At 41.4% G+C, this 72,089-nt stretch overlaps 8 non-coding genes and 6 pseudogenes across 8 annotated transcripts; all 14 read left to right on the top strand.

Moving 5' to 3' along the window:
• Positions 1–52,150: 52,150 nt before the first annotated feature.
• On the top strand, positions 52,151–52,268 carry LOC128650922 (uncharacterized; annotated as a pseudogene).
• Positions 52,269–52,621: 353 nt separating this feature from the next.
• LOC128651032 (uncharacterized) lies at positions 52,622–52,741 on the top strand (annotated as a pseudogene).
• Positions 52,742–55,672: 2,931 nt separating this feature from the next.
• On the top strand, positions 55,673–55,791 carry LOC128650819 (uncharacterized; annotated as a pseudogene).
• Positions 55,792–56,096: 305 nt separating this feature from the next.
• Positions 56,097–56,215, top strand: LOC128650737 (5S ribosomal RNA). The gene has a single exon (XR_008400997.1). It is a non-coding gene; the product is annotated as a 5S ribosomal RNA (ribosomal RNA).
• A 292-nt stretch (positions 56,216–56,507) lies between these two features.
• On the top strand, positions 56,508–56,626 carry LOC128650770 (5S ribosomal RNA). The gene has a single exon (XR_008401027.1). It is a non-coding gene; the product is annotated as a 5S ribosomal RNA (ribosomal RNA).
• A 361-nt stretch (positions 56,627–56,987) lies between these two features.
• Positions 56,988–57,106, top strand: LOC128650735 (5S ribosomal RNA). Its single transcript, XR_008400995.1, has one exon. It is a non-coding gene; the product is annotated as a 5S ribosomal RNA (ribosomal RNA).
• Positions 57,107–57,398: 292 nt separating this feature from the next.
• Positions 57,399–57,517, top strand: LOC128650769 (5S ribosomal RNA). The gene has a single exon (XR_008401026.1). It is a non-coding gene; the product is annotated as a 5S ribosomal RNA (ribosomal RNA).
• A 365-nt stretch (positions 57,518–57,882) lies between these two features.
• On the top strand, positions 57,883–58,001 carry LOC128650750 (5S ribosomal RNA). Its single transcript, XR_008401008.1, has one exon. It is a non-coding gene; the product is annotated as a 5S ribosomal RNA (ribosomal RNA).
• A 361-nt stretch (positions 58,002–58,362) lies between these two features.
• On the top strand, positions 58,363–58,481 carry LOC128650734 (5S ribosomal RNA). Its single transcript, XR_008400994.1, has one exon. It is a non-coding gene; the product is annotated as a 5S ribosomal RNA (ribosomal RNA).
• A 292-nt stretch (positions 58,482–58,773) lies between these two features.
• On the top strand, positions 58,774–58,892 carry LOC128650768 (5S ribosomal RNA). The gene has a single exon (XR_008401025.1). It is a non-coding gene; the product is annotated as a 5S ribosomal RNA (ribosomal RNA).
• Positions 58,893–59,257: 365 nt separating this feature from the next.
• LOC128650748 (5S ribosomal RNA) lies at positions 59,258–59,376 on the top strand. The gene has a single exon (XR_008401006.1). It is a non-coding gene; the product is annotated as a 5S ribosomal RNA (ribosomal RNA).
• A 365-nt stretch (positions 59,377–59,741) lies between these two features.
• LOC128651023 (uncharacterized) lies at positions 59,742–59,860 on the top strand (annotated as a pseudogene).
• Positions 59,861–60,217: 357 nt separating this feature from the next.
• LOC128650805 (uncharacterized) lies at positions 60,218–60,336 on the top strand (annotated as a pseudogene).
• A 780-nt stretch (positions 60,337–61,116) lies between these two features.
• Positions 61,117–61,235, top strand: LOC128650812 (uncharacterized; annotated as a pseudogene).
• The last annotated feature ends 10,854 nt before the right edge of the window (positions 61,236–72,089 follow it).

Here is a 72,089-nt window from a genome sequence, read left to right as displayed (position 1 = left end):
GTGGCGCCAAGTACATCAGGGCGGCCCATACAAATCACTTTGCAAGACATGGCTAATGTTATGACTGAAGTATTATCTAAATTGCCAGAAATTAGGGGTAAACGCGACCACTCTGGGGTGAGAACAGAGTGCGCTGATAATATTAGAGCCATGTCTGATACTGCGTCACAATATGCAGAACATGAGGACGGAGAGCTTCATTCTGTGGGTGACGGATCTGATCCAAGTAAACTGGACTCAGACATTTCAAATTTTAAATTTAAGCTTGAGAACCTCCGTGTATTGTTAGGGGAGGTATTAGCGGCTCTGAATGATTGTAACACGGTTGCAATTCCAGAGAAAATGTGTAGGCTGGATAAATATTTTGCGGTACCGACGTGTACTGACGTTTTTCCTATTCCTAAAAGGCTTACAGAAATTATTAACAAGGAGTGGGATAGACCTGGTGTGCCCTTTTCTCCCCCTCCTATATTTAGAAAAATGTTTCCAATAGACGCCACCACACGGGACTTATGGCAGACGGTCCCTAAGGTGGAAGGAGCAGTTTCTACTCTCGCTAAACGCACCACTATCCCGGTGGAGGATAGCTGTGCTTTTTCAGATCCAATGGATAAAAAGTTAGAGGGTTACCTTAAGAAAATGTTTGTTCAACAAGGTTTTATATTACAACCCCTTGCATGCATTGCGCCTGTCACGGCTGCGGCGGCATTCTGGTTTGAGTCTCTGGAAGAGACCATTAACTCAGTTACATTGGATGAGATTACAGACAAGCTTAGAGTACTTAAGCTAGCCAATTCATTTATTTCCGATGCCGTAGTACATTTAATTAAACTTACGGCTAAGAATTCAGGATTCGCCATTCAGGCGCGCAGAGCGCTGTGGCTTAAATCTTGGTCAGCCGATGTGACATCTAAATCTAAATTGCTTAACATACCTTTCAAAGGGCAGACATTGTTTGGGCCCGTCCGGAAACGGATCTAGTGGGGGGCAGACTTTCGCTCTTCGCCCAAGCTTGGGCAAGAGATGTCCAGGATCCCTGGGCGTTAGAGATCATATCTCTGGGATACCTTCTGGACTTCAAAGCTTCTCCTCCAAAAGGGAGATTTCATCTTTCAAGGCTGTCAGCAAACCAGCTAAAGAGAGAAGCTTTTCTATGCTGTGTACAAGACCTTTTACTAATGGGAGTGATCCATCCAGTTCCGCGGTCGGAACACGGACAGGGGTTTTACTCAAATCTGTTTGTGGTTCCCAAAAAAGAGGGAACCTTCAGACCAATTTTGGACTTAAAGATCCTAAACAAGTTCCTAAGAGTTCCATCGTTCAAAATGGAAACTATTCGGACAATCTTACCTATGATCCAAAGGGGTCAATACATGACCACAGTGGATTTAAAGGATGCCTACCTTCACATACCGATTCACAAGGATCATTATCGGTACCTAAGGTTTGCCTTCCTAGACAGGCATTACCAATTTGTAGCTCTTCCCTTCGGGTTAGCCACGGCTCCAAGAATCTTTACAAAGGTTCTGGGCTCTCTTCTGGCGGTACTAAGACCGCGAGGAATTTCGGTAGCTCCATACCTAGACGACATTCTGATACAAGCGTCAAGTTTCCAGACTGCCAAGTCTCATACAGAGTTAGTTCTGGCATTTCTAAGGTCGCATGGGTGGAAGGTGAACGTAGAAAAGAGTTCTCTGTTGCCACTCACAAGAGTTCCCTTCTTGGGGACTCTTATAGATTCTGTAGAAATGAAAATTTACCTGACAGAAGACAGGTTAACAAAACTTCTAAATGCTTGCCGTGTCCTTCATTCCATTCAACACCCGTCAGTGGCTCAATGCATGGAGGTAATCGGCTTAATGGTAGCGGCAATGGACATAGTACCTTTTGCACGCCTGCATCTCAGACCACTACAATTGTGCATGCTAAGTCAGTGGAATGGGGATTACTCAGATTTGTCCCCTATGCTGAATCTGGATCAAGAGACCAGAGATTCTCTTCTATGGTGGCTTTCTCGGCCACATCTGTCCAGGGGGATGCCCTTCAGCAGGCCAGACTGGACAATTGTAACAACAGACGCCAGCCTACTAGGTTGGGGCGCTGTCTGGAATTCCCTGAAGGCTCAGGGATCATGGACTCAGGAGGAGAGTCTCCTTCCAATAAACATTCTGGAATTGAGAGCAGTTCTCAATGCTCTTCTGGCTTGGCCTCAGCTAGCAACTCTGAGGTTCATCAGGTTCCAGTCGGACAACATCACGACTGTGGCTTACATCAACCATCAGGGAGGGACAAGGAGTTCCCTAGCGATGATGGAAGTCTCAAAGATAATTCGCTGGGCAGAGTCTCACTCTTGCCACCTGTCAGCGATCCACATCCCAGGCGTGGAGAACTGGGAGGCGGATTTCCTAAGTCGCCAGACTTTTCATCCGGGGGAGTGGGAACTTCACCCGGAGATTTTTGCACAACTGCTTCGGCGTTGGGGCAAACCAGATCTGGATCTCATGGCGTCTCGCCAGAATGCCAAGCTTCCTTGTTACGGATCAAGATCCAGGGATCCGGAAGCGGTTCTGATAGATGCTCTGACAGCACCCTGGGTCTTCAACATGGCTTATCTGTTTCCACCCTTCCCGATACTTCCTCGTTTGATTGCCAGGATCAAACAGGAGAGAGCATCGGTGATTCTAATAGCGCCTGCGTGGCCACGCAGGACCTGGTATGCAGATCTAGTGGACATGTCGTCCTGTCCACCATGGTCTCTGCCTCTGAGACAGGACCTTCTGGTTCAGGGTCCTTTCAAACATCCAAATCTAATTTCTCTGAGGCTGACTGCTTGGAGATTGAACGCTTGATTCTATCAAAGCGTGGATTCTCGGAGTCAGTGATTGATACCTTGATACAGGCTAGGAAACCTGTTACCAGGAAAATTTACCGTAAAATATGGCGTAAATACTTACATTGGTGCGAATCCAAGAGTTACTCATGGAGTAAGGTCAGGATTCCTAGGATATTGTCTTTTCTACAAGAAGGCTTAGAAAAGGGTTTATCTGCTAGTTCGTTAAAGGGACAGATCTCAGCTCTGTCCATCCTTTTGCACAAGCGTCTGTCAGAAGTTCCAGACGTTCAGGCTTTTTGTCAGGCTTTGGGCAGGATTAAGCCTGTGTTTAAAACTGTTGCTCCGCCATGGAGCTTAAACTTAGTTCTTAACGTTTTGCAGGGTGTTCCGTTTGAACCCCTTCATTCCATTGATATCAAGCTGTTATCTTGGAAAGTTCTGTTTTTAATGGTTATTTCCTCGGCTCGAAGAGTCTCTGAGTTATCAGCCTTACATTGTGATTCCCCTTATCTGATTTTTCATTCAGACAAGGTAGTTCTGCGTACTAAACCTGGGTTCTTACCTAAGGTAGTCACTAACAAGAATATCAATCAAGAGATTGTTGTTCCTTCATTGTGCCCTAATCCTTCCTCAAAGAAGGAAAGACTTCTGCACAATCTGGACGTTGTCCGGGCCCTGAAATTCTATTTACAGGCAACTAAAGATTTTCGACAAACTTCTTCCCTGTTTGTCCTTTATTCGGGACAGAGGAGAGATCAAAAGGCTTCGGCTACTTCTCTCTCTTTTTGGCTTCGTAGCTTAATACGTTTTGCCTATGAGATTGCTGGACAGCAGCCTCCTGAAAGAATTACAGCTCATTCTACCAGAGCTGTGGCTTCCACTTGGGCCTTTAAAAATGAGGCCTCTGTTGAACAGATTTGCAAGGCTGCAACTTGGTCTTCACTTCACACCTTTTCAAAATTTTACAAATTTGACACTTTTGCTTCTTCGGATGCTGTTTTTGGGAGAAAGGTTCTTCAGGCAGTGGTTCCTTCCGTGTAAAGGTCCTGCCTGTCCCTCCCGTCATCCGTGTACTTTTAGCTTTGGTATTGGTATCCCATAAGTAATGGATGACCCGTGGACTGACTACACTTAACAGGAGAAAACATAATTTATGCTTACCTGATAAATTCCTTTCTCCTGTAGTGTAGTCAGTCCACGGCCCGCCCTGTTTTTACGGCAGGTCTAAATTTTAAATTAAACTCCAGTCACCACTGCACCCTATAGTTTCTCCTTTCTCGTTTGGTTTTGGTCGAATGACTGGGTATGACGTAGAGGGGAGGAGCTATATAGCAGCTCTGCTTGGGTGATCCTCTTGCACTTCCTGTTAGGGAGGAGATATAATCCCATAAGTAATGGATGACCCGTGGACTGACTACACTACAGGAGAAAGGAATTTATCAGGTAAGCATAAATTATGTTTTTCCACCATCTCCATAAGACTCACAAATCTATAATAAATGTAAAAGGGAGGCCTATTGTCTCTGGAATCGGATCTTTGCTTGAGGATCTGGGAGAATGGTTGGAATAAATATTACAACCTATAGTGAGGAAGCTACCATTTTTTCTACAGGATACGAAACAACTATTGAGGATAGTAGATACTATAGAATGGAAAGATCATTATAGTTGGATCACAGTGGATGTGGTAAGCTTATATTCTAGTATACCACTGGATAAGGACATAGATGTTGTAAGCTATTTCTTAGATACTTTTACTAGCTACACCTATGATCACAAGTGTTACATACTGAGGGTACTGACATTTCTTCTGATGCACAACTGTTTCAACTTTGGGGAGCAGTTCTTCCTCCAACGAAGAGGGACTGCTATGGGTGCCACCTTTGCCCCAGCTCTTGTAAACTTATATATATTGGGTGGTGGGAACTCTCCCATATTTATAGGGAGGATTGCCCCCGGAGGAGGGATGTTGTGTATTATAAGAGATATATTGATGACCTCCTATTTATATGGGAGGGTTCAGAAGAGAGTAGAGATCTATTCTTACAAGAATTAAATGTTAACAATATGGGTTTGAGATTCACATTGTGTAGTAACTCACACAGCATAGAATATTTAGACCTCCAATTAGAAGGGAATAGTGCACTTAAGAAGGTAGTCACCAAACTACACAGGAAAGAGATAGCTGGTAACAGCATTTTATTTTACAGGTAACTTTGTATTTATTTTAGCTAGTTAGAATAGTTATTAAATAGTTATTAACTATTTAATAACTACCTAGCTAAAAGAAATACAAAATTACCTGTAAAATAAATCCTAACCTAAGTTACAATTAAACCTAACACTACACTATCATTAAATTAATTAAATAAATTAACTACAAATAACTACAATTAAATACAATTACATAAACTAACTAAAGTACAAAAAATAAAAAAAGCTAAGTTACAAAAAAAAAGTTACAAACATTTTAAAAATATTACAACAATTTTAAGATACTTACACCTAATCTAAGCCCCCTAATAAAATAACAAACCCCCCAAAATAAAAAAATGCCCTACCCTATTCTAAATTAAAAAAGTTCAAAGCTCTTTTACCTTACCAGCCCTTAAAAGGGCCTTTTGTGGGGCATGCCCCAAAGAATTCAGCTCTTTTGCCTGTAAAAGAAAAATACAACCCCCCCCCACATTAAAACCCACCACCCACATACCCCTAATCTAACCCAAACCCCCCTTAAAATAACCTAACACTAATCCCCTGAAGATCATCCTACCTTGAGTCGTCTTCACTCAGCCGAGCAGCGATGGAACCGAAGAGGAGATCCGGAGCGGCAGAAGTTATCATCCAAGAGGCGCTGAAGAAATCTTCCATCCGATGAAGTGATCCTCCAGTCGGCGCTGAAGAAGTCTTCCATCCTGGCGATGTCATCTTCCAAGAGGCGCTGAAGTCTTCTATCTGGGCGATGTCATCTTCCAAGCGGGGTCTTCAATCTTCATCCTAAAGTACAAAAAATAAAAAAGCTAAGTTACAAAAAATAAAAGAAAATAAGTTACAAACATTTTAAAAATATTACAACAATTTTAAGCTACTTACACCTAATCTAAGCCCCCTAATAAAATAACAACCCCCCCCCCCAAAATAAAAAAAGGCCCTACCCTATTCTAAATTAAAAAAGTTCAAAGCTCTATTACCTTACCAGCCTTTAAAAGGGCCTTTTCTGGGGCATGCCCCAAAGAATTCAGCTCTAACCCAAACCCCCCTTAAAATAACCTAACACTAATCCCCTGAAGATCATCCTACCTTGAGTCGTCTTCACTCAGCGGAGCAGCGATGGAACCGAAGAGGAGATCCGGAGCGGCAGAAATTATCATCCAAGGGGCGCTGAAGAAATCTTCCATCCGATGAAGTGATCCTCCAGTCGGCGCTGAAGAAGTCTTCCATCCGGGCGATGTCATCTTCCAAGAGACGCTGAAGAAGTCTTCTATCCGGGCGATGTCATCTTCCAAGCGGGATCTTCAATCTTCATCCCGCCGACGCGGAACATCCTTCTTTACCGACGGACTACCGACGAATGAAGGCTCCTTTAAGGGACGTCATCCAAGATGGCGTCCCTTCAATTCCAATTGGCTGATAGGATTCTATCAGCCAATCGGAATTAAGGTAGGAAAAATCTGATTGGCTGATTGAATCAGCCATTCAGATTCAAGTTCAATCCGATTGGCTGATCCAATCAGCCAATCAGATTGAGCTTGCATTCTATTGGTTGATCGGAACAGCCAATAGAATGCGAGCTCAATCTGTTATTTTATTAGGGGGCTTAGAGTAGGTGTAATTAGTTTAAAATTGTTGTAATATTTTTCTAATGTTTGTAAATATTTTTTTATTTTTTGTAACTTAGTTCTTTTTTATTTTTTTGTACATTAGTTAGTTTATTTCATTGTATTTATTTGTAGGTATTGTATTTAATTAATTTATTGATAGTGTAGTGTTAGGTTTAATTGTAGATAATTGTAGGTATTGTATTTAATTAATTTATTGATTGTCAGGAAATTACCTTTACTACACTCCACCCACTTTCCCTATAAAGCCTATCAGTCAAGTGCAGACAGGTGCTTAGTATTTTGTTTGCAGACCTGCATGTCTCACCTCCCTGCAGTTCCTGTCTGCTTCCTCATTTCAATACAAGCTACCCGCTAAAACCTGATTTCTCGCTATATCCTGATGCTGAGGATCTAACAACGGACTCCCATCTACATTCTCTAAAAACCTAATCTGGAAATCAGTTTACTTGGAATCTGCCTTTTCTACAACTGTCCGCTGTTTCACGCTGTCAACTAGCAACTCAGGCCAACACTTGAAACTTTGTGTCAAGCGCTCTTTACCTTCCACAATCATTAGAGCGACTCTTTGCACCAACCTTCATTCCTCATATGGATTACAGCCTACAACAAACGTCCTTACCGGAATCAAAATTACTCGCCGTTACACGGCACTACTCCACGCCCACCTGTGACGTAACAGGGAACGGCTCACTGATTCAGTTCTGAACCGCTGCTGCTGCTTGCGCACTCAGCGCTATCCTCCGCTGCACAGTAATCATTCCTCATAGATAGCAGAGACTCTTGTGATCACAGTGCTGCTTATTTATTAGTTGTAATCTCTCTCCTGTAAAGTAACAGGATTCCGTTCTCATTTTAGGTTTAGCTGTCAGATTTATGTTAGTCTACCATAGGGTTATCGTTAGGATAGTTCAGTCCTTATGTTTAATTTGCTGCTGCTATATGTTTCCCTTTTGTGCTAAACATAACATTTGGGAATAGTAGCAATTTACTATATTAAATCACAACATATTCATTGCTGTTACTTTTCCGTATGTTACAGCCTGAATACACTGTGATACACTTCAGTACTAGTTCCGCAACTGAGAATCCAACCAATATTACAAGTGCAGCTGAGAAAGTTAATCAGCCCCTTGACATTGATAGTCTAGTGTTAGGTTTAATTGTAACTTAGGTTAGGATTTATTTTACAGGTAATTTTGTAATTATTTTAACTAGGTAACTATTAAATAGTTATTAACTATTTAATAGCTATTGTACCTGGTTAAAATAAATACAAAGTTGCCTGTAAAATAAATATTAATCCTAAAATAGCTACAATATAATTATAATTTATATTGTAGCTATATTAGGGTTTATTTTACAGGTAAGTATTTAGCTTTAAATAGGAATAATTTATTTAATAAGAGTTAATTTATTTCGTTAGATAAAAATTATATTTAACTTAGGGGGGTGTTAGGGTTAGGGTTAGACTTAGCTCTAGGGGTTAAAAAAATTAGTAGAGTAGCGGTGAGCTGCGGTCGGCAGATTAGGGGTGAATACTTTAAGTTAGGTGTCGGCGATGTTAGGGAGAGCAGATTAGGGGTTAATACTATTTATTATAGGGTTATTGAGGCGGGAGTGAGGCGGATTAGGGTTTAATACATTTATTATAGTAGCGGTGAGCTCCGGTCGGCAGATTAGGGGTTAATTATTGTAGGTAGGTGGAGGCGACGTTGGGGGCGGCAGATTAGGGGTTAATAAATATAATATAGGGGTCGGCGGTGTTAGGGGCAGTAGATTAGGGGTACGTAGGTATAATGTAGCTGGCGGCGGTGTACGGAGCGGCAGATTAGGGGTTAATAATAATATGCAGGGGTCAGCGATAGCGGGGGCGGCAGATTAGGGGTTAATAAGTGTAAGGTTAGGGGTGTTTAGACTCATCGTACATGTTAGGGTGTTAGGTGCAGACATAGGAAGCGTTTCCCCATAGTAAACAATGGGGCTGCGTTAGGAGCTGAACGCTGCTTTTTTGCAGGTGTTAGGTTTTTTTTCAGCTCAAACTTCCCCATTGTTTTCTATGGGGGAATCGTGCACGAGCACGTTTTTGAAGCTGGCCGCGTCCATAAGCAACGCTGGTATTTAGAGTTGCAGTGGCGGTAAATATGCTCTACGCTCCCTTTTTGGAGCCTAACGCAGCCATTCTGCGAACTCTAAATACCAGCGGTATTTAAAAGGTGCGGGGGGAAAAAGAATGCGTATCTAACGCACCCCTTTGGCCGCAGAACTCTAAATCTAGCCGTTAGGGTTTATTTTACAGGTAAGTATTTAGTTTTAAATAGGAATAATTTATTAAAGTATAGTGTAGTGTTAGGTGTAATTGTAACTTAGGTTAGTTTTTATTTTACAGGTTAATTTCTCTTTATTTTAGCTAGGTAAGCTATTAAATAGTTAATAACTATTTAATAGCTATTGTACCTATTTAAAATAAATTGAAATTTGCCTGTAAAATAAAAATAAATCCTAAGATAGCTACAATATAATTATTATTTATATTGTAGCTATATTAGGGTTTATTTTAAAGGTAAGTATTTAGTTTTAAATAGGATTAATTTAGTTCATAATAGAAATATTATTTAGATTTATTTAATTAATATTTAAGTTAGGGGGTGTTAGGGTTAGTGTTAGTGTAAACTTAGGTTTAGGGGTAAATAATTTTATTACAGTGGCGGCGGTGTAGTGGGGGGCAGGATAGGGGTTAATAATAAAAGTGTGATCAACACACAAGAGGGCGCTAAATACCCACTGGGAGATAGATTATAAGTGATTATAAAAACAGGCAATATATATGTGAAACTGGGAATAGATCATGGGCTCTCACCATACAGACGATATAACAAATGATGTTCAGTCCCAAATATATGTGCAATGTTCATATATAAAATGTCCCAATGATGGAAGCAGAAACCAGTTGCTGCCGATAATGTTGCACTTTCCTCTTTTAAGTGCACTCTTCTCTCCTTGATGACCGGAGGCAAATCTGTAGGGGTGGAGGGAAAACAGAGGCGACAAATGTGTGTATCCAATGTGATGGTGAACCCCCCTGCACACGTATGCTATACCCAGGGTACTCACACTTTCACTTAGCACACCAATGTGCTGGTAGGCGCGGACTGGCTATCGGAGCAAGCCAGCTTGCTCTCACAGGTACACTCTCTCTCTGTGGTGATCGTAAGAGTCTTAGCCGCTGTAACTCCTTATGTGATGTTGATCTCCAGCGCCAACAGGAACTCACAAAGGAATAGCTCCCAAGGATTGGTAATGAGGATGAACTTGTAATGGAATCACATGCGATGGTATAAAATAAACTTTTAATCAATGTTAAAAACAACCATGCAGATTCCACAAGTAAAAATCAGATATGCATTCTTTGCTACGCGTTTCTCGGCTACTTTTGGGCCGTTTCTTCAGGCATATTTGTACAAACATTTGAATCGGCTATATATTGCCGCTCATTACCAAATCCTCCCTCCCCCCATCTACACCAATAGGCGTGTTGCTTCCAGCCATTGGCTATGAACAAACATCCAGCTGATACTTGGTAACGTAATCTCAATAGACACATATACAATACAAATTTCTAACAACAATATGTTGATACAAAGTTGTGACTATCGTTATCTACTAAATACTGAAGATGTCCATACTTTCCCTTTGAAAACAAACATCGATAGATAACACTTTTTTAAGAACCCTCAATCTCATTTCCAATATGCAACACAGATAAAAAGAAAAGATTTTTTTATATAGAAATCCTGCCGTGTGAAATTAGATTACAACTTCTGCTGCGAAAAATGCCTTTAACTGAAGAGTACATTGCAGTGGGGATACCATCACTATAGATGCACTATTTGGGATGACTGTACTTAAATACACAGTCCTCATAGGGTGGACACTTTATAGTAGGTATACAAAATAGTAGCAAAATACCCCTTTAAACCGATTCACGTAGCGTTAAATCACCTGTAATAGATTTTGCAGGTCTATTGGTCACTCCTTTTTCACTATTGATGCCATTTATTTTAAATATCATATTCATTTCACATTTATATCATTTCATATATTCATATACTGTTATTTTGGTTTTATGACACTTGGGGTATATCACTTAAATAAAAGTAAAGAGTTCCATCTCAGGTAAAGAATAACCGCAAATAGATTTACCTAATATCAGTCATTTTATGACATTAGGTCCCTTTGATAAATCATATGAGGAAATTAGAAATAGCGTAAACCTTGAATATATAATATATTCATTTTATCCTATTTTAGTTGTTAGTGTCATGAAGTTGTAATCTAATTTCACACGGCAGGATTTCTATATAAAAAAATCTTTTCTTTTTATCTGTGTTGCATATTGGAAATGAGATTGAGGGTTCTTAAAAAAGTGTTATCTATCGATGTTTGTTTTCAAAGGGAAAGTATGGACATCTACAGTATTTAGTAGATAACGATAGTCGCAACTTTGTATCAACATATTGTTGTTAGAAATTTGTATTGTATATGTGTCTATTGAGATTGCGTTACTATGTATCAGCTGGATGTTTGTTCATAGCCAATGGCTGGAAGCAACACGCCTATTGGTGTAGATGGGGGGAGGGAGGATTTGGTAATGAGCGGCAATATATAGCCGATTCAAATGTTTGTACAAATATGCCTGAAGAAACGGCCCATAAGTAGCCGAGAAACGCGTAGCAAAGAATACATATCTGATTTTTACTTGTGGAATCTGCATGGTTTTTTTTAACATTGATTAAAAGTTTATTTTATACCATCGCATGTGATTCCATTACAAGTTCATCCTCATTACCAATCCATGGGAGCTATTCCTTTGTGAGTTCCTGTTGGCGTTGGAGATCAACATCACATAAGGAGTTACAGCGGCTAAGACTCTTACGATCACCACAGAGAGAGAGTGTACCTGTGAGAGCAAGCTGGCTTGCTCCGATAGCCAGTCTGCGCCTACCAGCACATTGGTGTGCTAAGTGAAAGTGTGAGTACCCTGGGTATAGCATACGTGTGCAGGGGGGTTCACCATCACATTGGATACACACATTTGTCGCCTCTGTTTTCCCTCCACCCCTACAGATTTGCCTCCGGTCATCAAGGAGAGAAGAGTGCACTTAAAAGAGGAAAGTGCAACATTATCGGCAGCAACTGGTTTCTGCTTCCATCATTGGGACATTTTATATATGAACATTGCACATATATTTGGGACTGAACATCATTTGTTATATCGTCTGTATGGTGAGAGCCCATGATCTATTCCCAGTTTCACATATATATTGCCTGTTTTTATAATCACTTATAATCTATCTCCCAGTGGGTATTTAGCGCCCTCTTGTGTGTTGATCACACTTTTATTATAGTTTGTACATTTCAATTTTGTTACTAAGAGGTGCAGCTTGTCTTTCATATTGGAGACACACAGTCAGCGTCTTAGGTAATTGATTCATTAGGTTTAGTAGTGCACTTGGCATTTGACTCTGCTAGTGCACATGCACATTGGGAAGCTCTACACTCCCGTTACATTACACTGGTTGTTCTAGCGCCCTCTAGTGGCTAAGGTCACATCTGTTATAGGGGTTAATAAATTTATTATAGGTGGCGACGGTGTAGGGGGGGCAGGATAGGGGTTAATAAATGTAATATAGGTTGTGGCGGGGTCAGGGAGTGGCGGTTTTGGGGTTAAACTATTTATTTAGTTGCGGCGAGGTGCGGGATCAGCAGGATAGGGGTTAATAACTTTATATAGAGGGCAACGGTATAGGGGGGGCAGGATAGGGGTTACTAGGTATAATGTAGGTGGCAGCGGTGTCCGGGAGCGGCGGTTTAGGGGTTAATACATTTATAAGAGTTGCAGCGGGGTCTAGGAGTGGCGGTTTAGGGGTTAGTAACTTTATTTAGTTGCGGGAGGCTCCGGGGGCGCCGGTATAGGGGATAGAACAGTGTAGTTAATGTGGGTGCTTAGTGACAGGCTAGCAAGAAAGCTGTAAAAAAGCCGAAGAGCAGCGAGATCGGATGAGTGATAACTATCACAATCCGCTGCTCATCGCCCCGTACTTGGTGCGCGGCTTTTTGACAGCTTTTTTGATAACTTAGGCAAATTTTTGCAGGTCCGCTGCGGCGATGTGAGGCGAGCTTAGGCGGGCGTATTGGGCCGGCGAAGGCAGGAAAAGTAGACACGTTGATAACTACCCCCATAAATGTTGCAAGAAAAAAGAAGTATGATGCGCTTATACAGGAAGTGGAAGTGCATAACAATATAACAATACAAAAAGACAATGAAAAAAGCTTCTAATCGTACATATGTTCCCACAACTAAACAGGAGGTTTATGTACCTCACCTCTTATATGTAAGACACAAAAGGGAACATTGAATAGTATGAAATGGGTCACTTTTGGACCCATAGGAATTACTATGATAAAATAAATGGTAAGAAATCTAGCTAGACCTCATGCAGAGGAGACATACACTACAGATCATCACTGATCATATATCCAGATCATATGATCATAACTGATCATATACCCAGATCATATGCACAGGCTACCTACCCCTGTACTATATCAGAAGCAGCTGCCTAAGCAGAAGCTTCCCAGCAATTGTAAAGAAAGAAATATCTGAATCTGGTTGTATATGTGACACTACCAGCGCATGGTAGTGTAAAACTTCAAAATAATTAAGGGACTCCACTAGTGATATTAGTAGTAGTAGGATAATATAGACCCAGGCATGAAGCAGTGCTAATTAAATACTAGACTTATTCCCTTCCATACTGGGGCTCCATTAACTCTTAGTTTAACGCCCTATAACAGTGAGCAACTTGATTTCACAGATAGCAACATGAATAGTACATCAACCCACAAAATAAAATAAAGATGTGTAGCCATGCAACTCAGTGCTGGTAATTTTCAGCCTTAAAGGGACAGTCTACACCAGAATTGTTATTATTTTAAAAGATAGATAATCCCTTTATTACCCATTCCCCAGTTTTGCATAACCAACACAGTTATAATAATATACTTTTAACCTCTGTGATTATCTTGTATCTAAGCCTCTCCAAACTGCCCCTTTTTTCAGTTCTTTTGACAGACTTGCAGTCTAGCCAATCAGTGCCTGCTCCCAGATTACTTCACGTGCACGAGCACAGTGTTATCTATATGAAATATGTGAACTAACACCCTCTAGTGGTGAAAAACTGTTAAAATGCAATCTGAAAGAGGTGGCCTTCAAGGTCTAAGAAATTAGCATATGAACCTCCTAGGTTAAGCTTTCAACTAAGATTACCAAGAGAACAAAGCAAAATTGGTGATAAAAGTAAATTGGAAAATTGTTTAAAATTTCATGCTCTATCTGAATCATGAAAGTTTATTTTGGCCTAGACTGTCCCTTTAACTTAAATCACCCAGCTTCATAACAACTATGACACTATGCGACGTCTGTCCTATTTAGTAGCTGATATGGAAAACAGACTAACGTTATCAGACTTTGTAGAGGTTGAATATTGGACACTGATAAACAAGGTAACAAGAGGGAATATGTATAAGATAGGGGCCTATGTCTAACAAACTACACACTCATATTTTCGGTGCAATTGAAGCAACCTATTTTAGACCATTTCTCCAAGTCAGTAGCAAAGGATCCATCAGTAATTCTTATGGTCTCGGTGTAGTCACTCTTCAATTTAGTGGGTTTTCCGCCAGGAGCTGTGTTTGTCATATTAGCCCAAGAATGTTTTGTACCTTTTTAGCTGAACTCTGTCAAATTGTGACAACCACTTATTCTCGCTCCGCAAAGCCATTTGCTACACCAATGCAGCGGGAAGCTGCTCCGAGGCTGCATGCATGTAACCATTCAGTACTCCTTGTTGTGGATCTTCTGTGGTAGATGTTTTATGTGGAACCATAGCTATTTTGCAATATTTATTAATAAATAACTGTAATTATGTTGTTTAGTGTACACTCTGTAGAAAATATCAGAAAATCCTTTGTATTTATTTCTTATGTTGGCTTTTTCAACATATTTAGGGTAAGGAAGGAGGGGTGGCCCATCGCTGGAGGGGGGCAGGAGCAGGTTGGACTGATATGCTGCTACGGAAAAAAAGGTTCTGATGCAGTGGGTGTGAAGGAGGGAGGGGTAAGAGAGGGAGAGAGGTCTTCTATATTGAAAAAGGGTATAATAGGGTGGAAAGCAATCTTGGAGGGGGTAGGGTAAAGAGGGGGGGCAGATACACTACAGAAAAAAAAGTTAAAAAAAAGAAAGACATTTTTTAACCAACAGTTGCCAGTACCTAAGATGGCGGCTAATAGATAGAGGGTGGGGTTTAGAGAGCTGTTTGGGCAGATCAGGGAGTTTGGGGGGTAAGGGGGGGGAGATCCTACACTCCAGAAAGTAGAAAAAATATATTTTATTAAAAAAAAAAGCCTAATATCTTCATACTGGCAGACTTTCTGCCAGTACTTAAAGGGACAGTCTAGGCCAAAATAAACTTTCATGATTCAGATAGAGCATGTAATTTTAAACAATTTTACAATTTACTTTTATCACCAATTTTGCTTTGTTCTCTTGGTATTCTTAATTGAAAGCTTAACCTAGGAGGTTCATATGCTAATTTATTAGACCTTGAAGGCCACCTCTTTTCAGAATGCATTTTAACAGTTTTTCAACACTAGAGGGTGTTAGTTCACATATTTCATATAGATAACACTGTGCTCGTGCACGTGAAGTTATCTGGGAGCAGGCACTGATTGGCTAAACTGCAAGTCTGTCAAAAGAACTGAAATAAAGGGGCAGTTTGCAGAGGCTTAGATACAAGATAATCACAGAGGTTAAAAGTATATTAATATAACTGTGTTGGTAATACAAAACTGGGGAATGGGTAATAAAGGGATTATCTAGCTTTTAAAACAATAAAAATTATGGTGTAGACTGTCCCTTTAAGATGAGGGTTACCATTGGGGGGTGGGGAAGGGAAGAGAGCTGTTTGAGAGGGGTCAGGTAGGGATCAGGGGGTGGGAAATTTCAGGTGGGAGGGTAATGCTCAAATTAACCTTACAAGCTACCTGATTAACCCCTTTACTGCTGGGAATAATAAACGTGTTGGTACACAGCTTCAATTAGCGGCCTTTTAATTAACCAAAAAGCAATGGCGAAGTCATATGTGTCTGCTATTTCTGAACAAAAGGGATCACAGAGAAGCATTTACAACCATTTGTGCCATGATTGCACAAGCTGTTGGTAAATAATTGTAGCGAGAAACCTAAAGTTTGTGAACAAATGTATGATTTTTTTTTACTTGATCACATTTGGCGCTGAAATGGTGGCATGAAATATTCCAAAATTGGCCTAGATCAATACTTTGTGTTGTCTACTAAAAAAATATGTAGTTTTGATAGGTAAATATAAAAATGGCTCTTTCTTCTGTTAAGTGTGATCAGTCCACGGGTCATCATTACTTCTGGGATATTACCCCTCCCCAACAGGAAGTGCAAGAGGATTCACCCAGCAGAGCTGCATATAGCTCCTCCCCTCTACGTCACTCCCAGTCATTCTCTTGCACCCAACGACTAGATAGGATGTGTGAGAGGACTATGGTGATTATACTTAGTTTTATATCTTCAATCAAAAGTTTGTTATTTTAAAATAGCACCGGAGTGTGTTATTATCTCTCTGGCAGAGTTTGAAGAAGAATCTACCAGAGTTTTTGTTATGATTTTAGCCGGAGTAGTTAAGATCATATTGCTGTTTCTCGGCCATCTGAGGAGAGGTAAACTTCAGATCAGGGGACAGCGGGCAGATGAATCTGCATAGAGGTATGTAGCAGTTTTTATTTTCTGACAATGGAATTGATGAGAAAATCCTGCCATACCGATATAATATCATGTATGTATACTTTACACTTCAGTATTCTGGGGAATGGTACTTCACTAGAATTACACTGTAAGAAATACATAAAGCTGTTTAATAACTAGAGATTATGTTTAACGTTTTTGCTGGAATGTAAAATCGTTTTCATTTACTGAGGTACTGAGTGAATAAATGTTTGGGCACTATTTTTCCACTTGGCAGTTGCTTAATCTGTTTTCTGACAGTTTCTGTTCTCCCTCACTGCTGTGTGTGAGGGGGAGGGGCCGTTTTTTGGCGCTTTTTCTACACATCAAATATTTCAGTCAGCAACTCATTGTATTCCCTGCATGATCCGGTTCATCTCTACAGAGCTCAGGGGTCTTCAAAACTTATTTTGAGGGAGGTAATTTCTCTCAGCAGAGCTGTGAGAATTATAGTTTGACTGAGATAAAAAACGTTTATTCTGTAATTTGTTTCCTGCTTTCAGAATTTGTTATCTTTGCTAATGGGATTAAACCTTTGCTAAAGTTGTGTTATTTACAAGGATTGAGGCTATAACTGTTTCAATTTATTAATTTTCAACTGTCATAGATCTTCTTGCTTCTTAAAGGCACAGTACGTTTTAATATTATTCTAATTGAATTGTATTTCCAAGTTACAAGTTTATTTGCTAGTGTGTTAAACATGTCTGATTCAGAGGATGATACCTGTGTCATTTGTTGCAATGCCAAAGTGGAGCCCAATAGAAATTTATGTACTAACTGTATTGATGCTACTTTAAATAAAAGTCAATCTGTACAAATTGAACAAATTTCACCAAACAACGAGGGGAGAGTTATGCCGACTAACTCGCCTCACGTGTCAGTACCTACATCTCCCGCTCAGAGGGAGGTGCGTGATATTGTAGCGCCGAGTACATCTGGGCGGCCATTACAAATCACATTACAGGATATGGCTACTGTTATGACTGAGGTTTTGGCTAAATTACCAGAGCTAAGAGGTAAGCGTGATCACTCTGGGGTGAGAACAGAGTGCGCTGATAATATTAGGGCCATGTCAGACACTGCGTCACAGGTGGCAGAACATGAGGACGGAGAGCTTCATTCTGTGGGTGACGGTTCTGATCCAAACAGACTGGATTCAGATATTTCAAATTTTAAATTTAAACTGGAAAACCTCCGTGTATTACTAGGGGAGGTGTTAGCGGCTCTGAATGATTGTAACACAGTTGCAATACCAGAGAAAATGTGTAGGTTGGATAAATATTTTGCGGTACCGACGAGTACTGAGGTTTTTCCTATACCTAAGAGACTTACTGAAATTGTTACTAAGGAGTGGGATAGACCCGGTGTGCCGTTCTCACCCCCTCCGATATTTAGAAAAATGTTTCCAATAGACGCCACCACAAGGGACTTATGGCAAACGGTCCCTAAGGTGGAGGGAGCAGTTTCTACCTTAGCTAAGCGTACCACTATCCCGGTGGAGGATAGCTGTGCTTTTTCAGATCCAATGGATAAAAAATTAGAGGGTTACCTTAAGAAAATGTTTGTTCAACAAGGTTTTATATTGCAACCCCTTGCATGCATTGCGCCGATCACGGCTGCAGCGGCATTCTGGATTGAGTCTCTGGAAGAGAACATTGGTTCAGCTACTCTGGACGACATTACGGACAGGCTTAGAGTCCTTAAACTAGCTAATTCATTCATTTCGGAGGCCGTAGTACATCTTACTAAACTTACGGCGAAGAATTCAGGATTCGCCATTCAGGCACGCAGGGCGCTGTGGCTAAAATCCTGGTCAGCTGATGTTACTTCTAAGTCTAAATTGCTTAATGTACCTTTCAAAGGGCAGACCTTATTCGGGCCCGGGTTGAAAGAGATTATCGCTGACATTACAGGAGGTAAAGGCCATGCCCTGCCTCAGGACAAAGCCAAAGCCAAGACTAGACAGTCTAATTTTCGTTCCTTTCGTAATTTCAAAGCAGGAGCAGCATCAACTTCCTCTGCACCAAAACAGGAAGGAGCTGTTGCTCGCTACAGACAAGGCTGGAAACCTAACCAGTCCTGGAACAAGGGCAAGCAGACTAGGAAACCTGCTGCTGCCCCTAAAACAGCATGAATTGAGGGCCCCCGATCCGGGATCGGATCTAGTGGGGGGCAGACTTTCTCTCTTCGCCCAGGCTTGGGCAAGAGATGTTCAGGATCCCTGGGCGCTAGAGATAATATCTCAGGGATACCTTCTGGACTTCAAATACTCTCCTCCAAGAGAGAGATTTCATCTGTCAAGATTGTCAACAATCCAGACAAAGAAAGAGGCGTTTCTACGCTGCGTACAAGAGCTCTTGTTAATGGGAGTAATCCATCCAGTTCCACGATCGGAACAGGGACAGGGGTTTTACTCAAATCTGTTTGTGGTTCCCAAAAAAGAGGGAACTTTCAGACCAATCCTGGACTTAAAGATCCTAAACAAATTCCTAAGAGTTCCATCGTTCAAGATGGAGACTATTCGGACAATTTTACCTATGATCCAAGAGGGTCAGTACATGACCACTGTAGATTTAAAAGATGCTTACCTTCACATACAGATTCACAAAGATCATTATCGGTACCTAAGGTTTGCCTTCCTAGACAGGCATTACCAGTTTGTGGCTCTTCCATTCGGATTGGCTACAGCTCCAAGAATCTTCACAAAGGTTCTGGGTGCTCTTCTGGCGGTACTAAGACCGCGGGGAATCTCGGTAGCTCCATACCTAGACGACATTCTGATACAAGCTTCAAGCTTTCAAACTGCCAAGTCTCATACAGAGTTAGTGCTGGCATTTCTAAGGTCACATGGATGGAAGGTGAACGAAAAGAAAAGTTCAGTCGTTCCACTCACAAGAGTTCCCTTCCTGGGGACTCTTATAGATTCTGTAGAAATGAAGATTTACCTGACAGAGGACAGGCTAACAAGACTTCAAAGTGCTTGCCGCACCCTTCATTCCATTCAACACCCGTCAGTGGCTCAATGCATGGAGGTAATCGGCTTAATGGTAGCGGCAATGGACATAGTACCCTTTGCACGCTTACACCTCAGACCACTGCAACTGTGCATGCTAAGTCAGTGGAATGGGGATTACTCAGACTTATCCCCTTCTCTGAATCTGGATCAAGAGACCAGAAATTCTCTTCTATGGTGGCTTTCTCGGCCACATCTGTCCAGGGGGATGCCATTCAGCAGACCAGACTGGACAATTGTAACAACAGACGCCAGCCTTCTAGGTTGGGGTGCCGTCTGGAATTCTCTGAAGGCTCAGGGACAATGGAGTCAGGAGGAGAGTCTCCTGCCAATAAACATTCTGGAATTGAGAGCAGTTCTCAATGCCCTCCTGGCTTGGCCCCAGTTGACAACTCGGGGGTTCATCAGGTTTCAGTCGGACAACATCACGACTGTAGCTTACATCAACCATCAGGGAGGGACAAGAAGCTCCCTAGCTATGATGGAAGTATCAAAGATAATTCGCTGGGCAGAGTCTCACTCTTGCCACCTGTCAGCAATCCACATCCCGGGAGTGGAGAACTGGGAGGCGGATTTCTTAAGTCGTCAGACTTTTCATCCGGGGGAGTGGGAACTTCATCCGACTTCGACGTTGGGGCAAACCAGAGATAGATCTCATGGCGTCTCGACAGAACGCCAAGCTTCCTCGTTACGGGTCCAGATCCAGGGATCCAGGAGCAGTCCTGATAGATGCTCTGACAGCACCTTGGGACTTCAGGATGGCTTACGTGTTTCCACCCTTCCCGTTACTTCCTCGATTGATTGCCAGAATCAAACAAGAGAGAGCATCAGTGATTCTAATAGCACCTGCGTGGCCACGCAGGACTTGGTATGCAGACCTGGTGGACTTGTCATCCTGTCCACCTTGGTCTCTACCTCTGAAACAGGACCTTCTGATACAGGGTCCCTTCAAACATCAAAATCTAACTTCTCTGAAGCTGACTGCTTGGAAATTGAACGCTTGATTTTATCAAGACGTGGGTTTTCTGAGTCAGTTATTGATACCTTAATACAGGCTAGGAAACCTGTTACCAGAAAGATTTACCATAAGATATGGCGTAAATACCTATATTGGTGTGAATCCAAAGGTTACTCTTGGAGTAAGGTTAGGATTCCTAGGATATTGTCTTTTCTACAAGAAGGTTTAGAAAAGGGTTTATCTGCTAGTTCATTAAAGGGACAGATCTCAGCTCTGTCCATTCTGTTACACAAACGTCTGTCAGAAGTTCCTGACGTCCAGGCTTTTTGTCAGGCTTTGGCCAGGATTAAGCCTGTGTTTAAAACTGTTGCTCCACCATGGAGTTTAAACCTTGTTCTTAATGTTTTACAGGGCGTTCCGTTTGAACCCCTTCATTCCATTGATATAAAGTTGTTATCTTGGAAAGTTCTATTTTTAATGGCTATTTCCTCGGCTCGAAGAGTCTCTGAATTATCAGCCTTACATTGTGATTCTCCTTATTTGATTTTTCATTCGGATAAGGTAGTCCTGCGTACTAAACCTGGGTTCTTACCTAAGGTAGTTACTAACAGGAATATCAATCAAGAGATTGTTGTTCCTTCTTTATGCCCAAATCCTTCTTCAAAGAAGGAACGTCTACTGCACAACCTGGATGTAGTCCGTGCTCTAAAATTTTACTTACAGGCAACTAAGGAATTTCGTAGCATAATTCGTTTAGCTTATGAGACTGCTGGACAGCAGCCTCCTGAAAGAATTACAGCTCATTCTACTAGAGCTGTGGCTTCCACTTGGGCCTTCAAGAATGAGGCCTCTGTTGAACAGATTTGCAAGGCTGCAACTTGGTCTTCGCTTCATACTTTTTCCAAATTTTACAAATTTGACACTTTTGCTTCCTCGGAGGCTATTTTTGGGAGAAAGGTTCTTCAGGCAGTGGTTCCTTCTGTATAAAGAGCCTGCCTATCCCTCCCGTCATCCGTGTACTTTTGCTTTGGTATTGGTATCCCAGAAGTAATGATGACCCGTGGACTGATCACACTTAACAGAAGAAAACATAATTTATGCTTACCTGATAAATTCCTTTCTTCTGTAGTGTGATCAGTCCACGGCCCGCCCTGTTTTTAAGGCAGGTAAATATTTTTTAATTTATACTCCAGTCACCACTTCACCCTTGGCTTTTCCTTTCTCGTTGGTCCTTGGTCGAATGACTGGGAGTGACGTAGAGGGGAGGAGCTATATGCAGCTCTGCTGGGTGAATCCTCTTGCACTTCCTGTTGGGGAGGAGTAATATCCCAGAAGTAATGATGACCCGTGGACTGATCACACTACAGAAGAAAGGAATTTATCAGGTAAGCATAAATTATGTTATTTCTGTTTAAATGTAGTGATGGCAAAAATACTCTGGTCTTTTGGGGAAGTTTTAGTCTGAAATGTCCGGTCCTTAAGGAGTTAATATGAATAAGCAATTACAGGGTTATTATATTTTCACCTCTACAAACCGTAGCTGACTAAGAATCTGAAATGGGGTAGTAAGTGCATAGAGAAGGTGGATCTCAGTTGAAAGCCAATGGGGGTGAAGATAGGGGAAGAGGTAGCTTAGACAACCTGAAGGGTTCTATGCATAATCTTTTTAACAATAATAGAAAATGATGGTTGCTTAACTAGTATTGCAAATTCAATATATGTAACTGTCAACAAAGGGAACAGGGCTTGCAAACTACAAATGACAAGGATAATATTATAGACATTAAAAATGAAAATTTATATTTTAGTGCTGAGGTCATAGAAACAATTAATAACCTGACTATTACAGACTTAAAGATAATTGGTGGATGGTTTGTGGGTAAAAACACAGAGATAAAAAAGAGATACCGGTTAAAAGTTTATACACTACTCAGGAGGATCAAAGGAAGCTAAAAGGGGGGTACTTTATAATTTAAGCTTATTAATAATTGTTACATCATATTAATGATAATGTTGAAGCCCTACAGGTAGAATTCTGCACAGAAGCTAAGAGGGCTAATACATTATTGGTATTAATATGCTATAGACCAACAAATATTGATGATGAATATCAGCTATTGTCACTTATGAGTAGTGATGTCGTGAACAGTTCGCCAGAGAACAGTTCCCGGCGATCTTAGCTTGTTCGCGTTCGCCGCGGCGGGCGAACATATGCGATCTTCGATCCGCCCCTATTCGTCATCATTGAGTAAACTTTGACCCTGTATCTCACAGTCTGCAGACACATTTCAGCCAATCAGCAGCAGACAATCCCTCCCAGACCCTCCCAGCTCCTGGGCAGCAGCCATTTTAGATTCATTCTGATCCTGCATTCTTAGTGAGAGGAGTGATAGTGCTGCTGCTGGTGATTTTATAGGGAGATTGATAGCTAGGCTAGTGTTTTCAGTGTCCACTACAGTCCTGAAGGACTCATCTGATCTCTGCTGTAAGGACAGCACCCCAAAAAGCCCTTTTTAGGGCTACATCAGTCTTTTTTTGTTTTTTGTTTTGTAATCTAATTGCATTTGCCTGCCTCTCAGCCTGTGTGTGAGGCTCACAGCATATACTGTGCCTATTTGCTCACTGCCACCACTCATATCTGGTGTAACATTAGTGTAAATTAAAAAAAAAAAAAACTTTTTGTAATCTAATTTCAGTTGCCAGCAGGTCTGTGTATCAGGCTCACAGCATATACTGTGCTTAATTGCTATGTTCCACCACTCATATCTGGTGTAACATTAGTGTAATTTAAAAAAAAAAAAAACTTTTACATCAGTCTGCTAGTGTAATCTAATTTCAGTTGCCAGGCCAGCCTGCCACTGCCAGCCTCAGTGCCACCACTCATATCTGGTGTAACATTAGTGTAATTTTTTAAAAAAATACTTTTACATCAGTCTGCTAGTGTTATTTAATTTTAGTTGCTAGGCCAGCCTGCCACTAGTGCCAGCCTGTGTGTCAGGCTCACAGCATATACTGTGCCTACTTCCATCCTCAGTGCCACCACTCATATCTGTTGTAACATTAGTGTATTTTTTTTAAAAAATACTTTTACATCAGTCTGCTAGTGTTATTTAATTTTAGTTGCCAGGCCAGCCTGCCACTAGTGCCAGCCTGTGTGTCAGGCTCACAGCATATACTGTGCCTATTTCCATCCTCAGTGCCACCACTCATATCTGTTGTAACATTAGTGTATTTTTTTTAAAAAATACTTTTACATCAGTCTGCTAGTGTTATTTAATTTTAGTTGCCAGGCCAGCCTGCCACTAGTGCCAGCCTGTGTGTCAGGCTCACAGCATATACTGTGCCTATCTCCATCCTCAGTGCCACCACTCATATCTGTTGTAACATTAGTGTAAATTTTTTTAAAAAAAAACTTTTACATCAGTCTGCTAGTGTTATTTAATTTTAGTTGCCAGGCCAGCCTGCCACTAGTGCCAGCCTGTGTGTCAGGCTCACAGCATATACTGTGCCTACTTCCATCCTCATTGCCACCACTCATATCTGTTGTAACATTAGTGTAATTTTTTTAAAAAAAACTTTTACATCAGTCTGCTAGTGTTATTTAATTTTAGTTGTCAGGCCAGCCTGCCACTAGTGCCAGCCTGTGTGTCAGGCTCACAGCATATACTGTGCCTACTTCCATCCTCAGTGCCACCACTCATATCTGTTGTAACATTAGTGTAATTTTTTTTTTAAAAACTTTTACATCAGTCTGCTAGTGTTATTTAATTTTAGTTGCCAGGCCAGCCTGCCACTAGTGCCAGCCTGTGTGTCAGGCTCACAGCATATACTGTGCCTACTTCCATCCTCAGTGCCACCACTCATATCTGTTGTAACATTAGTGTAAATCTTTTTAATTTTTTTTTTTACATCAGTCTGCTAGTGTTATTTAATTTTAGTTGCCAGGCCAGTCTGCCACTCGTGCCATCCTGTGTGTCAGGCTCACAGCATATACTGTGCCTACTTCCTCAGTGCCACCACGCATATCTGTTGTAACATTAGTGTATTTTTTTTTAAAAAATACTTTTACATCAGTCTGCTAGTGTTATTTAATTTTAGTTGCCTTGCCAGCCTGCCACTAGTGCCAACCTGTGTGTCAGGCTCACAGCATATACTGTGCCTACTTCCTCAGTGCCACCACTCATATCTGTTGTAACATTAGTGTAATTTTTTTTTTTTTTTTACATCAGTCTGCTAGTGTTATTTAATTTTAGTTGCCAGGCCAGCCTGCCACTAGTGCCTGACTGTGTGTCAGGCTCACAGCATATACTGTGCCTACTTCCTCAGTGCCACCACTCATATCTGTTGTAAGATTAGTGTACATTTTTTTTTTTTTTTTTTTTTTTACATCAGTCTGCTAGTGTTATTTAATTTTAGTTGCCAGGCCAGCCTGCCACTGCGAGCCTGTGTGTCAGGCTCACAGCATATACTGTGCCTACTTCCTCAGTGCCACCACTCATATCTGTTGTAACATTAGTGTATATTTAAAAAAAAAACTTTTACATCAGTCTGCTAGTGTTATTTAATTGCAGTTGCCTGCCTGCCAGCGTGTGTGCCAGGCCCACTTGCCAACTAGTGCCACCAATCATATTTGTTATAACAGTAGTGTAAATATTAAAAAAAAAACTTTTTTGACTGTGAAACATCAGTCTGCTAGTGTAATCTAATTGAAGTTGCCTGCCTGCCAGCGTGTGTGCCAGGCCCACTTGCCAAGTTAGTGGCACCACTCATATTTGTTATAACAGTAGTGTAAATATTTTTTAAAAACATTTTTGACTGTGAAACATCAGTCTGCTAGTGTAATCTAATTGCAGTTGCCTGCCTGCCTGCCAGCGTGTGTGCCAGGCCCACTTGCCAACTAGTGCCACCACTCATATTTGTTGTAACAGTAGTGTAAATATTTAAAAAAAAAATTTTTTGACTTTGAAACATCAGTCTGCTAGTGTAATCTAATTGAAGTTGCCTGTCTGCCAGTGTGTGTGCCAGGCCCACTTGCCAAGTTAGTGGCACCACTCATATTTGTTGTAACAGTAGTTTAAATATTTAAAAAAATAAACATTTTTGACTGTGAAACATCAGTCTGCTTTTTTGTGTCAGGCTCACAGCGTATACTGTGCCTACTTCCTCAGTGCCACCACTCATATCTGTTGTAACATTAGTGTAAATTTAAAAAAATTTTTTTTTACATCAGACTGCTAGTGTTATTTAATTGCAGTTGCCAGGCCAGCCTGCCACTAGTGCCAGCCTGTGTGTCAGACTCACAGCATATACTGTGCCTACTTCCTCAGTGCCACCACTCATATCTGTTGTAACATTAGCTTAGCTTCGGGCACGTCTCAAGTGACCAGTGCCACTCGCCCGTCTGCCACCACCACCAACACTAGCACCACAGCCGCTTCACTTGATCTGTCAGAGGAGTTATTGACACATCAGTTGGAAGAAATGAGTGATGCGCAACCATCATTGACAGAGGATGTAGATAACAGTGATATGTCTCAGTCAGGCAGCATTACAGACATGGACGTACGGTGTGATGATGGTGATGTTGTACCCGCTGCTGCTTCCTTTGTTGATTTGTCAGATACAAGTGAAGCGGTTGATGATGATGTGTCATTGGATGTCACGTGGGTGCCCGCTAGAAGAGAAGAAGAAGAGGGGGAAAGTTCAGATGGGGAGACAGAGAGGAGGAGAAGGAGACGAGTTGGAAGCAGGGGGAGGTCGTCGCAAGGAGATAGTGGCACAGTCAGACAGCATGCATCGGCACCCGGGGTCAGCCAGACAGCACGCCAATCAACGCATGCTGTTGCCACCACCAGAATGCCGTCATCGCAGAGCACAGCAGTGTGGCATTTTTTTGTGTGTCTGCCTCTAACAACAGCGATGCCATTTGCAACCTGTGCCAAAAGAAAAGAAAGAGTCGTGGGAAGTCCAACACCCACCTAGGTCCAACTGCTTTGCGAAGGCACACGGTCTCATATCACAAACGCCGATGGGATGAACACATGAGTAGAAGCAGCACACAAACTCAAAGCCGCCATCCTCCTCCTGGTCCAGCATCTTCAGCCAAGTCAACCACTGCTGTACTCCTTGCCCCCTCTCAACCATCCGCCACTCAATCTCTCTTACGTAGCAGTTCCTGGTCATCTGCCCACAGTCAGGTGTCTGTCAAGGACATGTTTGAGTGTAAGAAGCCAATTTCCCAAAGTCACCCCCTTGCCCGGCGTCTGACAGCTGGCTTGTCTGAACTCTTAGTCCGCCAGCTTTTACCATACAAGCTGGTGGAGTCTGAGGCGTTCAAAAAATTTGTAGCTATTGGGACACCGCAGTGGAAGGTACCCGGCAGAAATTTCTTTTCACAAAAGGCAATCCCCAACCTGTACTCGATTGTGGAAGTAACTTTTACATCAGTCTGCTAGTGTTATTTAATTTTAGTTGTCAGGCCATTCTGCCACTAGTGCCAGCCTGTGTGTCAGGCTCACAGCATATACTGTGCCTACCTCCATCCTCAGTGCCACCACTCATATCTGTTGTAACATTAGTGTAATTTAAAAAAAAAAAAACTTTTACATCAGTCTGCTAGTGTTATTTAATTTTAGTTGCCAGGCCAGCCTGCCACTAGTGCCAACCTGTGTGCCAGGCTCACAGCATATATTGTGCCTACTTCCATCCTCAGTGCCACCACTCATATCTGTTGTAACATTAGTGTAAATCTTTTTTAAAAAAACTTTTACATCAGTCTGCTAGTGTTATTTAATTTTAGTTGCCAGGCCAGCCTGGCACTAGTGCCATCCTGTGTGTCAGGCTCACAGCATATACTGTGCCTACTTCCATCCTCAGTGCCACCAGTCATATCTGTTGTAACATTAGTGTACATTTTTTAAACAAAAAACATTTACATCAGTCTGCTAGTGTTATTTAATTTTAGTTGCCAGGCCAGCCTGCCACTAGTGCCAGCCTGTGTGTCAGGCTCACAGCATATACTGTACCTACTTCCATCCTCAGTGCCACCACTCATATCTGTTGTAACATTAGTGTAAATCTTTTTTAAAAAAACGTTTACATCAGTCTGCTAGTGTTATTTAATTTTAGTTGCCAGGCCAGCCTGCCACTAGTGCCAGCCTGTGTGTCAGGCTCACAGCATATACTGTGCCTACTTCCATCCTCAGTGCCACCACTCATATCTGTTGTAACATTAGTGTAAATTTTTTAAAAATATACTTTTACATCAGTCTGCTAGTGTTATTTAATTTTAGTTGCCAGGCCAGCCTGCCACTGCCAGCCTGTGTGTCAGGCTCACAGCATATACTGTGCCTACTTCCTCAGTGCCACCACTCATATCTGTTGTAACATTAGTGTAAATTTTTTTAATTTTTTTTTTTTACATCAGTCTGCTAGTGTTATTTAATTTTAGTTGCCAGGCCAGCCTGCCACTGCCAGCCTGTGTGTCAGGCTCACAGCATATACTGTGCCTACTTCCTCAGTGCCACCACTCATATCTGTTGTAACATTAGTGTAAATTTAAAAAAAAAATTTTTTACATCAGACTGCTAGTGTTATTTAATTGCAGTTGCCAGGCCAGCCTGCCACTAGTGTCAGCCTGTGTGTCAGACTCACAGCATATACTGTGCCTACTTCCTCAGTGCCACCACTCATATCTGTTGTAACATTAGCTTAGCTTCGGGCACGTCTCAAGTGACCAGTGCCACTCGCCTGTCTGCCACCACCACCAACACTAGCACCACAGCCGCTTCACTTGATCTGTCAGAGGAGTTATTGACACATCAGTTGGAAGAAATGAGTGATGCGCAACCATCATTGACAGAGGATGTAGATAACAGTGATATGTCTCAGTCAGGCAGCATTACAGACATGGACGTACGGTGTGATGATGATGGTGATGTTGTACCCGCTGCTGCTTCCTTTGTTGATTTGTCAGATACAAGTGAAGCGGTTGATGATGATGTGTCATTGGATGTCACGTGGGTGCCCGCTAGAAGAGAAGAAGAAGAGGGGGAAAGTTCAGATGGGGAGACAGAGAGGAGGAGAAGGAGACGAGTTGGAAGCAGGGGGAGGTCGTCGCAAGGAGATAGTGGCACAGTCAGACAGCATGCATCGGCACCCGGGGTCAGCCAGACAGCACGCCAATCAACGCATGCTGTTGCCACCACCAGAATGCCGTCATCGCAGAGCACAGCAGTGTGGCATTTTTTTGTGTGTCTGCCTCTAACAACAGCGATGCCATTTGCAACCTGTGCCAAAAGAAAAGAAAGAGTCGTGGGAAGTCCAACACCCACCTAGGTCCAACTGCTTTGCGAAGGCACACGGTCTCATATCACAAACGCCGATGGGATGAACACATGAGTAGAAGCAGCACACAAACTCAAAGCCGCCATCCTCCTCCTGGTCCAGCATCTTCAGCCAAGTCAACCACTGCTGTACTCCTTGCCCCCTCTCAACCATCCGCCACTCAATCTCTCTTACGTAGCAGTTCCTGGTCATCTGCCCACAGTCAGGTGTCTGTCAAGGACATGTTTGAGTGTAAGAAGCCAATTTCCCAAAGTCACCCCCTTGCCCGGCGTCTGACAGCTGGCTTGTCTGAACTCTTAGTCCGCCAGCTTTTACCATACAAGCTGGTGGAGTCTGAGGCGTTCAAAAAATTTGTAGCTATTGGGACACCGCAGTGGAAGGTACCCGGCAGAAATTTCTTTTCACAAAAGGCAATCCCCAACCTGTACTCGATTGTGGAAGTAATGGCATGTCTGGCACACAGCGTTGGGGCAAGTGTCCATCTTACCACTGATAGCTGGTCTGCAAAGCATGGTCAAGGCAGGTATATCACCTACACTGCGCATTGGGTAAACCTGCTGACGGCTGACAAGCATGGAATGCGTGGCTCTGCAGAGGAGTTGGTGACACCGCCACGACTTGCAGGCAGGCCTGCTGCTACCTCCTCTACTCCTTACTACTCCATCCTCTTCCATAACCTCTTCCTTGGCTGAATCCTCTTTTGCTGCTTCGTCTTGCTCCACATCAACGGCACCCCCCCAGCTCCCCAGGTACTATTTAACATCCCGGATACAGCAGTGTCACGCCGTCTTGGGGTTGACTTGCCTGAAAGCAGAGAGTCACACCGCACCAGCACTCCTGTCCGCCCTGAACGCACAGGTGGATCAGTGGCTGACTCCGCACCAACTGGAGATTGGCAAAGTTGTTTCTGTCATTGGAAGTAATTTGGTGGCGGCATTGAAATTGGGCAAGTTGACACATGTGCCATGCATGGCAGATGTGTGTAATCTGATTGTACAACGCTTTGTGCATAAGTACCCAGGCTTACAGGTAGTCCTGAAGAAGGCCAGGAAGGTGTGTGGCCATTTCAGGTGTTCCTACACGGCCATGGCACACTTGTCAGATATCCAGCGGCGAAACAACCTGCCAGTGAGGCGCTTGATTTGTGACAGCCCGACACATTGGAATTCAACACTCCTAATGTTCGACCACCTGTTCCAAGAAGAAAAAGCTGTTAACAAGTATTTGTATGACCGGGGTGCTAGGACAGCCTCTGGGGAGCTGGGGATTTTTTGCCACGTTACTGGACGCTCATGCGCAATGCCTGTAGGCTCATGCATCCTTTTGAGGAGGTGACAAACCTAGTCAGTCGCACCGAAGGCACCATCAGCGACATCATACCATTTGTTTTCTTCCTCTACCATGCCCTGCGAAGAGGGCTGGATCAGGCCGTAGATGAGCATGAGGAAGAGTTGTGGTCTCCATCACCACCAGAAACAGCCTTATCAGCATCGCTTGCTGGACCAGCGGCAACGCAGGAAGAGGATTGTGAGGAAGAGGAGTCAGAGGAGGAATGTGGCTTTGAGGAGGAGGAGGAAGACCAAGCACAACAGGCATCCCAGGGTGCTCATTGTTGTCACCTATCTGGTACCCGTGATGTTGTACGTGGCTGGGGGGAAGAAGATACCTTCAGTGAGATCAGTGAGGACGAGGAACGGGACATGAGTAGCTCGGCATCCAACCTTGTGCAAATGGGATCTTTCATGCTGTCGTGCCTGTTGAGGGACACTCGTATAAAAAAGCTGAAGGAGAACGAACTGTACTGGGTGTCCACGCTACTTGACCCCCGGTATAAGCATAAAGTGACTGAAATGTTACCGAATTCCTGCAAGTCGGAAAGGATGGAGCAGTTAAAAAATAAATTAAAAAGTATGCTTTACACAGCGTATAAGGGTGATGTCACAGCACAACGGGAATCTAACAGGGGAAGAGATGAAAATAATCCTCCTCCTCCCACGACCACGCCGGCAAGGACAGGACGCTTTCCAGGCGTGCTGTTGATGGAGGACATGCAGACCTTTTTAACTCCTATGCATCGCCACAGCCCTTCGGGATCCAGCCTCAGAGAACGACTCAACCGACAGGTAGCAGACTACCTCGCATTAACTGCGGATCTCGACACTCTGAGGAGCGATGGACCCCTTGACTACTGGGTGTGCAGGCTTGACCTGTGACCTGAGCTATCCCAATTTGCAATCGAACTTCTGGCCTGCCCCGCTTCCAGTGTCCTGTCAGAAAGGACCTTCAGTGCAGCAGGAGGTATTGTCACTGAGAAGAGAAGTTGCCTAGGTCAAAAAAGTCTTGATTATTTCACCTTTATTAACATGAATGAGGGATCGATCCCGAAGGGACTGACATTGGGCGATACATTAGAGTAAAAAAGGCCTGATGAGATGAGCTGCCTTGGGCTACAAATGGTCCACACGCTACTGTATTTTATCTTCGAATGCCGGATGACTTGCGTGACTTATCCGCCAACAACTAGGGTTCAAGACACAATGTTTTAGGGTTTAGGGCACTTTCTAACTGTCAAACAAACATCAATTTTTCTGCCCGCTGCTACAGCAGCGGCTGCAACAATACCTAATTTTTCAGGCATGTGTACATGCCTAATTTTTCTGGCCTCTGGTGCTGCACTGTGGCTTCAAAAACAAAACAAAAAAAGGCACATAACAGGGATTAAACTGCTAAGAATAGTACTACTTAACACACCACTCATATCTGGTGGCACAGTAGATTGCACGCGCAGTGCCCCAAATTTGAAGTAGGAGGACCGACCAAGCATCTTTTTCCATCTCCCGGTTCCTAAAAATTATCTCCGGGTTCCTAAAAACGATGCCATACCTGTACTCGATTGTGCAAAAGGAAGTCATGGCATATGGGGTCTTTCATGCTGTCGTGCCTGTTGAAGGTCGGGGACCCTCTTATAAAAAGGCTGAAGTAGAACGACCTGTACTGGGTGTCCAAGCATCTTTTTCCATCTCCCGGTTCCTAAAAATTATCTCCGGGTTCCTAAAATCGATGCCATACCTGTACTCGATTGTGCAAAAGGAAGTCATGGCATATGGGGTATTTCATGCTGTCGTGCCTGTTGAGGGTCGGGGACCCTTGTATAAAAAGGCTGAAGGTGAACGACCTGTACTGGGTGTCCAAGCATCTTTTTCCATCTCCCAGTTCCTAAAAATTATCTCCGGGTTCATAAAATCGATGCCATACCTGTACTCAATTGTGCAAAAGGAAGTCATGGCACATGGGGTCTTTCATGCTGTCGTTCCTGTTGAGGGTCAGGGACCCTCGTATAAAAAGGCTGAAGGAGAACGACCTGTACTGGGTGTCCAAGCATCTTTTTCCATCTCCCTGTTCCTAAAAATTATCTCCGGGTTCCTAAAATCGATGCCATACCTGTACTCGATTGTGCAAAAGGAAGTCATGGCATATGGGGTCTTTCATGCTGTCGTGCATGTTGAGGGTCGAGGACCCTCGTATAAAAAGGCTGAAGGAGAATGACCTGTACTGGGTGTCCAAGCATCTTTTTCCATCTCCCGGCTCCGAACATCCATGCCATATACACGTCCCCTGATAGGGGACACCACAGTGGAAGGTACCCGGCCACAATTTCTTTGCACAGAAGGCAATCTAGGACCCCAACCTGTACTCGATTGTGCAAAAGGAAGTAACCTTACCATGTGTCCCAGACCGCACGTCTTTGTAATTCTCTGTCTGGGAAATTATATATCTATCAAATCTATCTATTTATCTATCAAATCTATCTAACTATCAATCGTATCTATCAAATGTATATTGCATCTATTGATCTATGTAATTCGTATCTATCAAATGTATATTGCATCTATTGATCTATGCAATTCGTATCTATCAAATGTATATTGCATTTATTGATCTATGTAATCCGTATCTATCAAATGTATATTGCATCTATTGATCTATGTAATTCGTATCTATCAAATGTTAAAGGGACACTGTCACGAATACCTCAGGATTTAGCTGCTAAGAGGTTAATTCTGTTTAGCCTGTGAACAAACAAACATTTGATTTTTTGTTAAAAAAAAACATGTGTCCTGGGTTTGTTTGTGTTTTCTTTGAAGTGCCAGGAGCCTCATAAATACTTTGTAGTATATACAGAAGAGGCCTTTATGGCTCAAACTGTCAGCAGAGGGCAGGGCACAGAACAGTGCCTCAGTCACAGAAACTGATAAGGTCTATAAAGGGACATGGGTATAATATATATCTGTGTTTTAAACTGTTATGACATAAAATGAAGGGAAATAGGACAGCTGTGTCATATTTGATATCAAATTGATTCTCCCATTGAAACTAAGAGAGTGCCTGTCTGCTTATATGAAAATAGATTTACCTAGCAGAAATTATGATGTGTTCTATAAGTTCAGGCAAAGACTTATAGTTTATCATAAAAGATAAGTGGTTTCTTAGCCCCTGCCCGGGGGGGGGGGGGGGAAGGGGGGTGGTCAGGCAACTTGATCTCTGGAAAATATGTATAAGAATCTTGTGTTTTAACAATAAGATTGTTCATTCTACATGGGAGGCTGCTATGAGTGACCATCTTCTCTTGCCCATCTCCCTGGGGCAGACTTATAAGCTAGGAAAGTATTAGGTCTGTTATTTTCTTCATTTTATTTTAACCTGTTTGCTGTGTGTAATTTTATTTGTAACAACTTTTTATTAATAATGCATTGTGCATAATATCTTTGGCATAATAAATAATTCCTTTATTAAGTGTTGGCCTTTGTCTAATAATTGAACCACATTACTGAAAGGACTGGAGTATTAGAACTGTATATTTTAGGTTATTTTCTGCTAAATTGTATTCTGAAAGTTAAAGTGTAAGTCTGGGCTTTTTCTTAGGATTTTCCCTTTAATAAATCATAAGTGGTGGCAGCTTAGATATTGTAGTTAGTTTAGTGTGGGTGGGTGGCATTAAAGGGGAGTTTTGAACGTTTCTTTTAAGTCTAGTACAGACTAGAGAGTGTTGTTAACCCCTGCACCCACTGAACTAAATCACAAGCTTGCCTGGTGTGGCTAGATTGTGATATATTAGTGACAGTAGAGGGGGTCTGATAACCCTTTTTGTGCCAAATAAGTGACAGGTGCAGTGTTGGATAACCCTGGTCGTCACAAATTGGTGGGCAGCGGTGTAGATATTTTTTTTATTAGATTTTAGTGCTTGTGGATTTGCTAGTGTGAAAATCCCGGTACGAAAAGAAATTATTTCTCTTGTTAAGTGTGTTCAGTCCACGGGTCATCCATTACTTATGGGATATATTCTCCTTCCCAACAGGAAGTTGCAAGAGGATCACCCAAGCAGAGCTGCTATATAGCTCCTCCCCTCACATGTCATATCCAGTCATTCTCTTGCAAGTCTCAACAAAGAAGGAGGTCGTGAGAGGAGTTGGAGTTTTTTACCTAATTATTCTTCAATCAAAAGTTTGTTATTTTAAATGACACCGGAGTGTGCTGTTTTTCTATCTCAGGCAGTATTTAGAAGAAGAATCTGCCTGCGTTTTCTATGATCTTAGCAGACGTAACTAAGATCCACTGGCTGTTCTCGCACATTCTGAGGAGTGGGGTAACTTCAGAAAAGGGAATAGCATGCGGGGTCCCCTGCAAATGAGGTATGTGCAGTAAAATATTTTCTAGGAATGGAATTGACTAAGAAAACACTGCCGATACCCATATGATGTAAGTACAGCCTAAAATGCAGTAGTAGCGACTGGTATCAGGCTGGTAAATGTATGCACAGTAGAGTTTTTTTCTAGGGACTAGAATTTGACTGAAAAAATACTGTTAATACTGAAATAATGTATGAGCCTTAACTGCAGTAGAAGCGACTGGTAGCAGGCTTAGTGATAACTTTACACAACATCTGAAATGTTGTTTTTTAAAACGTTTACTGGCTTGTTAATCATTTTGTGAGGTACTTTGGTGATAAATCTCTTGGGGCATGATTTTTTCCACATGGCTAACGTATTTTTCTGCATAGAAACCGTTATAGCTGGTCTCCCACTGTTGTAATATGAGTGGGAGGGGCTTTTTGTTAGCGCCTTGTTGCACAGTTAAAATTCAATCATAGTCTTCCTGTTTCTTCCTCCTTGATCCAGGATGTCTCCAGAGAGCTCAGGGGTCTTCAAAATTTATATTTGAGGGAGGTAATCAGTCACAGCAGACCTGTGACAGTGTGTTTGACTGTGATAAAAACGTTAACTGTTAAATTGATTATCCGTTTTTTTGGGTATTAAGGGGTTAATCATCCTTTTGCTAGTGGGTGCAATCCTCTGCTAATTTCATACATTTAATGTAAAGATTTGGTTGCTATAACTGAATTAGTTCATTGTTATTTCAACTGTAATTGTTTTTTTGGTGTTTTTAAAAGCGCAGCAGCGTTTTTACTTTGCTTGAAAATTTTCTGAAAGTAATTTCCAAGCTTGCTAGCCTCATTGCTAGTCTGTTTAAACATGTCTGATACAGATGAATCTGCTTGTTCATTATGTTTAAAAGCCAATGTGGAGCCCAATAGAAATATGTGTACCAATTGTATTGATATTACTTTAAATAAAGGTCAGTCTTTACCGGTAAAGAAATTATCACCAGACATCGAGGGGGAAGTTATGCCGCCTAACTCTCCTCACGTGTCAGTACCTGCGCCTCCCGCTCAGGAGGTGCGTGATGTTGTGGCGCCAAGTACATCAAGGCCCTTACAAATCACTTTGCAAGATATGGCTAATGTTATGAAAGAAGTATTATCTAATTTGCCTGAGTTAAGAGGCAAGCGCGATAGCTCTGGGTTAAGGACAGAGCGCGCTGATGACACGAGAGCCATGTCTGATACTGCGTCACAATTTGCAGAACATGAGGACGGAGAGCTTCATTCTGTGGGTGACGGATCTGATCCAGGGAGACCGGATTCAGAAATTTCAAATTTTAAATTTAAGCTTGAGAACCTCAGTGTATTGCTAGGGGAGGTGTTAGCGGCTCTGAATGATTGTGACACGGTCGCAATCCCAGAGAAGTTATGTAGGCTGGATAAATTCTATGCGGTGCCGGTGTGTACTGACGTTTTTCCTATACCTAAAAGGCTTACAGAGATTATTAGCAAGGAGTGGGATAGACCCGGTGTGCCCTTTTCCCCTCCTCCGATATTTAGAAAAATGTTCCCAATAGACGCTACCACACGAGACTTATGGCAGACAGTCCCTAAGGTGGAGGGAGCAGTTTCTACTTTAGCTAAGCGCACCACTATCCCGGTGGAGGATAGTTGTGCTTTCTCAGATCCAATGGATAAAAAATTAGAAGGTTACCTTAAGAAAATGTTTGTTCAACAAGGTTTTATATTACAGCCCCTTGCATGCATTTCGCCCGTCACTGCTGCGGCGGCTTTCTGGTTTGAGTCTCTAGAAGAGGCTATTCGCACAGCACCATTGGATGAGATCATGAACAAGCTTAGAGCACTTAAGCTATCTAATGCATTTGTTTCGGACGCCGTTGTGCACTTAACCAAACTAACGGCTAAGAACTCCGGTTTTGCCATCCAGGCGCGCAGAGCACTATGGCTTAAATCCTTGTCAGCAGATGTGACTTCTAAATCTAAATTGCTTAATATTCCTTTCAAAGGGCAAACCTTATTCGGGCCCGGCTTGAAAGAAATTATTGCTGACATTACTGGAGGTAAGGGTCACTCCCTTCCTCAGGATAGGGCCAAATCAAAGGCCAAACAGTCTAATTTTCGTGCCTTTCGTAATTTCAAGGCAGGAGCAGCATCAACTTCCTCCGCTCCAAAACAGGAAGGAACTGCTGCTCGTTACAGACAGGGTTGGAAAAGCAACCAGTCCTGGAACAAGGGCAAGCAGGCCAGAAAGCCTACTTCTGCCCCTAAGACAGCATGAAGGAAGGGCCCCCTATCCGGAAACGGATCTAGTGGGGGGCAGACTCTCTCTTCGCCCAGGCTTGGGCAAGAGATGTCCAGGATCCCTGGACATTGGAGATCATATCTCAGGGATACCTTCTGGACTTCAAAGCTTCTCCTCCACAAGGGAGATTTCATCTGTCAAGGTTATCAACAAACCTAATAAAGAAAGAGGCATTTCTGCAATGTGTACAAGACCTCTTAGTAATGGGAGTGATCCACCAAGTTCCGCGAACGGAACAAGGGCAAGGGTTTTACTCAAATCTGTTTGTGGTTCCCAAAAACGAGGGAACCTTCAGACCAATCTTGGACCTAAAGATCTTAAACAAGTTCCTAAGGGTTCCATCGTTCAAAATGGAAACTATTCGAACCATCCTACCCATGATCCAAGAGGGTCAGTATATGACCACAGTGGACTTAAAGGATTATCGGTACCTAAGGTTTGCCTTTCTAGACAGGCATTACCAGTTTGTAGCTCTTCCCTTCGGGTTAGCTACGGCCCAGAGAATTTTTACAAAGGTTCTGGGCTCACTTCTGGCGGTACTAAGACCGCAAGGCATAGCGGTGGCTCCGTACCTAGACGACATTCTGATACAAGCGTCGAGTTTTCAAAATGCAAAGTCTCATACAGAGATAGTTCTTGCATTTCTGAGGTCGCATGGGTGGAAAGTGAACGTGGAAAAGAGTTCTCTGTTACCACTCACAAGGGTTCCTTTTCTGGGGACTCTGATAGATTCTGTAGAGATGAAGATTTACCTGACGGAGTCCAGGTTATCAAAGATTCTAAATGCTTGCTGTGTCCTTCATTCCATTCCAAGGCCATCAGTAGCTCAGTGCATGGAAGTAATCGGCTTAATGGTCGCGGCAATGGACATAGTGCCATTTGCGCGCCTGCATCTCAGACCGCTGCAATTATGCATGCTAAGTCAGTGGAATGGGGATTATTCAGATCTGTCCCCTCTACTGAATCTGGACCAGGAGGCCAGAGATTCTCTTCTCTGGTGGTTGTCGCGGGTTCATCTGTCCAAAGGAATGACTTTTCGCAGGCCAGATTGGACGATTATAACAACAGATGCCAGCCTACTAGGCTGGGGTGCAGTCTGGAACTCCCTGAAGGCTCAGGGATCATGGACTCAGGAGGAGAAACTCCTCCCAATAAATATTCTGGAATTAAGAGCAATATTCAATGCTCTTCTAGCTTGGCCTCAGTTAGCAACACTGAGGTTCATCAGATTTCAGTCGGACAACATCACGACTGTGGCTTACATCAACCATCAAGGGGGAACCAGGAGTTTCCCTAGCGATGTTAGAAGTCTCAAAGATAATTCGCTGGGCAGAGTCTCACTCTTGCCACCTGTCAGCGATCCACATCCCAGGCGTGGAGAACTGGGAGGCGGACTTTCTAAGTCGCCAGACTTTTCATCCGGGGGAGTGGGAACTTCATCCGGAGGTCTTTGCTCAACTGATTCATCGTTGGGGCAAACCAGAACTGGATCTCATGGCGTCTCGCCAGAACGCCAAGCTTCCTTGTTACGGATCCAGATCCAGGGACCCGGGAGCGGTGCTGATAGATGCTCTAGCAGCCCCTTGGGGTTTCAAGATGGCTTATGTGTTTCCTCCGTTTCCGTTGCTGCCTCGATTGATTGCCAGGATCAAACAGGAGAGAGCATCGGTTATTTTGATAGCGCCTGCGTGGCCACGCAGGACCTGGTATGCAGACCTAGTGGACATGTCGTCCTGTCCACCATGATCTCTACCTCTGAGACAGGACCTTCTAATTCAGGGTCCTTTCAACCATCCAAGCCTAATTTCTCTGAGGCTCACTGCATGGAGATTGAACGCCTGATTCTATCAATGTGTGATTTCTCGGAGTCGGTTATTGATACATTAATACAGGCTCGGAAACCAGTTACCAGAAAAATTTACCATAAGATATGGCGTAAATATTTATATTGGTGTGAATCCAAGAGTTACTCATGGAGTAAGGTCAGGATTCCTAGGATATTGTCTTTTCTACAAGAAGGTTTAGAAAAGGGTTTATCTGCTAGTTCGTTAAAGGGACAGATTTCTGCTCTGTCTATTCTTTTACACAAACGCCTGGCAGAAGTTCCAGACGTTCAGGCTTTTTGTCAGGCTTTAGCTAGGATTAAGCCTGTGTTTAAGACTGTTGCTCCGCCGTGGAGCTTAAACTTAGTTCTTAAAGTTCTTCAAGGTGTTCCGTTTGAACCCCTTCATTCCATTGATATTAAGCTGTTATCTTGGAAAGTTCTGTTTTTGATGGCTATTTCCTCGGCTCGAAGAGTCTCTGAGTTATCTGCCTTACATTGTGATTCTCCTTATCTGATTTTTCATTCAGACAAGGTAGTTCTGCGTACTAAACCTGGGTTTTTACCTACGGTAGTTTCTAACAGGAATATCAATCAAGAGATTGTTGTTCCATCATTATGTCCTAATCCTTCTTCGAAGAAGGAACGTCTTTTGCATAATCTGGATGTAGTCCGTGCCCTGAAGTTCTACTTACAGGCAACTAAAGATTTTCGGCAAACTTCTTCTCTGTCGTTTATTTTGGACGAGGAGAGGTCAAAAGGCTTCGGCCACCTCTCTCTCTTTTTGGCTTCGTAGCATAATTCGTTTAGCCTATGAGACTGCTGGACAGCAGCCCCCTGAAAGAATTACAGCTCATTCCACTAGAGCTGTGGCTTCCACCTGGGCCTTTAAGAATGAGGCCTCTGTTGAACAGATTTGCAAGGCTGCAACTTGGTCTTCACTTCATACCTTTTCAAAATTTTACAAATTTGACACTTTTGCTTCTTCGGAGGCTGTTTTTTGGAGAAAGGTTCTACAGGCAGTGGTTCCTTCTGTTTAATGTTCCTGCCTTGTCCCTCCCATCATCCGTATACTTTAACTTTGGTATTGGTATCCCATAAGTAATGGATGACCCGTGGACTGAACACACTTAACAAGAGAAAACATAATTTATGCTTACCTGATAAATTTATTTCTCTTGTAGTGTGTTCAGTCCACAGCCCGCCCTGTCTTTTTGAGGCAGTTCTAAATTTAAATTAAAACTCCAGTCACCACTGCACCCTATAGTTTCTCCTTTCTCGTCTTGTTTCGGTCGAATGACTGGATATGACATGTGAGGGGAGGAGCTATATAGCAGCTCTGCTTGGGTGATCCTCTTGCAACTTCCTGTTGGGAAGGAGAATATATCCCATAAGTAATGGATGACCCGTGGACTGAACACACTACAAGAGAAATAAATTTATCAGGTAAGCATAAATTATGTTTTCTTACAATTTCCAAAGGCTAAAACTCAGTGCATTATATAGTCACAGATTGCAAACAGTCCCCTTCCCTATTGTTTTTCTTTTCTATTTTATTTTTGCTATGGAGACATACGAGCAGCAGACTAAAGAGACACTGGTACTGTTATGCCAGGAGCGTGATATTCCAACCCATGGAAAGAACAAAGATGGACTAATACATGCTCTTTTTGAATATGATAACAGCCAAGCCACGCCAGCTGGAGTCTCAGGAGAGGTTTCTGCAGCTGGGGGCAGAGATTCATCAGGATCTGAGTATCCATTAGACTGTTATTTGCAAACTGCTCTGAAACATATGGGCTCAGTGGATGCAAGTTTGCGCATGGAGCTGATTGCCAAATTTTATGAGAGACAGGCTGCTGAAAGACAGGCTGAGAGAGAGTATCAGCTACAGCTTGTACAGTTGGAGAGAGGGATGGTCTCACCTGTTGTTAGTGAACCTAGAGACCCACCTGTTCCCAGAGTGCGTGCAGAGAATTTTCCCACTCTGGAGAAAGATGGTGATGTGGATGTATTCCTGCGTAGCTTTGATAAAGTTTGCAAACAGTTCCAGCTGCCAAGGGAGCAGTGGGCCAAGTACCTTACCCCTGGCCTGAAAGGTCCTGCACTGGAGGCTTTTGCTTATCTGCCCCCAGAGTTTGATCAGGACTATTATTCCATTAAAGCTGCACTGCAGAGGATATATAATCTTACTCCTGAGGTGTACAGGAAGAAATTCCATTCTCTGCAGAAAGGTTTGTCAGAGAGCTATACTGCAGCTGTTGGAAACCTAATGACATCTTTTAAACAGTGGGTCAGAGGGCTAAAGGTTGCCTCTATGGAGGAGCTGGAAGATCTGATAGTGAAGGAGCAATTTTTGCAGCTGTGCCCAGCAGAAGTTCAAGAATGGGTTTTGGATCGTAAACCCATAACAGCATTGGAAGCTGGTGAGCTGGCTTATTTTTCACACAGCCAACATGTCACCAGGGAATGGGAGAAAATCCTTTGCTAAGGGTGGATCCACCTGGAAAGTAGCTGCTGCACGACCCCCCTTCACAAAACCTGCTGTGCCTTTGTCTAGTGTGTCTGCTCTCTCTGGGAAAGGAGGGGTGAGTTTTGCACCTGGGCAGGGGGATACCCGCAGGTGTTTTGCTTGCAACAAAGTGGGCCACATCAGCTCCACTTGCCCAGAGAACATTAACTTGGAGCAATTAGCTGGGGGGTAATCCCTCAGAAGTACCCACATCTGTTTTGTTTGTTAAACGTTCAGAGGAAAGCAACCAGGAGAACTTTCAACCTGTGGATGTCGGAACTAAGGTAACACTTTGGCTTTGGGACACAGGTACAGCAGTGACTCTTGTACGTCCAGGGCTGGTGAGCTCTAAGGACATTATTCCTAGCAGGACTGTAGCAGTTAAAGTGATTGGGGGAATAAAACTTGCAGTGCCTATGGTGCAGGTATATTTTGATTGGGGAGCGGGGAGAGGTTTAAGAAATGTGGGGGGATCTGAAAATATTCATAATGATGTTTTACTGGGTACTGATCTGGGTAGATTGTTATCTCTTTATGTGCCTGACAATGCTACATGTGACCTAGTGACATTAGTTGGAGACCCTTATTTGAAAAGTGCTGTGTGTGAAAATGCTGAGAGACATTATGACCAGGAGGGAGGACAGAGTGCATGTGTGCAAAATGCTGTGCCTGAACTGGGGGTGTCTGTGCTGAGATGTGAACCTGTAAGAGGAGAGACTGACTGGGGAGAACGACGGATAGATGGTGTGTGTCTTCCTGTGATTAAACCAGCAGTATCTGCAGAATTAAAGTTAACGGTACGACCGAGAGACCGCGGTGCGAGGAGCGTCAGGGAGGGTGAGGCGCGCACTTAAACATGACGGGCGAGTTATTGAGGGATTTGGTAGCCACACTTGCGTTTCCCACTGTCTGCACTGCTATTTATTGTGTTCCAAAGTGGTTACCTTGCTAAGAAGAATGTTACTGTTAGCACAAAAGAATATTACAGGAGCTCCTAGGTGCGCTATGTACTACCGATGACGGAGGTGAAGACGTTAGAGCTGGGGATAGCGCAGCCATGGACGAAGATTCTGCTAAAGTTACAGAAACAGAGACCCCGATTCCTATTACTTATAGTCTGAATTATGTGACCTGTTCTAAGGGCAGCACTGTTTTATAGATGATGATGATGATACAGTTAGTACTTCTTTGTTTCATTACGAAGTTCCTGGCGTACCTGCTCCTGAGCTATCCTTCATTCAATGATCCTGACTTTTTAAATGCACCCTTGTATTATCCACTGTTTATATGCCTTGTTTGGGCTGCTTCTATGGCTGTTGACTTTTGGACTTGAAAGCTGGATTATTCATTTGTTTGCTCCTTTTGCTACGTTGCCTGCTATATGCTGACTCACCTGGTTCCAGTTTCCCCGGCCTGTTACCTGACGACCGGTTTTCTCAAATCATTGGTACTAATGTCTGGCATTGATTATACTGCTTTCAACTACGGCTTGTTCCTGTCTCCGGGCCTGAAGAACAACTCCTGCAAAAGTGTTTCCAGTCAACAAACAAGCAGGTCTCATCCCTCCCACAACTTGCATATGGGGCATCACAGTTCTTAAGCTACAAACTTACCCATTACAATTGGTCCAATTCTGTGAGCTCTCTCCACTAATATACGGCTATTCTGAGTCTGAATTCCTAGCGCCCTTGGTAGGACGACAGCAGCAAAGTTTAATAAATCTTAATATATAGGAGAGCCAGGTACCACTGCGTATTGTGCACTAGAAATATACAGCTCATTGCGACTGCTTGCAAGTTTGTTCATTCACAAGGGATTTCCTGCATTCTGCCACACACCAACCTATATCACGTTAAGAATACATTGTCACGGGACTTCCGGCTGAGGGGAGGAGCAAGCAAGGTGCTGTGCTGCTGGTCTGTGTTCTAACCAACAACCCTCACCTCCACGCGCCCCTTGACCAAGGCTGACACTGGTCTGGGATTAGGATCATTTGGTCCCTGGAGGGGAAGTCTATACTAGGCATCTTCTGGCTTCGTGGCTGAAGCAATTGGTTACAAACTCTTCTAAAGAACTCTTATGATACAATGTAACTAATTCATTGGAAGTGTTACAACGAACAGTTCATAAAACACCAAGGAAGGTGTTTCCTACACACATTCAAAGAGCGAGCGCAAAGGCTGCAGAAAGCCGGCTTCTACTGTATCTGCACCGCTGCTTCCTTTGATTCAGGCTGAATGTTCAGTGGCATAGGAGTGTAAAGAACTGCTGCTTCCTGCCTAAACACGACTTCTCTAAGAAGGAAGGTAAAAAGCTTGGTCACTCTAACACACAATCTCTAAAAATAAGAAAAACGTATAGGACATGGTCTTATCTTATCGCTCAAGTACCTGGTTGCTCCCTGGTGAGCTCCTTGGGTAATGAACAAAAGCATACCTGTATTGCAGCGGGATACTGAACTCCTGAGTGCTCCCTGGTGAGCATATCTCTGCTGGCTTACAGCTCTACTGACTCCTGGTGGTGATCACGCCTGCAACTGACTAAGCCTCAGGCGGAGCGGTGTGCTCATTGTGGGTTCCGGGAACAAGGGCAGGCGCGGCTGCGGAGTTACTCGTCGCCCGACGGACAAGGGATGACCCGGAGGCGGAAGCTGCAAACCCGGGAAGCCCATTGCACGTAGGCCACGTACAGAAGCGCCCTGACGGATATCAGCGGAGTACACGGCATCACTGCTGTCTGGTGTGGAGTGGCATCAGAAGCTTTTTCTTGTTTTGTTCACCTGGATTAAGTTTGCCTCGAGGTGGGAATCCAGCTTTGTCCATTTCGATTACAGGAGGAAGGGAACTTTCCAAGACGGGACCCTCTATCAGACGGTAATAATAGAGGAGTCTGAGACACTGAAGACGGCTTCAAGATAAAGTATAGTATTGGCGTCTCACCTGCCTTCATTTTCTTCTATACCCCTTATAGATATAAGTAAAGACTCAGAGTGTTTTTTTGTTTTCTTTTTTTTTCTCCTACAAACATTTGCCAGAAACACTCTTATATATAGACATTGGGCCATTCAAAAACTTGATCTGGTATATTGTTTCATTTGCCAATATAGTACCCTATATCTAGGGAGCTAAGTGGTTGCTACAGCATTGTATTATTCAAATCTGATGTCAATATTGTTGCCATATATTCTTTCTTGTCTAGCACTGTCTCAAAGGTTATTGTCTGCTTTTTTCTGGATACCTGCTGGGGGTCTCTCTGTGTCTCTCTAGCTTTGGCATCTCTCTCTATGGCTTTGTAATACTGATACAGAATATTAGTGAGAAGAATTAAGATATGAGCGTATATATCCATAAGTAGGCTTTTTGATTGTTATTATCTTGTTTTCCCTAAATCTTGGAGTGAACCTAAACGATCAAAGTTATTCCAAACATTTCTACATATCAGAATTATACTGATTATAAGTATTAATTAAGAGGAATAAGGATCAACATAGATAGGGAATCTGGCATCTGCACTGGCCAGATAATATAACTGTTAGAATTTCTAGGCTCTCAAATAATTCAAGGGGCATGTTTAACTGTTCTCTAATTCAAAAATCCACTTGAATTTCTACATAGAATTTGCCTTCTACAAATTACTGCTATTTAGGCCGCTCCTAAACTTCCTTTTTTCTTTTTTTTTCTTTTCTTTTTTTTTCTTTTCTCTCTCTCTCTTTTTTTTTTTTTTTTGCTTTCTTTCCTCCTCTTTCTCCCTCGCCTCTCACTCCATGTAGAGCTCTTCAGAGCCCATCTCACATAATCACTATCACGTGGCACTGTTCTTTCTTCACGTTGCACTTTTTTTTTTGTTGCTGCTGATCTTATCACTTTTTGAGATCTTTTGTTAATTCTTTGTCCCACCTTTTTGGGGACCATACTTAGGTTCACTTAATTCACGTATTTAACACACACAATTTTTGATCACAATAGATGACAGTGGCCACATAGCAGGGCTTATAGGAACTCAAGTATATGGATAAATTTATATTATCAGCCAAGAATTCTCCCTCTAATATGCCTGTTAAGCAGAAAGAAAAAAAAATGGCGAAACAGATATTAGAAACATCACAATAACAAGCTGAGACGCACTTTGATATGCAGGAACTCTTATGTCAGATTACCAAGACAATTACTCCACAGTTGAATGACATGAAAATGGAAATTAAGCAAGACATAAACAGTCTCACATCTGAAGTTAGACAATTTTCTACAAGGCTTTTGGAGGTAGAAACTAGAATCTCAGACATTGAAGACAAAATTAACATAATTGAACCTGCTAACCTTGAGTATACTAAGAGATTGGACAAATTACAAGGCAGGGTGGAAGAGCTGGAAGAGCGATCTAGGCGCAATAACTTGAGAATTATTGGTCTTCCAGATGATAGTAATTATACGGACCTGATGCATTTTGTCACGGTCACTCTTCCACTGAGCCTTGGAATTAATATTGATACACCAATCCATATAGAAAGGGTGCACAGAACAGGTGTAGCTCGTCAAGTGAGAAAAGATAATTTTTCTACCAGACCTATAATTGTCAAGTTCCTTAAATTCCAAGATAAGGTACATTTTCTTAGGCAATATAGGGAAGTCTATCCTCTCATGATAGAGCAAGCTAAAGTCTTGATTTTTCAGGACTTTTCCAGTGAGACAGTGGCGAAACGTAAAGAGATGTCGCCTTTTTGCTCTAAATTATTAAAAGCAGATTACAATGTGAGGATGATATACCCGGCTAAGCTAATAATAAGAATGGATGGTACACAGGTGGTACTCAATAATACCAGTGAGGCGCAGGCTTTCTGTAAAGAGCAGGGCATACAATGAACGAAGAATTTTAAATATGGTGTTAAAAATATTCCAAATTAGTATATATGGATTTTCAGGAAGTGAATGGATGGGTGTGTAGGATGGATGGACCTAAGTTTAGGGGGTTTATCCCCCCTCTTTCCCCCCCCCCTTTTTTTTTTTTTGTTTGTTTTGTTTTTCGGGCTCTCCTTCCTCTCTCTCCCTCTGTGCTTCTCCCCTGTCCTCCCCCGACTATGGGTATTGGACCCTTAAGGTTCGTCTTATCTCTATTAAGAGTTTAGTATGAAAGCGTTAACTCTTCTGTCATGGAATGTTGGCGGGATAACCTCGCCAAGAAAGAGAAAAGCTATTATCAAGCAATTAGGCTTATATAAACCTGACCTGGTAATGCTCCAGGAAATTCACTTAAAAAACTCAGAGATAATGAAATTAAAAATGAAATGGGTGGGAGAAGTTGTCGCTATCCCTGGGGAAGATAGGAAGAAAGGATTAGCAATTTTGATTAGTAAACATTTGGATTATGAGATCACAGGTTTAGAAGAGGACAGGGGCGGGAGATTTAAAATTTTTAAATTAAAAATTAATCTCATTCCCTACATAATCTGTAATGTATATGGGCCCAATATAGTAGATGGTCAATTTTGGAACAGACTTACTGAAGAATTATTAGAGTATACTGGACAAAATTTAATAATAGTTGGGGATTTAAATCTTACTCCCTCCCCTAATTTAGACAGAGTTGGAAGGAAGGATACATACAAACGGGATCGGAAGACACGAATATTTCAAAAATTCTGTTCCCAATTAGGGGAAAGAGATATCTGGAGGGTCCAGCACCCTGATACTAGGGGATACACTTGTATGTCTTCAAGTCACCAGTGTTTTTCTAGGATAGATTTATTTCTGATCTCAGAGGCCCTAATGGGACTGGAATGTAAAACTGATATTAAAGATATTCTTTTGTCAGATCACGCAATAATTTCACTTGAATTTGGCCCCAATGCATTTAAAAAAGGAGATAACAATAGAATATTTTTCCCTAAGTATCTAGCTTCAGATACTCAGTTCCAAGAATTTTTAAAGCATAAATGGACAGAATATCACAATTTTAATAGAGGCTATATAGATAAAACTGAAACACATTGGGAAGCTGCTAAAGCTGTACTTAGAGGACACATTAAAGCTTATCTTTGTAGACTCAAAAAAAAAACTAAGCAAAAAGAAATACAACTTTCCAACACAGTCAGAAATAAGTACAACGCTTATATCTCTCTTAGATCTAGGGGGAATTGGATCAAATACAGTAATGCGAAATCTCAATGGGATATTTTTTTTAAAACAAAAAGCCATGCAAGAAGGGTTAAAGCAAAAAGCTCTATATAGAGGGTATACAGAAAGAGCCGCTAAATACCTAGCTAGAATCTCTTAACCGAAAGATAGCAACTTTATCGCTGCTATTAGACAGAATGGGAATAGATATATCCAGACAGAAGAAATTAAAAAAGCTTTTCATAACTATTTTCAGGGTATTTATAAAGCAGAACCCTGTCATGACCTGGACAGTGAGGCGCTTTGGTCTAAATTAATTTTACCTAGGATCTCGCAGGAAGATCTTCAAAGTTTGAATGCAGTAATCTCAGAACAAGAAATAAATCTGGCTATTCAACAAGCCAGACTCAATAAGGCTCCCGGACCAGACTGTCTCCCTGTCGAGTTCTATAGAATCCTACAGGAGGAGGTGACTCCAACATTGTGTAGTCTATTTAACAAATATTATAGTGCAGAAATAGGATGTTCAAAATATTTTACTGCATCTAATGTGGTGCTTATTCTTAAGAAAAAAAAGGATCCAGAACTGGTAGATTCGTATAGACCCATATCGCTTCTTAACTCCAATTACAAATTCCTCACATCAATTGTAGCTAATAGATTACAGCCTATTCTACAAAGTATTATACATGAGAACCAGGTGGGGTTCATGCAAGGGAGAAGTCCAATCAAGAATTTAAGGAAAACAATGATTATTCTGGATTACTTCTGGAATAAGTCACAAGGGTCATCTAGGAAAGGGTCTGATGCTGCTATAATAGCGCTGGACGCAGAGAAAGCGTTTGACTACATAAGTTGGAGTCACCTATTCACGACACTAGGGAAGTTCGGTTTCAGAGGACATTTCAGCAATTTTATACAGTCAATATATAGTAATCCAGTTTCTGCTCTAGTTATAAATAATGTAGCTACAGCCCCATTTTCGTTACATAGAGGAACAAGGCAAGGATGCCCATTATCCCCTCTACTCTTTAATATTTCACTCGAGCCACTGGCTATTATGCTACGGGATCAACTAGAGGGCATTAATATAGGGGAACATAAATTCATTCTTTCATTATATGCAGACGACCTACTAGTGTTTATGAATAATCTAGAAGTTAATTTGCCGAAATTTACTGCTATCATGAAACTTTTTAGTACTGTATCTGGTTATAAAATTAACTTCATCAAATCTGAATTACTATGGATATTAAAACCAGTTAAAAACAGAATCAGACATCCTTTCAAAGAAACTAAACACCTGAACTATCTAGGTATAGTTCTAAGTAAGAATCCATCGGAATGGTATGATTTAAATATAACAAGTTGTCTTAAGACAATACAAAATCAAGTAGAAAGTTGGATTAATCTACCAATATCATTAATACCTCGTATTATGCTAATTAAAACAATAGTATTTCCCAAATTGTTGTATCTTATACAGAACATTCCTCTCAGGCTTAAAAATAAGGACATTTCGAAATTTAACCAAATAGCATCTAAGTTTATATGGAAAGGGGCAAAACCACGAATTTCCCTGACAAGATTAATGAATGATAAAATGGCAGGAGGTTTAGCATTCCCCAATATTCAATACTATAACTGGGTCTCTCTACTTAAATATGCAATTGACTGGATCTCTGAGAAACAATACTTCACCTTCTATCAGTGCGAATCAAGCATTACTGCTCCATTTAATTTGAAGGCCTTATTACATTGTCCAATTAAAAAGTTGCCCAGTAATGTAGAGAATCTTTCGACATTTAGGAACGTAATTTGGGCCTGGCAAAAATACTGCTTTGAAATCCAGGTGAATCCAAATGCTACTGAATTCTTACCAATCCAAGGGAATCCTGAGTTCCAACCAGGATATGATTCTCAAGTCTTTCAGAGATAGGCGGAGAAAGGGCTAAGTTATGTCAAACAGTTGCTGTTATCAGATGGTACAATTGATTCATTTGGCTCCATTTGTTCTAAGTATGACATACAAAGCAAGGATTTTTTTGCGTACCTACAGATTCGACATTATCTAGTAAATCTTCAAAAAGAATTTAAACCAGACTGGTCAATGGGTCCACTAGTAAGTGGTGTGAAAATATATCAAGCGGGTAGATTTTCCATCTCTACTTTCTATAAAATCTTGAATTTTAATAATAAAGCAACACAAATCAGGTATATACGGTTAATATGGCTAACAAAATTTCCAGATTTAGATGCATCAGATATACAGGGAAGCCTGCAAATAATTAATGACTCTTGGGTACCTACAGCTTGGCGCGAGTCACACCTAAAAATTTTATATAATGTATATATCACTCCTAGCAAAATATCTATCTGGTCTAAGAACGCCCAGTTATGTTCAAGATGCAGTAAGGAGATCGCAGATATCCTGCACTGTTTATGGTTATGTCCCAAGATATCCCAATTCTGGAGCAAAATATCTTTTTGGACTAAACAGACAATCAGTTCTACATTCACTATAACTTGTAGAGATATTATTTTCCTGGTTGGATACTCAACGAGATCCAAGGATTATAAATTACTTAATACCATACTAATATTAGCTCGGAATCTAATTTTCAGGCATTGGAAAGCAACACAGCGCCCAAATTCAGTGAATTTAAGAAAGCAGTAACTATGCAAATAATTTTGGAACAATATAATATATCAACTACGAATAATGATCAGGTCCAGGCATTCATCTCCAAATGGGAGCGGGTAATCAAATCGCTCCCGAATAAAACTCAAATTCAAATAGTCAAGCCAATAAGTAGCTCTACCTTTATTCTTCAAAATACCTTGGCAGGGCACTATGCTGGGTGGTGGCTGACCGGCATGGCAGAAGTAGTGACATCGGGGGAGGTGCGGGGGGGTGGGGTAGGGGAGTGGGGGGCTGGGTGAGCCTGGTTGTTCCCTTTTCTTTTTTTTTTTTTCTTTTTTTTTTTTTTTCTTCTTCCTTTTCTTTCCTTTTCTTTTTCTATTTATTCCCTATAATTGATGCGGAGGTGGTGTCCTCAGAGTGATGAATGAATATGTGAATCCCCGATATATCTCATCTATTCTTTATTAATGTAGAAGATATGATAATTCGAATAATGGGTCAGGTCACTGGGAGAATTCTTGAGCTGATAGTTAAAGGGAAAATGCTTCTTCCTATTAAGCATTGTACTATTATATCGAGTGTAATATCTTTTTTTCTTTTTTTTTTTTTTTCTCTCCTCATGTTTATTTATGTGACTTAATTGAGATATGGCGATGTTTTCTCCTTTTTTCTGTATATATATGACCTCTGTAAGGACCTAGTATGCTGTCATGAGGTAATCTATGACTAGATAGATATTTATCTTGTGTTTTCTCGAATTATCAGAAGATATGTTACATTTTTTACAAATTCTGTAAGATGTTTTGTTGAATTGGTTTTTGCATGTGAAATTAATAAAAATAATATTTAAAAAAAAAAAAAAAAAGTTAACGGTACAGCGTGAGACTGATGGGGGAGACAGGCAGATAGACTGTGTGGGTTAATAAATCATAATGGGTTAATAAATCATAAGTGGTGGCAGCTTAGATATTGTAGTTAGTTTAGTGCGGGTGGTATTAAAGGGGAGTTTTGGGCATTTCTTTTAAGTCTAGTACAGACTAGAGAATGTTGTTAACCGTTGCACCCACTGAACTAAATCACAAGCTTGCCTGGTGTGGCTAGATTGTGATATATATTTGTGACAGTAGAAGGGGTCTGATAACCCTTTTTGTGCCAAATAAATGATGGGCGCAGGGTTGGATAACCCTGGTCATCACAGACACTGAACCCAAATTTTTTCTTTTGTGATTCAGATAGAGCATGCAATTTTAAGCAACTTTCTAATTTATTCCTATTATCAAATTTGCTTCATTCTCTTGGTATCTTTATTTGAAATGCAAGAATGTAAGTTTAGATGCCGGCCCATTTTTGGTGAATAACCTGGGTTATTCTTGCTGATTGGTGGATAAATTCATCCACCAATAAAAAAGGGGTGTCCAGAGTCTGAACCAAAAAAGAAGCTTAGATGCCTTCTTTTTCAAATAAAGATAGCAAGTGAACAAAGAAAAATTGATAGTAGGAGTAAATTAGAAAGTTGCTTAAAATTGCATGCTCTATCTGAATCACGAAAGAAAAAAATTGGGTTCAGTGTCCCTTTAACATGCACAATAAGGAAATAAATATAAAATAAACAAAAAAAGTATCTTAGAAAAAGGGTCAGCCAGGAAATAAAAAAAATAAAGAAATGAAAATGTAATTTAAATTCTATAAGTTATGACTGAGTCAGTGGAATTTTATACAAAATACAGAGATGACAATAGTACTTGCAAAAGTTCTATTAAATGTGCAAAGCTAGAAAATTATAAACAAAATAGATAAAGAAAGCAAAACAAACCCCAATATATACTGTATATATTTTAAAATAAATCAGTGACAAACACTGTAAGCACGAAACTGTTGGCCCATTGAAATCTGAAATGGAGATTTTAATTAGTCAGGACAAGACAATTTGAGAACTCCTTTTTTCTGTGTCAAGGATGTAGATTTGCAAATCTGTGCTTAAAAAAAATTGGCATAGGATGAAGTGTATATGCAGTTAAAAAATGCTAAGTTTAGGTAAAGCCCCAGGCCAAAATTCTATACACTTACGTGTAATCAGGGAATTTAGTGTAGTAATAACCAAAACACTGTTTTTAAAGTAATAGAAAAATGTTATCCTCATTTTAGCTCTTCCACTGCTTACAATGCTGTGAATGAAGGCATGAGCAAGCTTAATTCACGCTGGCTACAAGCTGAAAATGCCTACCGCCATACTACTCTGAATGCACCCGATCCCGTCTGATCTCGGAAGTTAAGCAGGGTCAGGCCGGTCAGTGCCTGGATGTTTTACCGCCTGGGAACACCAAGTGCGGTAGGCTTTTTTCTTTGATTTTTTAAAACAACTATGCATGCGTAATATCTCCTGAAAGTGGCAATATTCATTGAAACAACTGTATCTTGCAATTCCTTAAAAAACATGTAAATTTAAAATAAAGATAATTATCTTTTGTAAAGACAGACAGACTGGCAGGCAGGCAGACAGAGAGGCAGGTAACCTTATCCGTGTATACTTTTTGTCGTGGGTCAGCGAGTTATTCTGGGCCTGTACTGGCATTTTTTATTTATTCATTTGCGGTCAAAATTTTATCCCCATTTTAGCTCTTCTACTACTTACAGTGCTGTGAATGAAGGCATGAGCAAGCTTAATTCACGCTGGGTACAAGCTGAAAATGCCTACCGCCATACTACTCTGAATGCTCCAGATCCCGTCTGATCTCGGAAGCTAAGCAGGGTCAGGCCCTAAAAAGTTCCTGGATAGCTGACCGCCTGGGAACACCAAGTGCGGTAGGCTTTTTTCTTTGATTTTTTTTTTTTTTTTAATAATTTTTATTGAGTTTGTGCGGAATAATACAACTTATATGAAATAACATAGCATAAAACAAAACTAAGAATAATTCACAATATAGATGATACAATGCAGAAGTCTGGAACCTCTTTTTCTTTTTAACATGGTCTAAACAAAATGTGTTTCCTCACTTGACATTGAAGGCAACTCTTGTGCCTCTTAATACGTGCAACAAACTCTGAGGGAGGAAATTGAGTAGATTGAACGGTTACTTTTAGACCTATAAGCTTAGATTAGATTGGCAATGAACATATGAAGTGAAAACCACAATGAAGGTACAATTCCCAAATGGAAATAACTTGATGAAACAATCAGAGACTCTTCTGAAAAAAATTATGTTAATCAGCCCTGCTGAATAGAATGTAGTAGTTAGAGTCAATACTGTGGCAATATGTAAAAGTACATGCTAGGGGAGTATTTAAGGTTGCGGCATAGGCATTATGTAGGGGGGGAGGAGGTGGTAAATTAAATTCTCAAATTACATGGGGAGATGGGAAAACATTGTATTCATTTATCTATTTTTCCCTTTTGTGTTAAGATTGAGGCATTATAGATGTTAAATATAAGACTGGACTCTATGAATAAATGGCCTCCGAATTACTATAAGAGGTACAAGTGTTAATTTTTATGAAGATGGGAGCTTATTAGATGCCATCTAGTTAGACATGGAGAATGTTAATGTGAGAGACATATGAACTTGTCATGGCAGCCCAACAGCCATACAGGTATTGACAACATGCCCAAAGCCTTAGCTTAAAATAAAAACATTGCTTGAAGAGATTAATTTCCATTGCAAAGTAAAGCTAGATCTAAAACTCTTCCACAGAGCCTTATATTTACATAATATAGGCATCATACTGCCCCGGCCGCTGGCAGTAATATATCCTAACTAGAAGCTATATCAGGACTCTAAGAGTAAGTATAAAAAAAAATAGTTAAAGAGGTGGTAGTCTAGCTTCACTTAATTAAACATAGGAGCATATATAGACAGTGTTAAGTTTAAAGTCCATTAACATCCCAATGGGTGAAAATAAAACAGCAAGCAATTGTAACACAAAACTGAACCATGCAGATAAGATAGGTTGGCCCAGAGATAAAGAGGTAGTCATGTTTTTATCCAGGACTAGAGTTCACATGCATCATTATCTCAGGAAAGGTTGTCCAATTATGTGACAGGCATCCTTAAACTAATATGTAGTAGAGCATAATTCAGTGTTTCAACAAAATGCCAAAGTATTTAAAATACAAAATAGCAATGGTTTATAACTACGGTAGATAGTAAAAGGGTATTGGTACCAGGTCTGCGTTATCTCTGGAAAGGTTGTCCAGTTATGAGACAGGCCTCTTTAGCTAATATGCATTTAGAACAGAATTCAGTGTTTCAACAAAATACCTTAATAATTAAAATCTAAGAAAGCAATGGTTTATACCTATGGGAAATAGCAAAAGGGTATTAATGCTAGGTCTGAGTGTGGTATTAACTACCTTGACAGTACTTTCTTTTCTCTCTTGTCAGAGGTGATGTAGTTCCTGTGCACCAGCTGCATATAAAAATTACCTCATTTTCAGGTTATGATCAAAACACTAATATATAACAAAAAAGCTTTAGGCAAACATAGATTTCAAACCAACTTATATTGGACAGTCCAGGAATACTCAAACACGCCTCCACCATAGCCAATGTCACTCATAAGTCCTCAGTAAATATAGTGGACTTGGTCAAATTCAGGACTGTTCCTTTAGCCAATGCCTCTGGGAATTATGACTCCTGTACTCGGCTGCAATATCCGCTCCAAAGGGTATTCTGGAGGATTACCTCTCAAATCATGGCTGGTGATGAAGGCATTAGGTATAGGCTCACTCATTTCAATAGCAGCATTACGGAGCAAAGGGAGAGCTCTCCAAACATGGCCGCCGGTTATGAATATAATGTGCCCTGTGATTGCATGTAGGCTCGGAAGTAAAGTACGATCTATTCCAAGGTCTGGTGACCTACCTGTCAACCCGGGTTCAGCGAGTGTATCAGGACAATAATCCTCCGCAAGCGTGCCTGCCTCACAACCAACTCGATCATTGTAGCGGCAATTAGGCAGCTCGCCATATTGTAAGGAGTCAGGTAGGCAACACGAGGGCCCGGGGTTTAGCAGTGCAGTGTTGTTACCCTGATCCGGAACAATGTGATCGGCAGTCAAGCTAAGGGCAGTATGCGCAGGTAAGTTAGTTTCAGCACAGCTCTCCAATAGTGTCGTCTCCATCCTCGCAAAGTGTTCGTGAAGGAGCTGCGCCACCGCCAACCCCCAGTTGTTTAGGGCCTCCATCCTGGTCATAGTTTTAAAAGAGTTCCATATCCAAAGATATCCACTTGAACGTTACCTGGGTCTGTGATATTAATGAAGAGCAAAGGGTCTCCTTGCAATGCAAAAAACAGTTATCCTAAGGGTAAATAAACATTTTAAATCTTGTTGAAGCCAGGAGCTACACTCATGAACGTCTGTCTCCCTTGGCAGTTGGCTCCGCCCCCTTCTTTGATTTTTTTTAAAACAACTATGCATGCGTAATATCTCCTGAAAGTAGCGATATTCATTGAAACAATTGTATCTTGCACTTCCTTAAAAAACATGTCAATTTGAAATAAAGATAATTATCTTTTGTAAAGACAGACAGACTGGCAGGCTGGCAGACAGACAGAAAGGCAGGTAACCTTATCTGTGTATACTTTTTGTCATGGGTCAGCGAGTTATTCTGGGTCTGTACTAGCATTTTTTATTTATTCATTTGCGGTCAAAATTTTATCCCCATTTTAGCTCTTCCACTACTTACAATGCTGTGAATGAAGGCATGAGCAAGCTTAAATCACGCTGGGTACAAGCTGAAAATGCCTACCGCCATACTACTCTGAATGCACTCTATCCCGTCTGATCTCGGAAGTTAAGCAGGGTCAGGCCCGGACAGTACCTGGATGGGTGACCACCTGGGAACACTGAGTGTGGTAGGCTTTTTTCTTTGATTTTATTGTATCTTGCACTTCCTTAAAAAACACGTCAATTTGAAATAAAGATAATTATCTTTTGTAAAGACAGACAGACTGGCAGGCAGGCAAACAGACAGACAGAGAGGCAGGTAACCTTATCCGTGTATACTTTTTCTCATGGGTCAGCAAGTTTTTCTGGGACTGTACTGGCATTTTTTATTTATTCATTTGCGGTCAAAATTGTATCCCCATTTTAGCTCTTCCACTGCTTACAATGCTGTGAATGAAGGCTTGAGCAAGCTTAATTCACGCTGGGTACAAGCTGAAAACGCCTACCGCCATACTACTCTGAATGCACTCGATCCCGTCTGATCTCGGAAGTTAAGCAGGGTCAGGCCCGGACAGTACCTGTATGGTTGACCACCTGGGAACACCGAGTGCGGTAGGCTTTTTTCTTTGATTTTATTGTATCTTGCACTTCCTTAAAAAACACGTCAATTTGAAATAAAGATAATTATCTTTTGTAAAGACAGACAGACTGGCAGACAGACAGAGAGGCAGGTAACCTTATCCGTGTATACTTTTTGTCGTGGGTCAGCAAGTTATTCTGGGCCTGTACTGGCATTTTTTATTTATTCATTGCGGTCAAAATTTTATCCCCATTTTAGCTCTTTCACTGCTTACAATGCTGTGAATGAAGGCATGAGCAAGCTTAATTCACGCTGGGTACAAGCTGAAAATGCCTACCGCCATACTACTCTGAATGCACTCGATCTCGTCTGATCTCGGAAGTTAGGCAGGGTCAGGCCCGGACAGTACCTAGATGGGTGACCGCCTGGGAACACCGAGTGCGGTAGGCTTTTTTCTTTGATTTTTTAAAACAACTATGCATGCGTAATGTCTCCTGAAAGTGGCGATATTCATTGAAACAATTGTATCTTGCACTTCCTTAAAAAACACGTCAATTTGAAATAAAGATAATTATCTTTTGTAAAGACAGACATACAGGCAGGCAGGCAGGCAGGCAGACAGAGAGGCAGGTAACTTTATCCATGTATAATTTTTGTCATGGGTCAGCGAATTATTCTGGGCCTGTACAGGCATTTTTTATTTTTTCATTTGCGGTCAAAATTGTATCCCCATTTTAGCTCTTCTACTGCTTAAAATGCTGTGAATGAAGGCTTGAGCAAGCTTAATTCACGCTGGGTACAAGCTGAAAACGCCTACCGCCATACTACTCTGAATGCACTCGATCCCGTCTGATCTCGGAAGTTAAGCAGGGTCAGGCCCGGACAGTACCTGTATGGTTGACCACCTGGGAACACCGAGTGCGGTAGGCTTTTTTCTTTGATTTTATTGTATCTTGCACTTCCTTAAAAAACACGTCAATTTGAAATAAAGATAATTATCTTTTGTAAAGACAGACAGACTGGCAGACAGACAGAGAGGCAGGTAACCTTATCCGTGTATACTTTTTGTCGTGGGTCAGCAAGTTATTCTGGGCCTGTACTGGCATTTTTTATTTATTCATTGCGGTCAAAATTTTATCCCCATTTTAGCTCTTTCACTGCTTACAATGCTGTGAATGAAGGCATGAGCAAGTTTAATTCACGCTGGGTACAAGCTGAAAATGCCTACCGCCATACTACTCTGAATGCACTCGATCTCGTCTGATCTCGGAAGTTAGGCAGGGTCAGGCCCGGACAGTACCTAGATGGGTGACCGCCTGGGAACACCGAGTGCGGTAGGCTTTTTTCTTTGATTTTTTAAAACAACTATGCATGCGTAATGTCTCCTGAAAGTGGCGATATTCATTGAAACAATTGTATCTTGCACTTCCTTAAAAAACACGTCAATTTGAAATAAAGATAATTATCTTTTGTAAAGACAGACAGGCTGGCAGACAGACAGACAGACAGACAGACAGAGAGGCAGGTAACCTTATCCGTGTATACTGTTTGTCATGGGTCAGCAAGTTATTCTGGGCCTGTACTGGCATTTTTTATTTATTCATTTGCAGTCAAAATTTTATCCCCAATTTAGCTCTTCCACTGCTTACAATGCTGTGAATGAAGGCATGAGCAAGCTTAATTTACGCTGGGTACAAGCTGAAAATGCCTACCGCCATACTACTCTGAATGCACTCGATCCCTTCTGATCTCGGAAGTTAAGCAGGGTCAGGCCCGGACAGTACCTGGATGGGTGACCGCCTGGGAACACAGAGTGCGGTAGGCTTTTTTCTTTGATTTTTTAAAACAACTATGCATGCGTAATGTCTCCTGAAAGTGGCGATATTCATTGAAACAATTGTATCTTGCACTTCCTTAAAAAACACGTCAATTTGAAATAAAGATAATTATCTTTTGTAAAGACAGACATACAGGCAGGCAGGCAGGCAGGCAGACAGAGAGGCAGGTAACTTTATCCATGTATAATTTTTGTCATGGGTCAGCGAATTATTCTGGGCCTGTACAGGCATTTTTTATTTTTTCATTTGCGGTCAAAATTGTATCCCCATTTTAGCTCTTCTACTGCTTAAAATGCTGTGAATGAAGGCTTGAGCAAGCTTAATTCACGCTGGGTACAAGCTGAAAACGCCTACCGCCATACTACTCTGAATGCACTCGATCCCGTCTGATCTCGGAAGTTAAGCAGGGTCAGGCCCGGACAGTACCTGTATGGTTGACCACCTGGGAACACCGAGTGCGGTAGGCTTTTTTCTTTGATTTTATTGTATCTTGCACTTCCTTAAAAAACACGTCAATTTGAAATAAAGATAATTATCTTTTGTAAAGACAGACAGACTGGCAGACAGACAGAGAGGCAGGTAACCTTATCCGTGTATACTTTTTGTCGTGGGTCAGCAAGTTATTCTGGGCCTGTACTGGCATTTTTTATTTATTCATTGCGGTCAAAATTTTATCCCCATTTTAGCTCTTTCACTGCTTACAATGCTGTGAATGAAGGCATGAGCAAGTTTAATTCACGCTGGGTACAAGCTGAAAATGCCTACCGCCATACTACTCTGAATGCACTCGATCTCGTCTGATCTCGGAAGTTAGGCAGGGTCAGGCCCGGACAGTACCTAGATGGGTGACCGCCTGGGAACACCGAGTGCGGTAGGCTTTTTTCTTTGATTTTTTAAAACAACTATGCATGCGTAATGTCTCCTGAAAGTGGCGATATTCATTGAAACAATTGTATCTTGCACTTCCTTAAAAAACACGTCAATTTGAAATAAAGATAATTATCTTTTGTAAAGACAGACAGGCTGGCAGACAGACAGACAGACAGACAGACAGAGAGGCAGGTAACCTTATCCGTGTATACTGTTTGTCATGGGTCAGCAAGTTATTCTGGGCCTGTACTGGCATTTTTTATTTATTCATTTGCAGTCAAAATTTTATCCCCAATTTAGCTCTTCCACTGCTTACAATGCTGTGAATGAAGGCATGAGCAAGCTTAATTTACGCTGGGTACAAGCTGAAAATGCCTACCGCCATACTACTCTGAATGCACTCGATCCCTTCTGATCTCGGAAGTTAAGCAGGGTCAGGCCCGGACAGTACCTGGATGGGTGACCGCCTGGGAACACAGAGTGCGGTAGGCTTTTTTCTTTGATTTTTTAAAACAAATATGCATGCGTAATATCTCCTGAAAGTGGCGATATTCATTGAAACAATTGTATCTTGCACTTCCTTAAAAAACACGTCAATTTGAAATAAAGATAATTATCTTTTGTAAGGACAGACATACAGGCAGGCAGGCAGACAGACAGACAGACAGAGAGGCAGGTAACTTTATCCGTGTATAATTTTTGTCATGGGTCAGCGAATTATTCTGGGCCTGTACAGGCATTTTTTATTTTTTCATTTGCGGTCAAAATTGTATCCCCATTTTAGCTCTTCTACTGCTTAAAATGCTGTGAATGAAGGCATGAGCAAGCTTAATTCACGATTGGTACAAGCTGAAAATACCTACCGCCATACTACTCTGAATGCACCCGATCCCGCCTGATCTCAGAAGTTAAGCAGGGTAAGGCTAGGATAGTACCTGTATTGGTGACCCCCTGGGAACACAGAGTTCGGTAGACTTTTTTCTTTGATTTTTTAAAACAACTATGCATGCGTAATATCTCCTGAAAGTGGCGATATTCATTGAAACAATTGTATCTTGCACTTCCTTAAAAAACACGTCAATTTGAAATAAAGATAATTATCTTTTGTAAAGACAGACAGGCTGGCAGACAGACAAACAGACAGAGAGGCAGGTAACCTTATCCGTGTATACTGTTTGTCATGGGTCAGCAAGTTATTCTGGGCCTGTACTGGCATTTTTTATTTATTCATTTGCGGTCAAAATTTTATCCCCATTTTAGCTCTTCCACTGCTTACAATGCTGTGAATGAAGGCATGAGCAAGCTTAATTCACGCTGGGTACAAGCTGAAAATGCCTACCGCCATACTACTCTGAATGCACTCGATCCCTTCTGATCTCAGAAGTTAAGCAGGGTCAGGCCCGGACAGTACCTGGATGGGTGACCACCTGGGAACACTGAGTGTGGTAGGCTTTTTTCTTTGATTTTATTGTATCTTGCACTTCCTTAAAAAACATGTCAATTTGAAATAAAGATAATTATCTTTTGTAAAGACAGACAGACTGGCAGGCAGGCAAACAGACAGAGAGGCAGGTAACCTTATCCGTGTATACTGTTTGTCATGGGTCAGCAAGTTATTCTGGGCCTGTACTGGCATTTTTTATTTATTCATTTGCGGTCAAAATTTTATCCCCATTTTAGCTCTTCCACTGCTTACAATGCTGTGAATGAAGGCATGAGCAAGCTTAATTCACGCTGGGTACAAGCTGAAAATGCCTACCGCCATACTACTCTGAATGCACTCGATCCCGTCTGATCTCGGAAGCGAAGCAGGGTCAGGCCCCAGGCCCGGACAGTACCTGGATGGGTGACCGCCTGGGATTACCGAGTTCGGTTGTTTATTTTCTTTGAATTTTTAAAACAACTATGCATGCGTAATATCTCCTGGAAATGGCGATATTCATTGAAACAACTGTATCTTGCAATTCCTTAAAAAACACGTCAATTTGAAAGAAAGATAATTATCTTTTGTAAAGACAGACAGACTGGCAGGCAGACAGACAGAGAGGCAGGTAACCTTATCCGTGTATACTTTTTGTCATTGGTCAGCGAGTTATTCTGGGCCTGTACTAGCATTTTTTATTTATTCATTTGTGTTCAAAATTTTATCCCCATTTTAGCTCTTCCACTGCTTACAATGCTGTGAATGAAGGCATGAGCAAGCTTAATTCACGCTGGGTACAAGCTGAAAATGCCTACCGCAATACTACTCTGAATGCACCCGATTCTGTCGGATCTCGGAAGTTAAGCAGGGTCAGGCCCGGACTGTACCTGGATGGGTGACCGCCTGGGAACACCGAGTGCGGTAGGCTTTTTTCTTTGATTTTTTAAAACAACTATGCATGCGTAATATCTCCTGAAAGTAGCGATATTCATTGAAACAATTGTATCTTGCACTTCCTTAAAAAAACACGTCAATTTTTTTTTTCTAAAGACCGCTGCGCCATAACCCGGTCCGCCTGCTCTGAGAAGATGGACGGACATCACCGCAAATTCAACACGATCGAATACGATCGGGTTGATTGACACCCCCCTACTAGCGGCCAATTGGCCGTGAATCTGCAGGGGTCAGCGTTGCGCCGGCAGTTCACAAGAGCTGCTGGTGCAATGCTGAATGCGGAGAGCGTATTGCTCTCCACATTTAGCGAGGTCTGTCGCACATGACCCGCAATGACGGATCATGTCCGACAGGCCTTTCATAAATAGACCCAAAGTGCTCTTATCATTTATTATAACTATTTGATCTATTAATACTTATTTTTAAGTCAATAAAGCATTGTACTCCCATCATTGCTAAGGGATGTAAACATTTTTTTTTTGCTGTACATTGTATGCTCTTTGGAATATTATTTGTAGTAATATAGATTATGGTACACTATTATGATATAAAAATGGCTTGAAGGTGCTTATTTTCATTGTATGTTCAGCAGCACACATAATGATTTAACATAGGCAGAACTTTCTGTCTCTGTAGATATGCAAGACATAGACACCTAGATTACGAGTTTTGAGCGCTATAGGGAAAGTAAAGAACGCCACAAAATTGTTGTTATTTAATTCCCTATAGCGCTGCTATTACAAGTTTAAAAAAACACTGCTTGTGCGGGCGATATGGAGATTTTAAGCTCCATACCGCTCCCAAGACAAGCGCTTTGTTTGACGTGCTCATGGATGCTTTGCTCATAGACATCAATTGGGAGAGCCGGCAAAAAAAAGTGTAACACCTGCAATCGTGGAAACAAAAGTTCCGTAATGCAGCCCCATTGATGTCTATGGGGAAATAAAAATACTGTATAAACCCCAAGTCTAAACACCCCTAATCTGCTGCCCCCAACATCGCTGACGCCTGCCTACAGTTATTAACCCCTAATCTGCCACTCCCGAAATCTCTGCCACTATACTACATTTATTAACCCCTAAACCACCAGCCCCCCACATCACAACAAGCTAAATTAAACTATATTAACCCCTAACACCCCCTAACTTTAACATAATAAAAATATAGCTAAATTAAATTTACAATTATTAACTAAATACACCTATTAACCCCTAAACCACAACCCCCTACATTGCAACAAACTAAATTAAAATATATTAACCCCTAAACCTAACCCCCACCTAAACAGCTCTTTTACTCCAAAACACATAGAAACACACCCTAAAAATATACATTACACAAAATAACAAACAAATTATTAAAAATAAAAAAAAAATTATTCCTATTCTAATACCCATATTATAAAAAAAAACACCCCAAAATACAAAATCTAATCTAGAATAAAATACTAATGGCCCTTAAAGGGGCCTTTTGTGGGGCATTGCCCCAAAGATATCAGCTCTTTTACCTGTAAAAAAAAAATACAAACACCCACCCCAACAGTAAAACCCACCACCCAACCAACCCCCCAAATAAAAAAACTATCTAAAATAACCTAAGCTCCCCATTGCCCTGAAAAGGGTATTTGTATAGGCATTGCCCTGAAAAGGGAATTTAGCTCTTTTACTGCCCAGACCCTAAAATAAAAAATACAACCCAATCAGCTAATAGGATTTTAGCATCTCTCATTTTATTGGCTAATTCAAATTAGCCAATAGAATGAAATCTGCTTCAATCCTATTGGCTGCTTCAAATTTTTCAGCCAATAGAATTGCAAGGAACGCCATCTTGAATCGCGTCCCTTGCATTGAAGATTCAGTGTACGGCGGCGACCATATGAAGAGGATGCTCCGCGCTGGATGTCTTCAGAATGGACCCGCTCCTCGCTGGCTGGATGAATATTGAAGAGGCTACCTGGATGAAGACTTCTTGCCGGCTGGATGAAGATAGAAGAGGCCGCCTGGATGAAGACTTCTTGCCGCATGGATGATGATCGTTCAAGCGAGACTTTAAAAACTGTAAGTGGATCGTCAGGGGGTTAGTGTTAGACTTTTTTAAGGGTTTATTGGGTGTTTTTTATTTTTTAGTTTAGGGTCTGGGGAGTAAATGAGCTGAATGCCCTTTTTAGGGCAATGTCCATACAAATACCCTTTTCAGGGCAATGAGTAGCTTAGGTTTTTTAGGTAGTTTTTTTATTTGGGGGGTTGGTTGGGTGGTGGGTTTTACTGTTTGGGGTGTTTGTATTTTTTTTTTTACAGGTAAAGAGCTTATATCTTTGGGGTAATGCCCCCAAAAGGCCCTTTTAACCCCTTAATGACCACAGCACTTTTCCATTTTCTGTCCGTTTGGGACCAAGGCTATTTTTACATTTTTGCGGTGTTTGTGTTTAGCTGTAATTTTCTTCTTACTCATTTACTGTACCCACACATATTATATACCGTTTTTCTCGCCATTAAATGGACTTTCTAAAGATACCATTATTTTCATCATATCTTATAATTTACTATAAAAAAAATGATAAAATATGAGGAAAAATGGAAAAAAACACACTTTTTCTAACTTTGACCCCCAAAATCTGTTACATATCTAAAACCACCAAAAAACACCCATGCTAAATAGTTTCTAAATTTTGTCCTGAGTTTAGAAATACCCAATGTTTACATGTTCTTTGCTTTTTTTGCAAGTTATAGGGCCATAAATACAAGTAGCACTTTGCTATTTCCAAACCATTTTTTTCCAAAATTAGCGCTAGTTACATTAGAACACTGATATCTTTCAGGAATCCCTGAATATCCCTTGACATGTATATATTTTTTTTTAGTAGACATCCCAAAGTATTGATCTAGGCCAATTTTGGTATATTTCATACCACCATTTCACCGCCAAATGCGATCAAATACAAAAAATCGTTCACTTTTTCACAAATTTTTTCACAAACTTTCGATTTCTCACTGAAATTATTTACAAACAACTTGTGCAATTATGGCATAAATGGTTGTAAATTCTTCTCTGGGATCCCCTTTGTTCAGAAATAGCACACATATATGGCTTTGGCGTTGCTTTTTGGTAATTAGAAGGCCGCTAAATGCCACTGCGCACCACAAGTGTATCATGCCCAGCAGTTAAGGGGTTAATTAGGGAGCTTGTAGGGTTAATTTTAGCTTTAGTGTAGTGTAGTAGACAACCCCAAGTATTGATCTAGGCACATTTTGGTATATTTCATGCCACCATTTCACCGCCAAATGCGATCAAATTAAAAAAAACGTAAAATTTTTCACAATTTTAGGTTTCTCACTGAAATCATTTACAAACAGCTTGTGCAATTATGGCATAAATGGTTGTAAATGCTTGTCTGGGATCCCCTTTGTTCAGAAATAGCAGACATATATGACTTTGGCGTTGCTTTCTGGTAATTAGAAGGCCACTAAATCCTGTTGCGCCTCACACGTGTATTATGGCTAGCAGTGAAAGGGTTAATTAGGGAGTTTGTAGTGAGCTTGCAGGGTTAATTTTAGCTTTAGTGTAGAGATCAGCCTCCCATCTGACACATCCCACCCCCTGATCCCTCCCAAACAGCTCCCTTCCCTCCCCCACCCCACAATTGTCCCCGCCATCTTAAGTACTGGCAGAAAGTCTGCCAGTACTAAAATAAAAGGGTTTTAAAAAAAAAAATGAATTTTTTTTTTAGCATATTTACATATGCTACTGTGTAGGATCCCCCCCTTAGCCCCCAACCTCCCTGATCCCCCCCAAAACCGCTCTCTAACCCTCCCCTCTGCCTTATTGGGGGCCATCTTGGGTACTGGCAGCTGTCTGCCAGTACCCAGTTTACAATAAAAAGTGCTTTTTTTTTGTTTGTTTGTTTTTTTCTGTAGTGTAGCTTCCCCCCCCCCACACACAGACAAACCCCCACCACCTTGCTGATCGTTTTATTTTGCCATTTTTTTATATTTTTTATTTCCACATTTTCTGTAGTGTAGCGGTTCCCACCCGCTCCCTCCCCGTGCACGCGCCCGCCCCCACCCTCCCGTGCACACGTGCGCGCCCCCAGCCACCCCCGCCCACGATCCCGCCCCCCTTCACATCAACAGGGCCATCGATGCCCGCCTCCCGGTCCGGCTCCCACCCACCAACGCAGGGAGCCACCGATCTCCGGTGCAGAGAGGGCCACAGAGTGGCTCTCTCTGCACCGGATGACTTAAAAAGGTTATTGCAGGATGCCTCCATATCGAGGCATCACTGCAATAACCGGAAAGCAGCTGGAAGCGAGCAGGATCGCTTCCAGCTGCTTTCCACACTGAGGACGTGCAGGGTACGTTCTCAGGCGTTAACTGCCTTTTTTCTGAGGACGTACCCTGCACGTCCTCAGTCGTTAAGGGGTTAAGGGCAATTTCTAGTTTATTTTTATTTTGTGGGGGCTTTTTTACTTTGATAGGGCTATTAGATTAGGTGTATTTTTTTTATTTTTGATAATTTGTTTGTTATTTTTTGTAATTTAGTGTTTGTTTTTTGTAATTTAGTTGGTTTTTTACTTTTTGTAAGTAGTGTTAGGATTTTTTATTGGTAGTTTAGTTTTATTTAATTGGTAGTTAGTTTAATTATAGTTTTTAATTATAGTTTAATAATTATAATAGTTTAATTGTTAGTTTAATTTTTTTATTTTTTATTTGACAGGTAAGTTTTAATTGATTTTAAGCTAGGGAAATTGTAATTTTAATTAGTTAGGGGGCCGTTAGATTTAGGGGTTACTAGTTTAAATTAGTTTATTTCGTTGTGGGGGGGGGCTTTCGGTTTAGGGGTTAATAGTTTATTTTAGTATATTTTGTTGTGGGGAGCTTGCAGTTTAGGGGTTAATAGGTTTATTATAGCGGCGGTGTGGGCGGACGGCAGATTAGGGGTTAATAATATTTAAATAGTGTTTGCAATGCGGGAGGGTGGCAGTTTAGGGGTTAATACGTTTATTATAGTGGCGACGATGTCGGGGAGCGGTGGGCGGCGGAATAGGGGTTAATAATTTTATTATAGTGTTTGCGATGCGGGAGGGCCTCGGTTTAGGGGTTATTAGGTAGTTTATGGGTGTTTTGTGTACTTTGTAGCAATTTAGTTATGAGTTTTATGCTATAGCTTTGTAGCATAAGACTCATAACTACTGACTTTAGATAGCGGTACAGATCTTGTCAATACGTTCACTTTTTAGCCTCACCACAAAACTCGTAATACCGGCGCTATGGGAATCCCATGAAACACGTAAATCCCATGAAAAACGTGTGCGGGACTGACGTTGTGGTACAAGCTAAAAGGTGTGCGGTACAGTTATACCGACAACACTTGTAATAGCTGCCCTGCTATTTTAACACTAAAAATGCCATATTTTCAGCGTTACAAGCCGCAACGCAAAACTTGTAATCTAGGTGTATATGTCCTATGCTATTTTTGTACACAACTTTATAGTATATTCTCCTCTAGGTATACGCCTTTCTTGTGTTGTACTTTACATGTTTAATTCCAAATGCCGTTTATCTGTATTTTAGAACAACAGTGGAAATCGTTTAGATATAAAATCTATTGATCTCTTTTATACCTATGTTATGTGTAATTTATATCTATGCACAAAGGTTATATCATGCTGATACTGAACATTAATCATGATATCTCTTTTATTCATTGTATCATTGATTTATATGCAGGAACATATGTTTATCAAGCAGACACTGAACATTAATCATGAATATTTTCATTTGCAATGTACACGGTGTATTTAATTTGTAAGTATACGCAGTCTATGCTTATTCTGGACATGTATATACTAGTATCTACTGTGTACCTCTAGGTCTATATGTGCTGCTTCTTTAGTCAATAACGCCACATGACAGATGAAATATGTGCATATCCTTAAAGGGACATTAAACCCAAAACATTTCTTTCATTATTCAAATAGAGAATACAATTTTTAAACAGTTTCCAATTTACACCTATTATAAAATTTGCTTTGTCCTCATGTTATTCTTTGTTAAAGGGATACCTAGGTAGGTAGCGTGCACATGCCTGAAGCACTACATGAAGCCATCTAGTGCTCCTGCTAATGTATAACATTGCTGCAAAACTGCTGCCATATAGAGCTGCAGACACGTGCACACTCTTTAGCTTACACCACAGCTTTTCAACAAAGGATAACAAGAAAACAAAGAACATTTGATAGCAGAAGTAAATTGGAAAGTTGTTTAAAATTGTATGTTCTAAATCATAAAAAAAAAAAATAAAAAAAAAATGTTTTATGCCCCTGTTAGTATGTACAAGTATACTGCATCTAATACTTATGCTGTGTACAGATCTATTAAGCTTTGTATAAATGTATGTATAAGTTTATACATTTTAGGATCCATTAGGAAAGATAGTTCGGATATCCAGACTAATTCTCGTTGCTCTTCAAGAGATCAAGAGTTTTATTCTCTTTGAAGCAGAGTTTTCCTTATTAGAGAGTGGTCATATCTCATGTTGCCAAAAATCCTTCAGAGGGAGCAACTTTTATAAAAGGATTTGGAGGAGAGGGGAATAATTAATCCCACTACCTGTGTAACCTCAGGGCAAGAGTCTTTACCCACATCTCTTCATTGTCCAAATGTATTTACAGTCCTATCCAGGATTTAGCATCCCTAAACATATTGGTCTGTGTTTCCACTTGTGTAATGGGATCATTCCTCACTTTTTAATCCAAAGGGTCAGTTTATGGCTATTATAGACCTCAAGGATTTACAGTATATATGCACATCCTTATACATAGCGATCCCTGCCAGTTTGCGTTGGATTCAATCTTGCCAGTGATCAGAATTCAGGACATTTCAATTGGTCTGTATCTGAATGACACACAAATGCAAGCTATTTTCCTGTTACTAGCTATTGCTCATACTCACAAGCTTCTTTCAAGATCATGGTGGTAGTATCAATGTACCTAAAAGTTCCTTATCCTGCTATGATGGTAGCATTTATAGGAGTCATAAAAGACTCAATACTTATGCATCTAGTTCTTGATGGAACTTTGCAATATAAAGATTCAGAGGGAGTGTCTCTCCCTACAAATATCTACATTCTATTGGTAGCTCAGTGCATGGAGGCAGTGGATCTTATGGAAGCTGCTTCAGATGCCTGCCTCAGTGGCCAAATAATTATCTACATTTGGAACAACAGATTGCTTTGGATTTCTCTGTCAACAATCTTTGGGCTCTTCAGCCCTGGCCACTATTAAAGGAGGAAAAGTGTATCTATTTCCAGTCGGACAAAATCTCGGTGGTGACCTACATAAATCATTAAGGGGGTAACCACGGTCCACTGGCCATGAAGGAAGTCTCTAAAACTCTGACTTAGGCAGAGGGGAATCATTGCTCCCTATTGGCAATTCACATACAAGGTGTGAACAACTGGTAGGTGGATCATCTCAGCAGTCAATCAGTCCATCCAAAAGAGTGGTCTCTCCATTAGGACATTTTCAATTGCTCAGTTATCAAATGGGTCTTAGAGGACATAAATCTGATGGCCTCTCACTTAAATCACACACTTCCAAGCTATTGGCTCACATAATAAACACCTTGGTATGTCCATGGGAGTTTCAGCTAGCATACCTGTTTACTTTGTTTGTTTGTTATTCTTTCAAGAGTCATTACTCGGTTCAAACAGGTGTCAATGTCAGTAAAATTATTTGCTTCAGCCTGGCTCCGCAGGTCTTTGTATGCATATATAGTGCAGATGTCCTCTTGCTTTTCATGACTTCTGTAATGCTCGTGGGATATTCCACTATCAGACTGAACTCGGCCAGTAGTCTTCTTATCCCGGCGTCGAGCCAGAATGGTAGGGAATATCCCAGAGCAGAGAAAGCTAACAAGATGAGGTAAGCGGCACTCACCACAGGCAGGATGGTCTTCAGCGGCAACAGGCAGGAAAGGCAGTTCAGGGTTAAACCACTAGAAAGGTCGAGAAGGCAGGGTTTAGCAACGGTAAAGCAGCCCAGAGGTAAACCACTAGGATGGTCAGGCAGGCAGGGTTTGGCAACGATAAAGCAGTCCATAGGTCAACCACTAGGATGGTCAGGCAGGCTGGGTTTGGCAACGGTAAAGCGGTCCAGAGGTGTAAAACCACTAGGATGGTCAGGCAGGGTTTGGCAACAAAGAGGCAATCCAGAGCAATAGGGGTTAAACAAGCAGAGTAGTCTGACAGGCAGTGTTCAGCAATAGTAAATCAATCCAGCAGATTAGGGGTAAACAGGCAGAGTGGTCAGACAAGCAGAGTTCAGCAGCAGTAAATCAATCCAACAGTTTAGGGGTAAACAGGCAGAGTGGTCAGACAAGCAGAGTTCAGCAGCAATGTATCAATCCAGCAGACAGTAATAACACCCAGGAGAAGTAATACCTATACTTGAGCAGGGGTAACAGTAAAATGAGAGACTTACGTAGGCGCAGGATTCATGCCACAGCTCCAGGACCAGCATCAGGAAGGAGGAGATGTATGACGATGGCGTCATCGTCGCATGGTCAGTGGTACCGCAGCATCCCTGGCAACAGCTCAGAGCAATGCTGCGTGGCAGCATGACAACTTCTTCCTCTGAGATAAAGCCTATTGTCTTAAGGTCTTCTTTTCCCTCAGGATCTCAAATCTCTAAATTATTTGGCATGGAGTGTGAATGCCTAGTTTTGAGACATAGAGGTTTTTTTCTATTCGGTCATTGAAACTTTGAAGCAGGCCGGAAAGCCTCTGACACAAAAGATTTATCACAAGATTTGGAAGGCATATTTTGAGTGGTGTCCTTCCAGCAGGTTTTCTTGGTATTCCTTTAGGATTCCTAGAGTCCTTCAGGTTTCAAAGGATGGCCTTGACAAGGGTTTGTCCACTAATTTTCTAAAAGGTCAAGTTTCTGCTTTATCTGTTCTTTTTCATAGGAAGTTGGCTAAACTTCCTGAGGTTAGACTTTTGTCCAGTTTTTAGTAAGAATTAGGCCAGTTGAGAAACCTATTTCTCCACCCTGGATTCTGAATCTAGTACTCTCTGTATTACAAGTTTATTCTACCAATGTATTCCATTGATATCCATTTATTAACTTGGAAAGTACTCTTACTATTAGCAATCTCTTCAGCATGGAAAGTTTTTGAGTTTTCAACCGTGTCTTGTGATTTTCCATTTCTAAATATTCCCAACGAGAAGGCTATGCTTTGTACTAAATATGATTTTCTTCCTAAGGTAGTTTCTACAGAAAATACCAATCAAGAAAATGTTGTTCCTCCATTGGGCTTGATTTATCAAGCCATTCACCCAGCTACAATTACAGGTTCTCACAAGAGAACCTGCAGTCAGTATTTATCAAGCAGCAGTTATCAGACCGCTTCCTAGCCACTTCTCCTCCTCTTAGGTGACAGCTTCTGCCCCTGCGTGACTGGCTGTGTGCAGGCAGGGGGCGGGTTAACACAAGAGTGCAAAATAGCACTCTTGTGCAATGCTTAATTACGGAAGTGGATTGCTGCCCACCCGAGGCAAGTTGGGGTGGACAGGGGTGCATATGAATGCCCCTGTCTGCCCTAGCTTGATAAATCAAGCCCATTGTGTTCAGCTACTGCTAATTCTAAGAAGGGGCTATTATATAATCTTGATGTTGTCAGCACTTTGAAATTCTCTCTCCAAGCTGCTAAAGATTTCAGACAAACTTCTAGTTTGTTTTTTCACTACTCTGGGACTCGTAAAGGGCAGAAAGCTACTATGGTAGCGTTGGCCTCTTGGCACAAAGAAGTGATTCCCAAGGCTTACTTAGGTAAGTTGCCTCCTAAGTGTAGTACAGCTCTTCTACAAGGTTTTTAAATGATTATGCATCTTTGGAGAAGATTCGCAAAACTGCAACGTTGTCTTCTCTGCATACTCTTTTCAGATTTTATCACTTAGAGGTTTCGCTTTTTTGCATGCAGCTTTTGGCAGTAATCTCCTTCAGGCTGCAGCCTTGCTGTACCATCTGCTTGGGTATTAATTATATATGTTATGGAGGACTGTGGACCATCATTATTTAAAAAAAAAAAAAAATGATGCTTACCTGATTATTTTATTTCGAAATGATGATGGTCTACAGGCCCATCCGTTTCAATTTTTGGGTGACAGTTCTAATGACACCTCTACAGACACTGCTTTGTCTTTTCTACCTAATGTTTCCTATTCTCTTCTCTGCTATATGTTAAACTAAGGAGAGTTGGAGGGATTTTAAGCTCTGATATGGGTTCTTGACCTCCTCCTAGTGGCGGGACATATCTCCCATATGTTATGGAGGATTGTCAGTGACGTGCTGTGAGGTCAGAGGCTGGTGAGGCACTGGCAATGACACACCCAAGAAACAGAAGTATGCCCAACAGAGTCAGCTTAAATTGACTATTAAATTGCAGGTCCAATTTACTGCAATTATTAAATTAGCTTCATTCTCTTGGTATCCTTTATTAAAGGATATGCAGCAATGCACTACTGGGTGCTAACTGAACACATTAAGGGCTAGATTACAAGTGGGGTGCTCATTTATTGCATGCCCGTAAACACGCAAATTTGCCTGTTTACAGGCACGATAAATAATCATCTATTACAAGCGGCTGGTTATTGCTACCCTGAGCTCATGGCAATTATTGCTCAGGAAATTAACATCAGATCTCTGTTTAATTTTCTAAAAGTGCCCCATATACCCCAAAAATAAAGGGTCTTTTTATTTTTTTTATAAAAAAATAGCTTTTTATTTTTTTTCATAAAACAATTCTGCACGGAGCAGTTTCTAGGGGTT

Source organism: Bombina bombina, chromosome 2 (assembly GCF_027579735.1).
Source record: "Bombina bombina isolate aBomBom1 chromosome 2, aBomBom1.pri, whole genome shotgun sequence".
NCBI classification, from domain to species: domain Eukaryota; kingdom Metazoa; phylum Chordata; class Amphibia; order Anura; family Bombinatoridae; genus Bombina; species Bombina bombina.
Note: the sequence above shows the minus strand (reverse complement) of the source record. Positions and strands in the feature narration are given on the sequence as shown.